General features: G+C 41.2%; 1 long non-coding RNA gene across 1 annotated transcript; it reads left to right on the top strand.

Moving 5' to 3' along the window:
* Positions 1-37,066: 37,066 nt before the first annotated feature.
* On the top strand, positions 37,067-60,163 carry LOC134731063 (uncharacterized). The gene is made up of 4 exons (XR_010113133.1): positions 37,067-37,114; positions 43,885-43,976; positions 47,313-47,460; positions 58,692-60,163. It is a non-coding gene; the product is annotated as an uncharacterized LOC134731063 (long non-coding RNA).
* Positions 60,164-72,089: the final 11,926 nt, after the last annotated feature.

Genomic DNA, 72,089 nt, shown 5'->3' with positions numbered 1-72,089 from the left:
CAAGCCTTAATTAATTAGATCACACAACCCCTCTGTCACCTTGTGTCTTAGTCCATTTGGGCTGCTATAACAAACTACATCAACTGGGTGATGTATAAACAACAGATATTTATTTCCTGAAGTTTTGGAGGCTGAGAAGTACAAGATCAGGACACCAGCAGATTTAGTGTTGGGTGAGGGTATGTTCCTTATAGATGATGTCTTCTGCCTGTGTCCTCAAGTGGTGGAAGGGACAAACTCCCTTGGGTCTCTATTATAAGGACTCCAATCACATCCAGGAGGGTTCCACCCTCATGATTCAATCACCTCCAGACAGAGCCCACGTTTTAATACTATTGAGACTGGATTATTCCCTTGACCTTGACCCCTTTCATGGGTGGGAACTGGAGTGGCTCATTTCACTCAGCCCACTGCTGGCCACTCCTTGAGAGAGGGAGTGCATGAGCAAGCAAGTGCGGGAACTGGAGCAAATGAACGTTGGAACCAGCTGGTCACTCCTCTCTGGCTGGAGCACGCTCTGTGCAGGCCCCACAGCAATGTCCAAGCTCCTGCCCTCTCAGCACTCAGGTTTTGTTTTGTATTTTTGTTTTATTTTTTATTTCTTTTTGCTCTTGTTGTCCAGGCTGGAGTGCAATGGCATGATCTTGGCTCACAGAAACCTCTGCCTCCCGGTTCAAGCAATTCTCCTGCCTCAGCCTCCTGAGTAGCTGGGATTACAGGCATGCACAACCATGCCTGGCTAATTTTTTGCATTTTTTGTAGAGATGGGGTTTCACCATGTTGGCGAGGCTGGTCTTGAACTCCTGACCTCAGGTGATTCACCTGCCTCAGCTTCCCAAAGTGCTGGGATTACAGGTGTGAGCCACCCAGGTTCTTGTCCTGTGTCCAGGAAGAATCAGGTCACATGAACAAATTGAAGGGTAGTGTACACTGAGGATTTTATTGGGCAATGGAAGTGGAAACGGCTCTCAGTGGAATGGGGAGTTGGAAAGGGGATGGTGCAGGAAGAAGGTGATTTTTCCCTGAAACTGCCCCATCTGAAGTTAATCACATCTTTCTGTAGTCTCCAATGGTCAGTTGCTTGTCTGCTTGCCACTCAGCTGCTTGTATCCCCAGTGTTCAACTGCTTGTATTGCTCTGCCAGCTGAAGTCTTTTTATGGGTATAGGATAGGGGCAGGGCAGGTCAAAAAAGCAACATTTGGGCAGAAAAATGGGGTCAGCTGTTTTCATCTAGGGCTGCAGTTCCAGGCTTAAGGGTGGGATTTAGCCGGCAGCCCAGCCATTCTGTATCACTATCCCATGGGGTGTTAGGTTTCAACATACGAAATGGGCTGGGGGACAAAAACACTCAGACCATAGCACCTTGGTCAATGCACCACCCTCATTTTAGTGAGTCGTTTGTGATTATTGAAAAGTTGAGGATGGTTCATTTGGGTGGAATGAGATCAATAATGCAATGTATTTTCAATGTGGTTAGAGAAGTGAAATGTTCAGCTTTTTGATATAAAAGGCTAGATGCTAAAATATTTGGGAGAACTTAATTCTTCTCCAGGGACCACTGCTGACATGGTATAAGACATCTGATTAAGCAGAGTGATTGGCGGGTTTGTCTGTGCTCTAACGTGGGAACCCCCACTTCCAGTAAAATGAGCTACAGTAGTTTCCACAGCAGAGATGCCATTTTTCCCCCTAGAAAATCAGTCTGTCCTTATGTCTAGAGTGACATTCTCTGGATTCCATACAACAATCATCCTCAAACTTTAGTGTGCAAATAAATTTTCTGGAAAACTTTCTATAAATCTAGATTCTGAGACTCCACCCACAGAGATTCTATTGAGGGAGTCCAGGTTTGTGCTCGGGAATTTGCATACTTTTTCAACCAATTTCCAAGTAAATCTAATACAAATGGTCCCAGAGATGTTGCTAAAACTAAGCAAATGTGACTGGAGCTTGGGAAGTTTTTTGGCAGAGATCTGCAGTCTTCTGTCTTTCTGATGAAGAACTAGAGCATTTATCCTATTGTACATCTGATTTTGATCAGCACTGCCTACCAGCAGGTCTGTTCAAATGAATTAACTACAAAATGTTCCCTCAGGTCGCCTAAGCAAATTGATCTGCTAGATGGAGTTGTTTAGTACTTTGGAAAAAGTCTGCCATAAACAGCAATTTCAGTTTAACAGAAACAACATTAGGTTATCCTTTGTCCTCAATTCACTAAGCATAAAGATTTAGCCTTAGACCTGACAACACGTCAGCTGGCTAGTTGATGATAGCCATGGATAGTCGTAGCTCCAGATGCTATGCTTGCAGCTTGCAGTCTGGCTGGTGACATAGGAGATGCATATTTGAAAAAGGCATAAGGGACATTTCAAAAAAAATGTAAATGCAAAACAGTGCATGTCCCACAAAACGTACAAACAGATTTTGGTCTGAAACACTCCTGACTTTCCTTCAGCAGAGACTCACGTGGAAAGCCATAATGGAACAAAATGGCAGATCAAATCTGAGTTATTCTTGTTGGCACTACTGTGGCATGCATACAGTGGTCCCCCCTTATCCGCAGGGGATACTTCCAAGACCCCCACTGGAGGCCTGAAACCACAGAGAGTACCAAACCTACATAGACTGTGCTTTTTTCTAAGCATGCATACCTGTGGCAAAGTTTAATTTATAAATTAGGTGCAGTAAGAGATTAGCAATAATAACTAGTAATAAAATAAAACAATTATAACAATATACTGTAATAACAGTTAATGAATGTGGACCCCCCCCCCCTCCCTCTCTCTAATTATCTTACTCTACTGGACTCACCAATTTTTGAATGGTAGTTGACTATGAGTAACTGAAACTACAGAAAGCAAAACCTCGAATAAGGGGGGACCACTGTACTTACTGTACATACCCAGACTAAATGTTTCCAGCAAATTTGAATGTGAAAACATCCAAAGTGATGCTAGCGTGTAGATGTATCATTAAATGTGTGTTTGTGGGCTGGGGATAGGGGCCTCGCCTGTTCTTTCTGTGTATCATAAACAAGCCTTGCTTAATTCATGTTGAATATATTTTTTTCTGTAAACAGAGATTATATTCTAAAGCTTGCTTGTTTTGTTGGTTTGAGTAGCATTATTAGTTTTAAAAGAGAACCAGTGAGTATAAAAAGTAGCCTGGTCAATATGTATATATACCAAGTATCTAAGTCTCTTTCATGGAGATATATGAGATTGATATTTTTTTATTCTTCTGTATACATTTATTAGAATCCTCTACTTCAGCATTCAAAAATGTTTTCTACATGATGTGTTACACAGCAATCAACCCCTAACTTTTTGAAAAATCCAAGTTGACTCGGTAAATTACAATAAATTCTATTTTGCAGAATAAAATTGTTCAGTTGATTAGTTAGAAACTGTTTTTTTATTTCTTATTTTTGCAATTTCTTGAAATGTTCCAATGCATTCAATCAATAAACTGTAGAATCACTTTAACTATCAATCTTAGAATTATCTATCAGGTCCTCCTTACTTCTCTGAATCTAGACTATTTTTTTTAAAGCCTCCAAGAAAGGTAAGCTTGGATTATGTCATAAGTAAAGAAAGCCCTAGCTATTATAGCAGAGAGGAGCTTTGAGTGAACAAGAATTGCCTCCTACTGCCACACTCATCTCGCGGGTCTTTCTTCCATGATGCACACAACATCACCACTGTGGGGAAAGGAATCCTTCACCACGGAAGGTCTTCCTCTCCCATGTTTTTCCAGGCCTCCACCAACTCTGGACCCATCTCCTTGGCTGAACAGGCACTTACCATTCCCCAAACACTCCTGGGTGCTTCTTCACATTTCTAGCCATGGTTCATGACTCCCTTCACCTAAATATCTTCCTCCTTTCTCACCTCACATGCTGACTTGTCATTCAAATATGGTGCAAAAGTCATGAACTTGACGAAGCTATCATCAAGCCTTGCTATGGTCTTTTTTTCCTGGGTCTCACTCTGCCCAGACTGTCCCAGCAACTGTGACAGTTTGTACAGAGATGCATCTCTTATCTTGGCATCCCACTAGATCATAAGTCCCTTTTAAGAAAAGATGATTGGGGCCAGGCGCGGTGGCTCATGCCCATAATCTCAGCACTTTGGGAGGCGGAGGCTGGTGGATCACCTGAGGTCAGGAATTTGAGACCAGCCTCGCCAAAGTGGTGAAACCCCATCTCTACTAAAAATACAAAAGTTAGCTGGTCACGGTGGCGGGCGCCTGTAATCCCAGCTACTCAGGAGGCTGAGGGGGGAGAATCGCTTGAACCCTGTAGGTGGAGGTTGAAGTGAGCTGAGATGGCGCCATTGTAATCCAGCCTGGGGGACAAGAGTGAAACTCCATCTAAAAAACAAAAAACAAACAAACAAACAAACAAAAAACAACAACAAAAAAAGAAAAGACAATTGGAGTCATCTTTGTATCTCCAGCACCAAGCATTTTCTGGTGCTTAATAGATGAAGGCTATACATTTGATGAATACATGAATGAATGAATTGGAGGTGAGGTATGTGTATGCAAGGTCATGTATGTCTCCTACAGACCAGAAGGAAAAACATCATGCAATTTAATCATCTTGGATTATTTTTTATGAACATCGGTTGTGTACCAGGATAGAAAGCTCTACCTTCAGTTACACTGTGTACTGGCCTAGTGGGATTGCACAGTAGGCTCCTATTAAAGGTAGCCAAATTAAGGTGGGAAGACAGGACCATATCAAACTAATAGCCACCTTTGCCACAGACCATAAAGCCAAGTGCCATACAGTACTTCCTACGGTTTTTCTATATTTTGAATTTCTGTACCGTTGTGTTTTGCACGTAGTAAATGCTTAGTACATGTTGTTGTAGGACAAATGAATAAATAAATGAATAAATAAAAAGAATTGATTCCATTTTTAAAACTTGGGCACTCATTATTTTGATAACATTTGAATTAAATTAAGATTCCTCATTTATTTGTATCTTTCAAAGGACCTACTCAATGTATAGTCTTCGGGTTTCGTTTTTTTGTTTGTGTTTTGAGACGGAGTCTTGCTCTGATGCCCAGGCTGGAGCGCAGCGGCACAATCTCGGCTCACTGCAAGCTCCGCCTCCCGGGGTCACGCCATTCTCCTGCCTCAGCCTCCTGAGTAGCTGGGACTACAGGCACCCACCAACACGCCCGGGGTTTCTTAATTGATGGTGCTGATGGTGATATGAGAGCTTCCTCTATTGGCTCACCCCAAATGTTTCTTGGTATTTCCCATTTTCATCCCCCTGGGAATACTCTAATGGTGGAAGCTATTTTTTTCATTTTACTTTTAATGTTAGGCAGAAAGCAGAGATGTGAGTTTAATAGCACATTATTTATTCCTGCACCTCAGGGGGAGGAGAATAGAAGGGAATGTGTTTATGAATGTAATATAGTGTGGATTAAGGTATGGGGAGCTTTTTATCATGGATAGTCTCATTACAGATGTTGCCAGCACCTGTTGAGGATAAACTGCATTAGAAAAATGTCTCCTCAACCCACCCCATTTGGGGCTTCTTTTTGCTTTACTATTCTAAGCCCTGTCTCTCAAGGGTTTCTCCTTCAGAGTTAAGCTTTGCTCTTTGTTGAAACTTGGCAAACAAAATTTCAGCTTGGGAACAGTCTCTTCTCTCTGCAGCCACATCTCCCCCACCCTCTGTTTATTAATTTCTTCCCAGAACTGCCCAACTGCATTTAATTGGGGACACATTTTGCAAAACAAAAAATATGGCAATTAAACCTTAATCCTCCTCCTTTATTTTAGGCTGCTTCTAACTACACAAATGTTTTGATGACTTCCTCCACTAATCCTTCAAAAGAGAAAGAAACTTTCAGCTAAGTGGTGATGTCCCAGATACTTGAGCGTAAATTCTTCTTTGCAAGTTCAGAGTTGAGAGATGGTCAAATCCTATCCTTGGTGTCATGCAAAAGTCTTTGTCTTTCTTTCTTTTTTTTAGGGATGAAAATCCAGATTGAAGTGGTTAAGCAGCTTCCAAGAATGTTCAGACCCTGCTTCCAAGTACAGTTCTGCTGCCCAGAGTCCGCACACTACACATGCAAGCCTAGGCAGTGGGCCAGGAGGTGTTCTTGTCTTGCCTGGGTCTCTACAGCATCCACTCTTAGGGAGCTGATGGTGCGGCGTTGCCTCCTCTGAGGGCATGTTACCAGGGAGCTGCCATAGTGCACAGCCTCTGGCTGAAATTCCATCATCTGGAAGGTATTGCAGCAGAGTTAGTGCCTCCCCAACACACCTCAGTGCATCTATGCCCCCGGGCTGCCTGTCTCCCCTTGTCTGAGTTCCTCTCCTGAGCAGTTGGCTCCTTCACTCCAGCGGTGACCACTACTCTCAGCCACTGTGAAATTCTTTGTGGACTCAGAGAAGGATCTCTAAGTGGTGTGAACCCGATGCCTTCCCCAGACTGCAGTGCCCTGGGAGGATCACACTGGGACCTTCTCCTCCTCCCCACCTTGATCTTCGTGGTGCCGTTCTTCACTCAGTCTTCATCTACAGTGTGAATCAGCTGATGAACCTAGATTAAAATAAACATGATGGAACTCGGGAAGCAGAGGTTGCAGTTTCTAGGAAAGACATGTTAAATAGGAACTCAAAAACAGAAGTGATGTCTTGGGCAGCCATGAGAAGGTGGATCGCCACATCCAACCTCTAGAAGCAAGTTTTAGGGTAAAAGAGGTGCAGCTGGCCATGTCTCAGGATTTCCTATGAAACTCATGACCACTGGGGAGGTTAGATAAGCATCTTTGAGAGGGGTTTTCCATGCTACAGGCATTGTTTCTTTATGAGGGCTTATCTAGGCTGTGGGTGATGTTTAAAGACCTTGCTGGAGAACACACTGGTTTGCAGGAGTCAAACATTGGTCATCATGGAGATGGTTTCCCTCCAAGATGGCATCACTGTTGCCATGCCACAGGTTATTTTCTTATACAATGAACCCTTTGCTCTTTCCCTTCTTTCCTTCCTTTCTTCCTGCTTCACTGGAATAGGCATCTTGATCTTGGCTCCTTCAGCTTCCCAAGAATTTCATTCCATTGTCTATATTTCAACCACTTCTTTTTTCTTCCTGTGTTGATAAATATTTTCTCCATTGCCCTCATTTGCTTTCTCTTTCCTTCCCTGACTAACCACAGTTCTTGAAAACAGTTTCTGTTCACTGCCTCCACGCTGTTACTGACCATTCAATATTCAGCTAACTGGCCCTCCGGCTTTTCCAGCACCCCATGACTCCACTGAAATATGTTCTCAACAAAGTCATCAGTAATATTTGAGTTGCTAAACCCAGTAGTATTTTATGTAATGTCTTTAAGTCATGACTGGATGTCTCCTGTGCTCTTTTAAATCTATTCTGTCTTCTGCACCATGCTTTGTGTGCAGGGAAGCTGAACTCCACCAGTTGCATCAGTGGTGTCTTTGTCCTCTGGCTGCCAGTGAGTTTGGCCAATGGAAAGTCCTAGAGATGATAGGAAGAGAAAGAAGCATCAGAGATGGGCAGTTATTTTCCTTCCAGTGGACATGCTAAGGGTAGGCTGCCTGCTACTCTTGTCAGAAGTCACAGCTCCTGTTAGGCTGTCCTTTCTAATCAGTTATCTCTCTCTCACTCTCTCTCTCTCTTCCTCCCTCTCCTTCCCACCATCCCTCATTTTCTTAGGGTTCCAGTATTTCCTTCCCACCTTTCTTTCTTTCTTTCTTTCTTTCTTTCTTTCTTTCTTTCTTTCTTTCTTTCTTTCTTTCAGACAGGGCTTACTCTGTTGCCCAGGCTGGAGTGCAGTGGCAGTCTCACTGTAGCCTCCACTTCCTGGGTTCAAGCGATCCTCCCACATCAGCCTCCCAAGTAGCTGGGATTACAAGTGTGCAGCACCACAGTCAGCTAATTTTTCTGTTTCCAGTAAAGATGGGGTTTCACCATGTTGCCCAGGCTGGTCTTGAACTCCTGACCTCAGATGATCCTCCTGCCTTGGCCTCCCAAAGTGCTGGAATTACAGGAGTGAACCACTGCTTTCGGCCCCAGCATATACTTTCTCCTCTCAGCCATCCAGGCCAACAGGTGCTAACCTCACTCTCTACCCTCCACTGTTACCTGCCACCATGTAGCCCATTATTATCTTTAACACTCTGGATTGCAGGAGTCAAATAGCCTACACCTGACCATACCTTTGTAAATAGTCCCTTTACTAAACTCTCTTCAAATTTCTCAATTTTGGGGATGCCATCTCTTTCCTGCTGGGACCATAACCTATGGAAGGTAATTTAACACTGCCAGCCTCTCAATCTCTCCCTGGTCTTATGATACAGTCTCTTGTTCTCCTAATTCTCCAGTTCTGCCTGTCAGTGCTCTGGGACAGCGGTAAAGTGAGAGCTTAAAGAAGTGCGCTCCAGAGTCAGGCTGCAGGGATGGCTCTGCCACTGACCAGCTACGCAACCTTGAGGCATTCACCAAACCTCTCTATACCTCAGTCTCTTCATCTATAAATAACGGATACAATGCTTCCCTATCTCAGAGTGTTGTGATGAAGATGAAATGGGTTAAAGCAAGCCTGTCCAACCCCCAGCTTGTGGGCCACATGTGTCCCAGGATGGCTTTGAATGCAGCCCATCACAATTCATAAACTTTCTTAAAACATTATGAGATTTTTTAGCGATATTCCTTTTTGTTTTTTGCTCATTAGCTATTGTCAGTGCTAATATATTTTATGTGAGGCTCAAGACAATTCTTCTTCTTCCAATGTGCCCCAGGGAAGCCAAAAGATTGGACACCCCTGGGTTAAAACATGGGATGCCCTTAGAATAGTGCCTGGCACACAGTGTAGAAGCCATAAATGCTGGGCAATGTCATTATTGATTGGTTGTGTCCTCATCATTGTTAATTCTCTCCTCTCTTCCACCCATCTCCTAATTGTTGATGCTCCCCAAGTTTCTACCTGTAGCCACTCTTCTGCTCACTATTTTAAAGGATCACTGGAATGATCTGAAGCTATTATTATGATAGTTAATATGTATTGCACTCTTTCTAGGTAACAGGCATTATACTATATGCCAAGTTTATGCATAACCCTCATATAGGCAGTGTGTTCGGCATGTATCTCTCTGAGCCTCAGTTTCCTCCTCTATAACATGGGAATAACACTGTACCTAGCTGATAAAGGCTTTTTTTTTTTTAATGAATTTGATAACTCAATACAAAAAGCCCTGTCAGAAAGGTACTAGTATGGCCAGGCACCGTGGCTCACGCCTGTAATCCCAGCACTTTGGGAGGCCATGCTGGGCAGATCACTTGAGGTCAGGAGTTCCAGACCAGCCTGGCCAACATGGTGAAACCCCATCTCTACTAAAAATACAGAAATTAGCCAGGTGTGGTGGTGCACGCCTGTAATCCCAGCTACTCAGGAGGCTGGGGCAGGAGAATTGCTTGAACCCAGGAGGTGGAGGTTGCAGTGAGTTGAGATTGTGCGACTGTGCTCCAGCCTGGGCAACAGAGCGAGACTCTGTCTCAAAAAAAAAACAAACAAAAAAAGAAAGGCAGTAGTATTTTCCCCAAGTTATATAGAAGAAGCGATAATGCACTTGGAGGTAAAGTCACTTCAAAAAGTCACAGAACAGGACAAAGCCAGCATTCAAGTCCTTCCCGGCTTACTCCAGGCTCACATCAGCACAAAGGAATAACTTAGTAGAGTCTGCTTCCCAAAGGCAGGAAAAACACCACGGCATAGTAAATATATGAGCGTATAAAGCCAGCCCCACGATTTCTTCAATATGCTAATAAAATCATTTTCACAGTCCTAATTGTTGAGTGCCTGAGCATCAACCAGACATATCTGCTCTGTTCACACAGGCAGGAAATCAAACTGGGCAGCATTTGACAGACAGCAAGACTGTTTTATCCTTTTCAAAACCCAGTGAAATGAGAAAAAAAAAAAAATCAGCGGATATTCCTCAAGCATCTCTCTCCCCTTTGGGCAGGAGGTTCACACTAACTTCAAAGGGAGTGTCTGCTGAACTGGAGTTAAGGAAAACGGTACCCAGAAGAATTGGGCTTGAAGAGTATAAAGAATGACAAGGCATGGATTCTGGGAAATTGGCTTGAATAATCTGCAGTGCTTTCTAGCAATATACATGATTAAGTTTTCCTTGTAAAGTGTGATTTTCTTTTATCTCACAAGTGTCTCTTTAAACAATGTTTTTAATTAGGACTCTTGTTTTCTTTTACTTCTTTATTAGGGAAGCTTCACACTTAGCCTGACGTTAGAATGTTCTTAGAAATAAACAGTTTCCATAAAAGCAAAATTTCTTCATAAGATCATTACTATTATGTTGTGTGGGAAATGGAATAGCACCTCTGGGAATTTAATGCTGTCAAGAGTCGATTTCAGTAATATGTGAGGTTCTCCAGCAAGATCCACACTGTCTCTGTTCTCTGATGCTTCTCAGGAAACTGGAGGGGAGAATCAACCCCTTGCCACTGACTAAAATCAAAGGCATTTTCTTACATGAATAAATAAATTATCTCTTAAAAACACAGCCCCTTTTTAACATCGGAATCCCCTGGTGCTTGTTGGTTGAACCCTGTAGAAACAATTCACCAGCACAGCATAGGGAGCAACTGCTGTAGAGTGAAAACCACTCCCGTTCTTTAAAATGTGATTTCAGCTTTTCTTTTTCTTCTTGCTTTCATTTGAGGATTGGGAAGAATGAGGAAAGAATCTGTCAAGATGAGACACTTTCTCTAGTGCACAGAATTTCAAATCTATCTGGTGTGTGTAGAATTTCTCACCTCACAGTATTGCTGAAGACTGGCCTTCAAGAAACCCATGACTGGAAGGATGGCCCAGCATGGCTGGGGCCCCTGCTGGTCCTCAGGCAGCCCCCTTCCCCACCTCCCTCAATGACTCATGTGTAATATAACATCTTAGTGTGAATGTAAGCATTTTAATATGAAAAGGATTGATTTTGCCACTGACATGGGATTCTAATGATTGGAAACAATATATTGATTTTTTTTTTTAATTAAAGCCATCTTCCCACTCATAATGGAAGGTCTTGCCCTTTGTGAAATTTATATCCATAGTCCTTGGGTGATGCCTGCAATTACAGCTCCCAGTGGCTAACACTACATTTGGGAAGGAGAAAGGACTAATAGGATAGAAATTATTCTCTCTGTCTTCTTGGTAACGGGCTTTTAGTGTTGGTCAAAGGTGGCTGATGGAAGGGTGGATAAATGTTGAAGTGTGCCCCACAGCACAGGCCCAGACGGACAAATTCCCCAGGGCTTCAAGGCTGCTCCTAATTCATGTTCTCAGAATTCCCTTTATCCTTGTCTTGCTCCTTAAAGCATCCGGAAGAGGCCAATAAAGACACTACACTTTGAGAAAATGGTTTAAATTTAGTCCCGTTTGGTCAGTGTCTCTTCCCATCACTGATGTCATTCCAGTACTATGACTGGGATCTTGTCCTCAGGTCCTACAGCTCAGAGGTCAGTTCTACCCAGCTTGGCTTAAAGCAAATCATGAAATAGGTAACTGGTGAAGATTTGTTTGGGTTTCCATGTTATTCCGCCACCCTTCTCATCACCACCTCATACATGCACACGATTCAGAGGAGCTCTTTGAGACCCTCCCAGGACATTCAAGATGATCTGAGTCTGGGCCTTTGTCTTGAGAGAGTCCAGTGAAGACACTGAGATCAGAGATGTTGAGTCACACATCCAAAGCCAGGCCAGGGCTGGTTCTCTTATCCCCAGTGCCATGTTCTCTTTCCTATACCATATTCCTTCAAGTCCCAAATACAACAGGTTTTTTCCAAATTCTCTTGGTGACTTACATTTCAGTCTGTGGTAGTCTTTCATGTGGATCCTAGCATGGACCTCGACTCCCTCCTTCATCTCTAGTTTATTCCTTCCATCATCTGGTTTCACTTCCCTCTCTCCTCCCCACCCTCCCATCACCTGCAGATTCAGCACCCAGGATTCCTCCTTCTGATCCCACCACCTCCTCAGTGTCCCACCGAGATTTCCTCTCCTCCTCACACCCTCTTGCTCCTCTCTGTTTCCTTCTACCTCTATCCACACTTAGCTGTAAATGACATATAAGGAAGGGCATATGGAGTTAGGAGACTGGGTTCTGATCCTGACTCTGACACATACTAGCTGCTATGGACTAAACTGTGTCCCTCCGCAAACTCTATATGTTGAAGCCTAAACTCCAATGTGACTTTATTTGGGTATAGGCCATTTAGGAAGGTAATTATGGTTAAATTACCTTCCATAAGGGTGAGACCCTAATTTATAGAACTGGTGAATTTATAAAAAGAGGAAGAGACACCAGAGATCTCTCTCTCCATCTTTCTTTCTCAATGTACACAAATAGAAGAAAAGTCATAACAGGAAGGTGACTTTCTGCAGCCCAAAGAGAGAGCCCTCATCTGACACTAACCCTGCTGGCACATTGATCTGGGACTTCCAGTCTTCAGAACTGCAAGCAAATAAGTTTCTGTTGTTTAAGCCACAGAAGCTACAGCATTTTGTTGAGGCAGCCTGGGCTGCCTTCTTTTTTTTACTTTTTTGAGTATTAGATTTTTCATCAGCAAAAAGGAATCAAATGTGCTTGTCTCATAGGTTGTTGTGGAGATTGGCTAAAATAATATTTGTGAAAATGTATGTAAACTAAGAAAGAAACCAAACATAAAAAATTATTTTGCATGGTCCCCTTCAGCCTTGCCAACCAATTTGAGAGTTCTAGGCCAGCACAAATAGCTCATAGTTGTGGATCAGTGTTTATTCCTCCTGAGTGACATATCTGCCTCCTGGCAGTTTCTTTTCAAGGTAAATAAACACCCAGTGGATGACTCTAGTGGAGGCATTGTAGGCACCAATATAGACTTGAGGAGAAGACTGCTTTACATGCAACCTTTCTAACCTCTCTAGAAAGCCCCACCTGCAAGCACTCTCTCTCTGCCATGCTTAAGGCAAGCATTTGACTTAAGGGAAACAAAAAGGGGAAAAGTCATAATATGGTTTGGATGTTTGTCTCCTCCAAATCTCATGTTGAAATTTGATCCCGTGTTGGAGGTGGGCCCTGGTGGGAGGTGTTTTGGTTATGGGGGTAGATCCCTCATGAATGGCTTAGTGCCATCCTGACAGTAATGAGTGAGCTCTTGCTCTATTAGTTCCTACAAGAAGTGATTGTGAACAAGATGGGCACCTTCCTCCCCTCTCTCTTACTTCCCACCATGTGATATCTACACACCTGCTCCCCTTCACCTTCTACCATGGGTGGAGCTTCCTAAAGCCTTCACCAGAAGCAGACGCTGGCACCATGCTTCTTGTGTGGCCTGTAGAACCATGAGCCAATTAAGCCTCGTTTCTTATAAATGACCCAGCCTCAGGTATTCCTTTACAGCAACACAAAAGGACCAAGACGAGGCCTTAACCTGAAATTCATAATCCAGAAAACAGGAGGGCTTCCTTAAAATAGAGGTGTAGCCACTGTAAAGAGCAAAGGCAGGGGCTCAGCCACACAACCCTCCAGATCTGGGGCCGGGTGTCTTCTTCATCTCCAAGCTTAGCAACCGCAGGGGGCTGACAATGGAGTTTCTCAGTCTGATTTGTTGCCTCAAATACAGACTCTGAGCTAGCCGAGAACATGACTGAGCCACCAACAGGCCCTTAGAATATCAGAAATATATCTGATAATTAATCACTTGTCAGGTATTCATTCCTTGGAGTGGCTGGGTTTGTTATTTTGTGTCTTTACATAGTTTGGTATGAGATATGGGTAGAGAGAGCACTGGGTCTTTGGCAAAAACCAAGGATACACCAAGCTGCTGATTCCCTTTCATGTAAGGCAGGCTCCAAACCATCTGCATGAAGAGAGGGGAAGGAAAAGCAGTGAGTAAAGTGAGCAAGCTGCTCTCTCTGGCTCTTCAGCAGCTCAGGCCAACTCTGGAAGCTTCCTGGAAATGAGCTCCCCAATCCCTCACTCATGGGACACACCGGGTGGACAGTTGAGCCAATGAGGGTCTTCAGACATTGAGTTTATTAAATTCACATGTTAATTTGTGATGGTGGCAAACATACCATTTAGGACCACTCGGCAGGTAGTAGACATCTTCTAGGAGGCAGGCTCTGTCTATCCCTTTTGTCCATTGTTCACACTATCCTCCCATAAATTCATTTTATGTCCAGTGTACAAATTCCCTAGCAAACCTCATCCCAGTTCCACTCCTTGTGGCTACAAAAGCATCAAAACCCTATGGTTTCTTCCTCTTTACTATTCCTGTATCTCTGAGTGTCTTGCTGACTGAGACATGTATTTTTTGCTGACAGAAATATGTTTGCCTAATTTTACTTATTCAATACATTCTATTTCTACTAGCAAAGCACGTGAACCACAAATGGAACTCTAAGGACACAGACAGAATCTCTTTCAAGGCACACTTTCCATTCATGTTATTTTACCAATTGTATTTCCCTACTTTGGAAAATTTTCCTTCAGATCTTCAGATTAACAGTCTCATCCCTGCATACCACACCACCTGTGCCTTTATGTACTTCTTATCTGTTTATGAAAAAGCTCACTTCAGTGTTTTATCTACATTCTTCCCTCTTCTCAACAGTTGCCATCATTGCAAATGGTGGGTTCATACTCTCACCCAGAGTTACAATGTCCGTGTGTTTTCTCACTGTTATTGAGAGATCTCTTAAAATGCTAAGAAATCATCTCTGGATTTCCAGACACAGAACAATTGAAGATATCTGTTCACAATGGCCAATGGGACATTTTATTAAGAGGTGAAATGTGTCTCCTCTGTAATCTACCTAAGGCAGTTCATCTTGGGAGCAGACATGGTGAAGGGGTCGGGGAGACAACTGGCAACCTAGCAGGAACCTAATAACGGGGTGAAATGGTTCTCTGCCTTCCATCTTCCTCAACCACGTGGAAGACCCGTGGCACCCATTGCAGGTGAGTCATGTGACCTGAATATCAGCAAGATTGGTTTAAAATGCAATTTTATAGTAAGACTTGTTTTACATCAGAATGTAGTGAATTTGGATTCATTTTCAAAGGGGAGTCTTAGGATTATTCTGAGTTTTAAACTGATAGGCAAATCCCCCATGAGAGTTTGAAGTTTCCTTGAACCATTGCCAGATCTCACACAAGATAGAGTGGTAATAGACTCACAGAAAGCAGTGGCTAATGTTTCTTACAAGTATTAAAAAGACAACTCACGTTATCACTTTCTTTCAATGCACAGTGATGCTTTGTGCAGTGCTTGGGTTCCACTCATCTGTACGTGGCTTGACATGCACCCACGTTTTGATGTAATAATTATAGGCAAATATGGAAAAACCAGACAGTTGTTCCAGAATTGAGGGTAATTTTTTAAAAACTTGGTTACTGTTTTGAAAATTGTATGTAATGAGAAATTTGGATTCTGTTCCATCTTCATTCAAAAAAGTGCTCATGCAAAGACACAATGTATAGTTTGCAAAGGGTTAAAATTGAAATGTGATTTGAGTACTATAGGAGTCCAGCAAAGGGGTGAAGGTCCATAATCATGTGATGGAGACTGTTTTTGTACCTTCTGATCATGGTGACCTCGATGGAAAGTTAGACACTTCTGAAGGCCATCTTTTCATATCTACTCTGTCCTTGCTAAAGTCAGACAGGGGATAAGTATCTTTGGATGTCTAATTCAAACTTGTACCAGTGAGTATTCTCTGCATATCTGAAAACGTTGTATGGCAGTGGTCTAAAGCAGTCACTTGGGTGGGTGACTTCACCCATGGGTGGTGACATACATATCAGGCCAAACATGAAAAACTTGGAGTAGGGTGCTTTAAAAGGGATATCCCTTTGCTTAGGTTTTCAAACGACTGAGGCCATATCTTGGTTAAATTCATGACTCTCTTCCTAATAGCACCTTGAGTTTATGCATTGGAAATGGTGCTACTAGGAGTCAGTGTTTCATCATCTCTGATTGTGGGAAAAACTCATTTCTCTGTCAATGGACTAAAAGAGGCAAACGAAAAGTGGCAGTTGAAGGATAAAAATGGTTCCGTGTTTGGGGCATGTTTTCTGAGGCTTTCAGAACACATTGAAACATATTATGTAACCTCTGCCAGGGCCTTGTCCTCCTAGTATAGGGAGGAGATTTCAATGAATAATGCACTGATGGTTTGAAGTACTGGGTTCTAATCCTTGCATTAGATATGAGGTACTCAGTTTCCCAATCAAAAAATGTCAAACTTGAATTAGATTGTTACAGTTCAGATAGATAGATAGATAGATAGATAGATAGACTTTTCTATCATTAATGAGAATGAAGGAGGCATGCTTTGAAATTTGCTCGATCTTTCTGAACTACCCAATCCACGAAGAATCTCTTGCTTAGAAATATTGAAGGGAGTGAGTGGCTGAGTCTTTTATTTTGGCTGAAACAAGCCTTGAAAGAGAAGGATACTTGGGAAAAGGAACAACACCATGGGATCTGGGGCTTTATTTCTGTGTTGAGCGTTTTTGTATTCTAGTCATTCTAAAATTAGCTTTCTCTCAAAAGGTGGTTTCTTAAAGAAGGCGTCTTATTTGAATGTGGGATGACACTGGATAACAATTTAGTGATCAAAATTTGGCAGCAGTTCCTCTTCAGCTTCTGGCGGGCTGATATTCAAGTGAGAGCCACCCCCATCTGCTGTGCTGAGTAACAGGAACACAGGCAAGAAACTGGTAAAAACCTCCCCACGTAGGCAAAACCACTATGGGCTCACCTACCCTCTATATCTATGGAGAATGTAGCTACAGAGTTCCAAAAAGAGGAAGAATGGCAAGTTCCTGGCATGTGTGTCATTTCAACTGGCACCTCTTCTGCAAAAAGTTTCCAAGAATCTTAGAAAGCAATGGACTTGGAAACTCCATTTTCTCACTTCTCTTTTCAGTGTGATCAGTAAATTCAAATATGTAAAAGCGACACGTTTGGAGGGATGTCGTACTCATGCAACCAATGTAGTCTAGGCTAATGTTGTTCACAGCTCAGAAGTAGACACTATTCTTGCCTGGTAGAGTTATGATCTAAGCTGACAAGACAGAATCCCAGAGATATGTAAGAAAATAGTCTTCCATGTGGCTCCAGGGAGCTTCTATTCAAGCCAGGATTAATGCGCTAAATGTAAAATGAATTAGCAACCTTTTTCTTTCTTGCTTGTGAGCTGGTTTCACAGTCCTATTTCAGCCTCACCTCTATTGTTTTTGCAATTCCCTTCTGAGCTCTGCTTTGGGACTTATGTTTTCTAGATTTTTGACCATCTATATTAATGCCCAGTCTTTACTTCCAGGCTAGACTATGGAAGGCTTGAGGAGGATTGCTCTTTTACCTTCTATCCCACCTTAAATAAAGTAGGGCAGTGCTAGCAAGCACATGCAATACAGGCTTAAATAACAACTAACTTAGTAGTGGCTAACTTAATTACTTAATCAGCAAAGCCTGCCTTACCCTGTTATCTTTCTCTAGGCCAGTTGTTCTAAGATGTCAGCCTCCAGAATAGGGCCATTTAAATCAGACTTTCCACTGATCTTCAGTGAAATGAGAAAAATAAGGACAATGAAGATAGCTTTTCATAATACCAAATTTATTCAAATTAAAGAACTAATGTTTATTCTAAACTCAGGTCTTGCTTCGACTTCGGTATTGAGATGGCCTTTTTCTAAATTAAAATACTCAAGGCAGTAGATGGTAATTACCTGTTTGTTATTTTAATATTCTTAGTTGACAACATAAACATTTTAGCAAGCCTATGTTTCACTCCTACCTTCCTTATTTCTTCTTAAATATTATTAGTCCACTGAAACCGTTTGGCTCTGTCCCCATCCAAATCTCACCTTGAATTATCATAATCCCCATGTGCCAAGTGTGAAGCCAGGTGGAGATAATTGAATTGTGGGGGCAATTTCCCCCATACTGGGCTCATGATAGTGAATAAGTCTCATGAGATCTGATGGTTTTATAAATGGGAGTTCCCCTGCACAAGCCCTCTTGTCTGCTGCCATGTAAGACAAGACTATGCTCCTCAATCACTTTCTGCCATGATTGTGAGGCCTCCCTAGCCATGTGGAGCTATGAGTCAATTAAACCTCTTTCCTTTATAAATTACCCAGTCTCAGGTATGTCTCACACTGTCTCAGCAGCGTGAGAACAGACTAATACATCCAAATAACTCAGAAGTCTAGGAAGTGTCACTTCAGAGGGCAGGACTCTTGGTTTTTGTTTGTGTTTTTAAAGCCATGTATTATAATAGGTAACTTGGGTTGATTTTTTTCAGTAATGGTCCACATTGCTGCTGCCTGATTTCTTCCTTCTGAGCATTAGCTGAACTTTACAAGAAGAAATCCACAAGCATCTACACTTTTGGGTGAACCCCTCTGGATAGCGAGTCTGGGCTGGGCCATGTGATTTGCTTGAACCAATGGGACAGCAACAAATCTGACACAAGCAGATATCTGAAAAGAGCTTGCAGGTTGGGTTTGCCCTCTGTGTTAGCCCACTTTCACACTGCTATGAAGATACCACTCGAGACTCAGGTAATTTATAAGGGAAAGAGGTTTAATTGACTCACAGTTCTGCATGGCTGGGGAGGCCTCAGGAAACTTACAATCATGGCAGAAAGGGAAGCAGACACCCTCTTCACAAGGCAGCAGGAGAGAGAAGAGTGAGAAGCAAACGGAGAAGAGCTCCTTAAAAAACCATCAGATCTCATGAGAACTCACTCAATATCATGAGAACAGCATGGGGAAAACTGTCCCCGTGATCCAATCATCTCCCACCGGGCTTCTCCCTCAACATGTGGGGGTTATGGGGACTACAATTTGAGATGAGATTTGGGTGGGGACACAGAGCCAAACCATATTACTCTCCAAGTATTCCTGGAACACTGCCTCTGTCATGCCAAGGAGCCCTGGCTGGCCTGATAGATGATGAGAAGAGCATGGCCCAGTTACCCACTTGCGCCAGCCAACAGCCAGCTAAGCACCAGCCATGTGAGTGTGGCCATTGGGACCAGCCAGCATCCTGCCAGTTTACCAGATCAGCACAGACACAGGACCAAGCCCAGCAGAGACCCTGAGGGCCCATGCAAGAACTGCCCAGGAGAATAATGAGCTAAATGAGTGGTTGTTGCTTTGAATGACCATATTTTGGGGTGGTTTGTTACACAGCTGTAGATAACCAATACAGTGACATAATTTCTGGTCTCCAAAATATTGTGAAGAATGTATAAGGTTATCTAACATCCATCACAAATGGTTATGGTATAACAAAATCCATTCACTCAAAGTGAATTTGAACTCTTGTGTTCTTTAAGGCTTACCTCCATGCCCTCTTAAAAGTGTTTCCAGAGCAGGAAACTAGTACAAGGCCTGGTTTATAGGAGCCTCTCAATCACCATCTTTTGAACCAATCTAATTAACCTGTGATCAGGGTTGGCCTTGTGGCTGGAATGGCCCACTGACTGTGACTTGAAGGTTGTAGGGAAAGCTTCCTCTCTCCACACATCCCCTTGATTAAGACTTAAAATTTCCACATCAGCAATTTGTTTTCTGTGCTGAAGTTGTGTTTCCCATGGGGCCTTTTAAAAAATGCAAACATTCCTGGCTTAGTTAGCACACTGTCATCCCTTTCCTGCCAATGGACTTATCAGATGTCCTGGTCACCAAGGGGTCAAAGTTGGGGTAAGAGAAACAGCAAAAAGGAGAAGTAATGCTGAAAGGGGTGAAAAGGGCCCCTGCAACCACACAGGGTGCTGAACATGCTTCCCAGTGTTGCTGAATCAGCTCTGCTTCCCAAGAGCCCACCTAAAGGCTGAATTGCCCACTCGAAGGAGAGGAGAAATGGAATCTGCCTGCTCTGTGGATTCTTGCCTTGGGGGCGTATGTGGGTGGGTGTAGGGTAAGATTCATCACCTCCAAGTATTAGCATTTCTCTTGGAAAGCCTTATGTTCTCCCCTGTACCTCCAAACCAGCATTTTGTAGATAAATTCAGAGGGTGCACATTGGGCCTCTGCTCTTGGCTACATTTTCTATGGCCACACCCTGGATGTCTCTCTCCCCTTTTTTCTTAAAGACTCTTTGGATGTGAATTGGGTTTGCCAACATACAGAACCACAGTGATGAAAGCCACAGAGGGGACAGGGCGGCGGGATGCATGGCTTGCTGCCGCCAGATTCTGTCTTTCTGGGCATTATCCGAGTTTAATGAGTTGAAACTCACAAGTATAATTAGCAGGAGGCTTAAGATACTACTCTCTGTACGTAATTGAATTTAATTTACAGCTTGAACAATTGCATTTACATGTTCAACCAAATGTTTGTCTTTGTTGGTTCTAAATGTCTCCATCTACATTTATCTAGGAAGCCTTAGCAAGGCCAAGGGTCACTTGTAAGAGTGAGGGTGTTTGAGTATATCTGTACTTGGATTGGAAAGTGAGTCTGTGAAATGTAATCCTTGGAAATTGCCTAATAGACTTCAGGCTTTCTGGCATGAGACATGTTATCAGCTTTCTAAATGTATAGTCTTAAGCCTTAAAAGAGTGCTGTTCTGTTGCTTAATTCAGCAACCCAAAGCTTCCTACGTTGAAAAGTACTTAGCATAATTAAACTACTGACTGTTCTTGAAGAGGGAAGGTGGATTTTGTTTTAAGATTACAGGTGGCATTTCCAAGCAGCTCTGAGTCAGGGCCATCTTGATAGTATAGGCTATCTTGCATTCTGCCATCCTTGAATTGCAGGCATAGCAAACTAAAAGTGCTTGTAAGAGACAGTGTAATTCCATACACATGTTCCCTAGGGTACCCCCAGACACAGAAGAAAGTATCTCTTCCCTCCCTCCCCAACCCCCTTCTTTAGTGAGCTAAAGCAGAGGCTGAACAACACAGTGTTTGCGAAGCTGAACTCTTCCTTCATGGGCATTTGGAGCAAACACTCTAAAGACCTATGATCTCATCCTCAAACCTCACAGGCATCCTAGAGGAACTGCAAGGCTTGGCCCAGTGCAATTGCTGTCATCCGACTTCAGCTGAGACTTCTCTGCTATTTGGCTTCCTTTGTATCAGGGTTTCTCAAAATAGAATAATGTATAGATATAACCTCTTCCCAGGAAATAATCCACAGATTACAGTGTTGAATTACAATGTTACTTAAATTTATACAAACATAAAAACACCTATAGCTTCAAAAAAACTAAATGCATTCACAAATAACATGGAAACAAGCCTATAAAGCCAGTGACATTCAAATTAGTACCATTAATTTAAAGAGATGCCTGATTTTGTTTTGCAGAAACTCACCTATGCATTGGTAAGGGCCACTGCCACACATGTTCTGGTCAGTCGGCCCTATCTTGGCTAACAGAGGAGCATGCGGTGGCTCAGTTCTTGCCTCACTTTTCTGTGTCAGAATCAAAGTGAATTTTTAGGTCTATAGCACACTGAGCCATTGGTCTTTCAGAACGTCAGTGTCCATTTGTGTATAAGATCTGCCTTTGTTTTCTTGCACTAACCTGTGGCAGTTAATGTCATGATGCTTTGGGAGAGAGGGAGCTGGGGAAAGAGAGAACAGTGGGTACCATGCCCAGATAGTAGCCCTGCCTTTGTGAATGAGCTCTAGGTTCCAGAGTCTGGGGATTCTGTGCCATTGTAACCATCCAATGGGTTCTTCTTGGCCCCTGCCTAGATAAAGCTGGTTTATCAAGGGAGGGAATTGCAATAAAGAGTTTTATACATGTAGAGCCGGCTAAACAGGAGATCAGAATTTTATTGGTACTCAAATCAGCCTCCCTGAAAATTCAGAGGTTAGGGTTTTTCAAAGATAGTTTGGGGGAAGAGGAGGGGTAGCTAGGCAATGGGCACTTGCTGCTGATTGGTTGGGGTGCAGTCATAAGGGTGCAGGAAATGGTCCTCATATGTGCCAGATCACTTCTGCGTGGGGCCACAGGGGCAGTTGGTGGGTCCAGGTGAAGTCATCATTGTCAGACATGCAAAAAACCTAAAAAGACATCGCAAAAGGCCAAATTTGGGTTCTACAATAGTGATGTTATCTGCAGGAGAAATTGGGGGAAATCGCATATCTTTGAGGACTAAGCTCTGATGTTTTTATCTTGCCCAAATTCCTGTCTAAGGGATCTGGGAAGTCATGCCCTACAAAACATAAATCCTCATCAGATGGGTTTTACTTAACCCTATGTATCATGACTTATTTTCCAAATGGTCTCTGGCATAACATTACAAGGCAAGGAAGAAAATCAAACTATTTTACCCCAAAACATGTTTATTTGCCATATCTTGAAATGGCCCTGCAAGCCATCCTTTCTGGGGGAAAACTTGCATTTGTACAGAATCTCTATTAACGTAGCTAGATCTTTTTCTTCCAGGCCCTCCCAATCCTAAAGAGATTACCTAAGAATCTAACACCTTTTATAGACCTGAATAGGAAACATTTGTCATCTATTGTCTCTAAGGGCAACCACTATAAGACTTCAAAGGAACCTTGGTCTCCAGTCTTTTATCTTAACCTGAACATTTCCTTTCTATCAATCCCAGGTCTTTAGACAAACTCAACCAATTGTCAACCAGAAAATGTTTAAATTTACCTGTAGCCTGGAAGCACCCGTCCCCACAACATCAAGTAGTCCCGCCTTTCTGAAACAAACCAATGTATTCCTTAAAGGTATTTGATTGATGTCTCATGCCTCCCTAAAATGTACAAAACCAAGCTGCGCCTCAACCAACTTGGGCACACGTTCTCAGGACCTCCTGAGGTCTGTGTCAGGGGCCATGGTCACTCATATATGGTTCAGAATAAATTTCTTAAAATATTGTACAGAATTTGACTCTTTTCATCAACATATTGTAACCTCTGGAATAATGGTTGGCAATTGTTTGTGTGTACACCTTAACAGAATTTAGACTCCTTTCATCCTCCTAGCCTGGTGGCCTCTTATTAGCTTTACAAAGGCTGCTTAGTTTGGGGAAAGGGCTATTATCATTTAAACTATTAACTAAATGTCCCCCAAAGTTAGCCTGGCCCAGGCCCAGGAATGATTAAGGACAGTTTGAAGGCTAAAGGCAAGAAGGGGATTCATTAGATCAGATGTCTTTCACTGCCATAATTTTCTCACTGTTATAAGTTTTGCAAAGACAGTCTCACCATCTTCAGAAGGAGTTGTGTGGATGGAGATTGTGGTGGCAGACATGCTTCCTCTTGGTCAGGTGAACGGTTACCAGCACACATCTAAAACCAGCCCATTATCTCAACAGACGTTGGTCTATGCCCTGTGGGAGCAGGAGGCAGATGACAGTATCAGGAGCAGCTTCTCTTTACAGCAGAAGACACCAGGCTTCCCTTCTGAGAATTCCTGTTGTCTGTGGCCTTCTTAAAAAGATGGCGCTCATTGGCCCATGCTTCATAGACCTGAGCCTTGAGAGATGGAGTAGTCCTCATCCTTCTGGAGGCCAAATGCCACTTCCAAATCTATACCAGTCCTTGCTCCTGCTCTTTGGAAGGTCATGCCCCATCTTGGCCAACATTCACTTGCTCTCTCTATTGCTGTCACTCACCCATACCCTGGTCAGGGTCTCTCATTCATACACTTGGAAATCAGCTTCATTGTCCTCATTGACACCTCTAATCCTGTTGACATTTTTTCTGATTTCATTTGGGCTGCAAGTTCAGCCTCTGGACTTTGCTGCTCTTTGACTGACTTCCCCAGCATTGATGGCTTTTCACTAGCTCTTCACTTCAGCCCTCTACTCAGGTGGCTGCTACGTTCACCTTGCCATCACTTAGAACTCTTCCACCTCTGAAAGCTTAACTTTCACATCTTACTCTCTGGCCACACATTTCCCCCTTTTATCTCATCACTGTTCTTTGACCTCATCCAAATATCTCTGACTGCTCTAATTTATTCCATCCAATCACTGTATCCTAACTTTACATCCTTACAGCCTAGACTTCATCATCTATTGCTTTATCGGCTAATTTGCCAAACTCCTCAGTTCCTTTGATCTGTTGTCCTTCTGTTACACGTGCCCCGTAAAAACCTAACTCCAGATCAGCTGTTTGATTTCTGTGTTTTCTTGCATTGCAAACATCTCTGACTGGTGAGACTGAGATTGGACTCAAAGTTGCTCTGTAATTATTTTGTATTTGTCTTTTTTATTCCCCACAGAGGTTAACTTCAAACATCATTTCTTCTCAAATCTTCTAACGCTGAATGCTTTCTCATGTGTTTAGCAGGGAACTAAATTTCTATTTATAAATGAAGTCCATTCTATAGAAACCACCTCCATTGTAATCCCAGCACTTTGGGAGGCCGAGGCTGGCAGATCACCTGAGATCAGGAGTTCAAGACCAGCCTGACCAACATGATGAAACCCCGTCTCTACTAAAAAAATACAAAATAGCTGGGCATGGTGGCGCATGCCTATAATCCCAGCTACTCAGGAGGCTGAGGCAGGAGAATTGCTTGAACCTGGTAGGCGGAGGTTGCAGTGAGCTGAGAGCGTACCACTGCACTCCAGCCTGGGTGACAGAGAGAGACTCTGTCTCAAAAAAAAAAAAAAAAAAGAAAGAAAGAAACCACCTTCATTGTCTGCTCCCTAAAACTTAGCTACACAGGCATTCATTCTTGCTTCCTGATTAAATAGAAGACAAGAATTTCAGGACTCACTCTGAATTCTTTCTTGCGTGAGGTCCAAGAACCCTCTCTTGGGGTCCGGACTGGGGCCTCTTTCCTGTAACATATTCACTGAAAGAGTTTTTCACTCACATTGTGTTCACTTAATCAATCACCTCCCACTCGCTCCTTAATCCATGGCCTGCTAGCTGCTGTACCCATCTTTGCACCTAACCACCTCTCGAAGCTTGTCTACCTGTCACGAAATCCAATGCAAGCTTTCTTCTTTATCTTATATCCTCTCTGTAACAACTGACATTGTAGAGCACTCCCAGCTAGTCAACACTTCAACTTAGCTTCCGTTACACTGCACTCTGTTGGTTTTCTTCCTACCCCTTTGCCTGTTGTTTGTTGATCTAAACTTCATCTCTGTTTCTTTAACTTTAGAGGTTCTTGAGTTTCTCTCTGGGGCACTCTTCTCTTCTTACTTTTTGCATCCTTACTGAGAAGTCTCAAGAATTACCATGGCTTCAAGTTGTTGAAGAGCTATAGAAACAACATGGATAAATTTGAATTCCAGACAGGGGATGCCATTCAGAGGTGAATAATCATCCCCCGTGTTTTCATCACTGGGAACATTTTCAGACTCTGGGCCTGAACTGAGGGTTATATTGAGTAACTAACTCAGAGGCACGCTACTAAAGGAAAGTGAAACTAACAAGGCTTTCAATGATTGTGAAAGGCTGAAATGACATGTCGGAATCTTAAGGAGACCCAAAAGTGCGGCCTGTTTTTCTCATAGAACATTTATTGAACTTTGGGATGGCGTGTGTGTGGTGAATTAAAGATGGTCATAAATTCTTTCACATTTCTTCTATTGAGAGTTGGGATTTATGTCCCTCACCCTTGAATCTAGGCAGGCTCAGTGACTGCTTTGACAAATAAAATACTACAGAAGTGATGCTGAAACAAATTCTAAGCCCAGGCTTTAAAAGATTGGCATCTTCCATTTCCTGCCTCTTAGAACCCAAAAGTCATGCTGTGAGAATATCCAAACAGCTACATGGACCTGCCCATGTGGAGAGGAAACTTAGCCAATAACTTCAGCTAAGCTCCCAGCCAACAACCAGTACCAACTTGCCAGACATGTGAGTAAGCCATCATAGAACTGGATTCTTACCACTCCAGCCAATGCTTCACAGCAAAGAAGTGAAGCATCCACATCAAACCTTTCCCAAATTGCAGATTCGTGATCAAAATAAATGACTATTATTGCTTTAAGCAACTGAGTTTCAGGGTGGTTTGTTAGACAGCACTAGATAACTGAAAAGCATAGAAGACTTTAAAAATGTCAAATTCTTCTCAAAGGCTCAGTAAAATCTTCCATAATCTTTGGAGGCTGAGGAAAAAGAGTTCTACCAGAGGGAGTTAGCCTGATTCAAACACCCAACTTGCCTCCACTTCAAGAAATTTCCTAGATTTCAGAGCTGGTGGGGAGAGTTGAAGAGGTGGGTTATTGCAGGGGGTAGCAAGAGGCAAAAGAGCTAAGTCCAAAACTTCTGAAGTTCAGAATTGAATTCCCTGCAGTGTCCCAAGGATGAGGAGACAAAAATCCATCAGGCAATTGAGAAAAATGCCCAGAAGGGCCACTCACCCTATCCCCCAAAATAAGGGTTGTACAAAGGATGAAGTTTGTCATACCAAGACTCCTAACAAGTCTTGTTTTGGCTCAATCTATGAATCGGTTGAGGTGATTAGACAATTGCCTTACCTACCTAACAGGAAAGCAAGAGAAAATTGTTACTGGTGAAAAATATCATCTGGAGATTTTATGACTTTATTTTGGGCACTGTCTAGCATATTATCAAAACTTACCAGACTACTGAAGATGCAAGAATATGCAATCTATATTCAGGCAAAAATATAAAGCAATAGAAGCAGACCCACAGAAAATAAGACATGTGCATAGAGACAAGAGCTTCAAAGTCATTTTGGTTATTATGTTAAAGAGAACATAGGAAAGATGTGCAAAAATGGGTAAAAATAAAGTATTTCGACAGAGAACTGTAATCCGTAAAAGAGGATCGGATGAATGGTCTAGAGATATTAAACACAGTGTTCAAAATTAACATATCATTTATGGCCTTAAAATCATACCAGAAACATTTAAAGGCAAAATTAATGAACTCAAAGATAGATCAATAAGAAATAAAGTGAAGCACAGAGAAAAAGGAAAAAGAATGAGGAAAACATATAAAGTATAAAATAAAATGAAAGACAGACAAAGATCTAACATGTCTGAATGGAATTCCAGGAGGAGATAGAGAACAGGTTCAAAAAATATTTGAAGTGATAATTGCTGAGATTGTCTAGGATGATTAAAGACACAAACCAACAGCGTCACAAAACTCAGTGGGCCCTTGATAGAATAAATACAAAGAAACCACCCCTGGGCACATCACACTAAAACTTCTAAATACAAAAAAAAAAAACCAACAAAAAAAACAAACAAAAAATCTTTAGAGATTAGCCTGAGAAAGAAGAAATATTATTTTCAAAGTAGGAGCTTAAAAATAAGACTGATGGTTGACTTCAACAGAAACTGTAAAAGCCAGAAGACAATAGAATGGCACATTGAAAGTGCTGAAAGTAAACAAAACAAACAAACAAACCAAAAACACAGTTAAAATTCTATAAGAAAATGAGATAAAATAAAGATCAAAATTGAAGGCAAAAACAAAGGCATATTCAGACAATCAAAGGTTGAGAACCTTTTTCTCCAGACGACTAAAACTATAAGGAATATTTTCAAAAGATCTTTGAGCTGAAGGAAAATAATTTAAGATAGAAGCACAGAACTGGAAGAAGAATGAAAAACACTAGAAACTGTGAATATGGGAGTAAATAGCAAATAATATTGATGGTTTATAAGAAAATTAAGAATATCTTGTTGGTTAATGACAAGTAAAGTAAATGGAGATGAATTGTACAATTCTTGCATTATTTGAGACATAATACAAATATTAATTTTTGATAAGGTGGATTGTAATTAGTTAAGGCTGCAGATTATACAATAATATTACACTAAATAATTAAAAAGAAAGGAGAAAACTTTAAAAATGTATTTGATTAATCTAAAAGAATGAACAAAAGAATGAATAAAAGAATTAAAACAGAGGGTACAAATTGTGGAGAAATACAATTGATTCATCCCCAGAAAATTCACACTTAAGCCATTAAATCAAGCCCTTTGATTAAACCATTGAATACCTGTCAAATGAACTTGGTGGTCTACTCAGTTGTACCCACAGGGTGAAAACTGGTAGATGCTCATTTGAATTTACTGGGTGAGGACCAGGAAATATGAACTGCACTGACTTTAGCTGCACCTCAATAAGCTGCATGCACAGCACCCTACCCTGCCTAGTTGGATCTCCCAAGACTGCCTGAAATAGACCTCCTCTAGCATCTTTTAAAAATCCCACCCTGAGGGTCTTTTTCTAGAAATATTTGTCCCCCAGACTGTATGCTCTCTCTGTCTTTCCCTCAGTCAGTCTTCAGAGATCTCTGTTGCTGCTGGACTCCATTCTTTTCTCAAGGAAACACCCTTGCTTTGCATAGACCTAAGTAAATAATAGACATTTAGATTACCATGACTGCTCTCTTTGGTATGGTATGTATTGACATTTAACACCTTAAAAGGGGGAGGGAGGAGCACACCCAGCATGCAGTCAGAGTGATATCACAACACAAACTTTTTTTAAAAAGGTAAACTGAAGTCCAACTATATCAGTAATTATATTAAAGATTGCCAAGCAGAATAAGAAAAGCAACTATGTGCTCTTTGTAACACAACACTTTACAGACAGTCGCTCAACTTCCACTGGTTTGCTTTACGACTTTTTGACTTCAGGATGGTGCAAAAGTGAGGCACATTTGGTAGAAACCTTACTTCAATTTAGAATTTCAATTTTTTTCTGGGCTAGCAGTAGGCGATAAGATGCTCTCTTGCGATGCTGGGCAGGTAGCAAGCCACAGCTCCCAGTTAGCCGTGCAATCACAAAGGGTAAATAATGAATACTTTACAGTGTACTGTGTTTCCAGGATTTTTTTTGATATTGTGTTTTATATTTTTGCATCCCTTTGTTACAAGAAAGAGGTCCCGATCCAGACTGCAAGAGAGGGTTCTTGGATCTCATGGAAGAAAGAATTCAGAGCGAGTCCATAGAGTAAAGTGAAAGCAAGTTTATTAAGCAAGTAAAGGAATAAAAGAATGGCTACTCCATAGACAGAGCAGTGCTGAGGGCTGCTGGTTGCCCATTTTTATGGTTATTTCTTGATAACAGGCTATACAAGGGTTGGATTTTTTTATGCCTCCCCTTTTTAGACCATAACTTCCTGATATTGCCATGTGATTTGTAAACACTCGTGGCACTGGTGGAAGTGGAGCAGTGAGCATGACCAGAGGTCACTCTCGTGGCCATCTTGGTTTTGATGGGTTTTAGCCAGCTTCTTTACTGCAAACTGTTTTACCAGCAAGGTCTTTATGACCTGTATTTTGTGCTGACCTCCTGTCTTATCCTGTGACTTACAATGCCTTAACTGTCTGGAATTGCAGTCCAGTAGGTCTCAGCCTTATTTTACCCAGCTCCTATTTAAGATGGAGTTGCTCTGGTTCACATACCTCTGACACCTTCATGTCTACAAAATGCCCATCTGTGTATAGTATTCACCACAGTAGGCTGTGTGTTACACAATTTTGCCCCATTTTACATTTACCTACTCTAGACCAAAGTAAGCGTTTGGAGCCCATCTAAGATAGGCTAAGTTAAACTATGATGTTTGTTAGGTTAGATGTACTCATTGCATTTTCAACATGGAATATTTTCAACCTATGATGAATTTATTGAGAGGTAACCCCGTTGTAAGTTGAAGAGCATGTATAAATATAAAGACATAGAAAGGTTAAAAGTAAAAAAAGATGGGTAAAAATATACTGTACTGATATCAACCAAAAGAACCTATACCTATATTCATATCAGAACCTTGTACCTATACTCATATCGATAAGGCATAAGACAAGATATTTTATTTGAGGTACTGATTAAAAGATAATTCAAGAGGAAAATAGAACAATTCTTTTCTCCCCAAAAACAAAACTCCAAAACATATAAAGCTAATAGTGATAGAATTATTTTTTAAGTAGACCTATTCTCATTCACGGTGTTGAAGATTTTAACACTCTATTTTTTTTTCTGTAACTGATCAAACAAGCAGAGATCATAAGCTTGGCCACAAAGAAAGCTCTTTGAAATATCTCAGAATTGATATCATACAGATTATATGTCTTAGACCTCAGAAAAAATGAATTAAAAATAAATAAGAGATATGGTAAAGATCATTAAATGTTTAGAAAATAAGTAAAACATTTCTAAATAACTCATGGGCAATGAAGAAATCATGATGGAAATTAGAGAGTATTTTGAACTGAATGCTAATGAGCTAATAAAACATGAAAACTTGCAGGATGCAGCTAAAGAGGTGCTCAGAGAAGATTTTTGAGTTCTAAATTCACTTGTTGGAAATAAAGAAAGCTTAAAAATCTAAACTTCTATACCAACAAGCTAGAAAAAGACTCGTGTATTATACCCAAAGAAAATAGATATGAGTAGAAGCCTTAAAAATAGTTCTTTGAAAACATTAATAAAATAACAAATTGCTAGTAAGGCCAATTTAGAAGATGGCTGGAAAACCCCACAAATTAGTAATATTAAGACAGAAAAGAGGGACAAAAATACATTTTCTAGAGACATTAGGAATAATATAGGGATATTATGAATAATTTTATGACAAAGCTTTAAAAAATTAGATAGAACACACTATTCCTAAGAAAATGCATCAAAAGTGACAGAAGAAGAAATGTAAAAAAACAGAATAGTCTCATATCGAGTCTGTAATTAAAAACCTTCACACAAAGAAAACTCCAGGTCAGGTTGTTTCACTGATAAAATTTTACAAATATTTAGAAAAGAAGCCATACCAAATTTAAACAAACATATCCAGAGAATAGAAAAAAAAAACCGAATACTGCTGATATGGTTTAGAGCTGTGTCTCTATCCAAACCTCATGTAGAATTGTAATCCCCACATGTCAGGGGAGGGAACTGTTGGGAGGTGATTGGATCATGGAGGCAGATTTCCTGCAAGCTATTCTCACGGTAGCAAGCAAGTTTTCACAAGATCTCATGGTTTAAAAGTGTAGCACTTCCCTTGGTCTCCCTCTCTCTCCTTCTCTACCATGGTAAGATGTGCTTGCTTCCCCTTCCCCTTCCACCGTGATTATAAGTTTCCTCAGGCCTCCTAGCCATGCTTCCTGTTAAGCCTGCAGAATTGTGAGTCAAGTAAACCTCTTTTCTTCATAAATTACTCAGTCTAAGGTACTTCTTTACGACAGTATGAAAACAGACTAACACAACTACCAAACATTTATATTAGGTCAGCATAGCCTCGATATTAAAACCTAACAAGATGCAAAAAAGAAAGAGAGAATGAGAGAAGGAAAGAAGGAAGGAAGGAAGGAAGGAAGAAGGGAGGGAGGAAGGGAGGGAGGGAGGGAGAGAGGGAGGGAGATTATAGGCCAATATCCCTCATGACCAGAGATGCAAAAATCTTAAACAAAAACATAGTAAATAGAATAAATCAATATACAATATATATTTTAGAATTTTAGTCAATTTGCTATTAGAAATCAAACAACATTGTTTACTACATTAATGGTAAGGATGTCTACTATCATCATTTCAATTCAACATTGCACTAGATATTCTAGTGAGTCCGGAGGGCAGAAAAATAGACACAAAATTTAAAGATTATAAAGAAAGAAGTAAATTATCTTTTATAAAGATGACTTGTTTTGTGTGTGTAAAAAATCCAAAAGGATCCTTATTCCACTTAAAGACTGAATTTATTATATCCCTGGATATAATGTCAATATGTAAAAATCTGTTTTATTGCTATATATTAACAATGAACAATTTGAAATGGAAAGTAAATGATAGCACTTAAAATAGCACTAACAAACCCCATCAAATAACCAGAAATAAATTCTCCCAAAAAAGATACAAAGCGTCTACACTTTTTAGTTTTTACTACAAAACATTGCTGAGAGACGTTAAAGACCTAAATAGAGAGGTTTACCATCTTTACAAATTGGAAGACTCAGTGTTTTAAAGATGTTATTTCTGCCCAGTTTGATCTAAAGATTCAATGATATCCAAATCAAAGCCCTAGGAAGCTTTTTAATTTTAGTAATTGGCAAGATATTCTAAACTTTATCTGGAAATGCAAAGCACTTAGAATAGCCATGAGAGTCTTGAAGAAAAACAAAGTTGGAGGATTTACACCAGCAAGTTTATGAATTACTACAAAGCTATAGTAATTAAGATATAGTATGATCCAGGGGTGGTGGCTCATCCCTATGATCCCAACATTCTGGGAAATTGAGGTGGGAGGGTTGCTTGAGCCCAGGAATTTGAGACCAGCCTGGGCAACATTGTGAGAACTCGTCTCTACAAAAAATATAAAAAATTAATTGAATGTGGTGGCACATGCCTGTTGTCCTAGCTAACTCAGGAGGCTGAGGTGGGAGGATTGCTTGAGCCCAGGAGTTTGAGGCTGCAGTGAGCCATGACCATGCCACTGCATTCCAGTCTGGGTGATAGAGTGAGACCCTGTCTAAACAAACAAACAAAAAAACACACATGGTATGGACCAAAGGTATATAAATACATCAATGGAAGGAGGCCCAGAAACATACCACTTTTTATATGGTCACCTGATTAATTTAACACTGCTACAATTCTGTAAATGGAAGAATGGTCTTTTCCAGTAAGCAGTGATAGGTCCATTGGATAGCTGTCCAGGAGAAAAAAATGAAATCTGACCTCTACCCATAACATACACCAAAACAAATTAGAGGTGGATTTATAGACTTATATATAAATGATTAAATAATGAATCTTCTGGAAGAAAACATGAGAGAATATCTTCTTTTTAGAAAAATCACCTTATTGAAATATGATTGACAGGTTGAAAGTTATACTTGTTTAATGTATACGACTTGACAAGTTTGGAGATAAGTATACACTCCTGAAACCATAACCACCATAAAGTTCATAAATATATTCATCAATCCATTAACTCCTGAAGTTCCTGCCCACTCCCTTTATTATTATTTTACGTGTGTGTGTGTGTGTATGTGTGTGGTATGAACACTTAACGTAACATCTACCCTTTCAGTAAAATGTGAGTACAAAATACAGTATTGTTAGTTACAGGCACTATACTGCATAGTAGATCTGTAGAACTTATTTATCCTGTATAACATTGTACCCTTTGGCCATAACCTCCCGATTTCTCCTTCCCCACCCTCCTGGTAGCCAGCATTCACTCTCTGCTTCTGAAAGTTTGACTATTTTAGATTCCACATATAAATGAATAAATGAGATCATACAGAATTTGTCTTTCTGTGTCTGGCTTATTTCACTTCTCATATTGTTCCCTAGGTCCATCAATGTTGTTAAAAATGACAAGATTTCCTTCTTTTCAAAGGTTAAATAGTGTGCCATGCATATATACATCACACTTTCTTTATTCATTTGCATGTTAGTGACATCTAGGTTGTTTCCAAATCTTTGCTGTTATGAATAACGCTGCAGTGAACATGGTGGTGCAGCTATGACTTCAAGATACTGATTTCAATTCTTTTAGATAAATATCTAGAAGTGGGATTGCTGGATCACATGGTGGTTCTACTTTCAGTTTTTTTAGGAACCTTTATGGTATTCCTTAATGACTGTAACAATTTACATTCCCACCAACAGTGTACCAAGGTTCCTTTTCCCCATATTCTCCCAAACACTTGTTATATTTTGCTTTTTCAATAATAAGGACCCTAACAGGTATGAGGTGATAGCTCATTGTGATTTTGATTTATGTATAATAATTCGTGATGTTGAGCACTTTTTCAGTTACCTGTGGGCCACTTGTATGTCGTCTCTTGAGAAATATCTATTCCACTCTTTGCCCATTTTAAAAATTGGATTATTATTATTATTGCTATTGACTAGCAGGAGTTCCCTGTATACTTTGGATTTTTTTTTTTTTGAGGCGGAGCCTCGCTCTGTCACCCAGGCTAGTGGCACCATCTTGGTTAACTGTAACCTCCACCTCCCGGGTCCAAGCAATTCTCCTGGCTCAGCCTCCCAAGTAGCTGGGATTACAGGCACACAGCACCACGCCCGCTAATTTTTGTATTTTTAGTACAGACAGGGTTTCATCATGTTCACTAGGCTGGTCTCAAACTCCTGACCTCAGGTGATCCGCCCTCCTCGGCCTCCCAAAGTGCTGGGATTATAAGCATGAGCCACCCCACCCAGCCTGTACTTCGGATATTAACCCCTTATTAGATGTGAGGTTTGCAAACATTTTCTCCCATTCTATAGGCTTCCATTTAACTTTGTTGCTTGTTCCCTTTGGTATGCAGAAGCTTTTTAGTATCACTTGATCTGCTCCTGGAATTAGTTAATATATTAATTATTAGGATTGAAATCCTATTACTTTTTACAGATCATGTTTATGCCTTTTAATTTCATTAATCAGAGAATATTTTTCAGATATTACCTTAGAAGTGAGGGTGTGTGCATCTTGTTAAATTCGGTAGAATTTAATTCCTTTGTGTAAGCAGTCTTTCTTTTTTAAAATAGTAGTATAAGCATATTATGTATTTATTTTAAGCAGTCTTTCTTGGTTTTATTAGTACTAAAAGCATATTATATATTTATTGTAAAGTCTTTTTTAACCAGATCATTCATATAATTTGGTTGAAAAAATATATTTTACAGTACTCTTGGAAATTAATAGAGCTGTTGGATGTTGGAATGCTTGTTTGAGAAAGCAAGCTTTATGTTTACCCCTGTTGGGGCTCAGAAACTGATACCCCAAAATATGGCACTTTGATGTGATGAACTGAAGAAGCTTCAAGGTCTCTCGGACCTTCCTCCTTCTCCTGCCTCTCATTTCTTTGTCTCTCTCAAAGCAAAGGATGAAGTTGTTCTGTGAAGTTCCCTTATCTGCCAGAAGTTTGGACCCATTCAAGAAAAAAACAATCACCTCTGCTCTCTTTCTTAAGTTTTCATGAACTGAACTCATATGGCAGAAAGAAAGACTGAAGTCTGTCAACACACCTGGAGAGACTTTTCTCACAAACCATTATGTCTGCTCTGTGGGCCCAACAGACTTTTTTTCTAGGCCATTGTACGTTCTTCAAGCCCATTGAACTCCCCTAAAAATCATTTACTACTCCTACACACTTCCCTATCTCCCTGTCCTCTAAGAAGAAGGGTATAGAACCATCTGTGCTTCATTGCACTTTGTGATTTCCCTCTCTTTGCACATAGATAAATTTGTATGCTTTTTCTCTTATTAATCCGCACTTTTCAGTTCATTTTCAGTGAAACTTCAGAGGGCAAAGGGAAAGTTTTCCCTTGGCCCCTACAGTGGGTTGTATGTTTCTAGAAATTCCATTTCTTCTAGGTTATTCAATTTGTTGTCATATAATCGTTCATGGTAGTCTTTTACGATCCTTTGCATTTTGTGATATCAGGTGTAATGCCTCCTTTTTCATTTACAATTTTATTTATTTGAGTCTTCTCTATCTCTTTAAGTTAGTTTAGCTAAGAGAGCCAATTTCATGTATCTTTTCAAAAAACCAACTGTTAATTTTATTGATCCTTTCTATTGTTTTTCTAGTCCCCATTTTATTTATTTATGCTCTGATCTTTATTATTTCCTTCCTCCTGCTAACTTTGGACTTAGTTTATTGTTCTTTTTCTACTTCCTTGTAAAGTTTTTTATTTGCCACATTTCTTTTCTCTTAATGGAGGCATTTATAGCTATGAGCTTCCCTCTTAGAACTGTTTTCACTGTATCCCATAAATCTTGGTATGCTGTATTTTCATTTTTGTTTACTTCAAGGTATTTTCATATTTCCCTTTTGATTTTTTCTTTGACTAATTAATTAGTTGTTCAAGAGTGTGTTGTTTCTTTTCCACATATCTGTGAATTTTTCAATCTTCATTCTGTTATTGATTTCTACTTTCATACTATTGTGGTTGGAAAGGATACTTGATATGACTTCAATCTTCTTCGATTTGTTAAGACTCATTTTGTGGCCTAACATATGTTCTATTTTGGAGTATATTCTGTGTGCTCTTTAGAAGAATGCGCACTCTGCTGTTGTTGGATAGAATGTTCTATATATGTCTTTCAGATCCATTTGGTCTAATGCGTTGTTCAAGTCCACCGTTTCCTTATTGATTTTCTTTCTGAATGATCTAGTCATTGTTGAAAGTGTGGTATTAAAGTCCCCAACTATTACTGTGTTGCTGTCTATTTCTCTCTTCAGTTCTGTTAATATTTGTTTTATATATTTAGATGCTCTGAAGTTGGGTACATATGTATTAACAATTCATCATTGTATCCTCTTGATGAACTGGCCCTTTGATCATTATATGATGACTTTATCTCTTTTACAGTTTTTCACTTAAGTCTAGTTTGCCTGATATATACATGGCCACCTCTGCTCTCTTTTGGTTACAATTTGCATAGAACGTATTTTTCTATTCCTTTAGCTTTCAGCCTATGTGTATTCTTAAAGTTAAAGTGAATCTTCTGTAGTCAGTATATTGCTGAATTTTGTTTCTTAAATCTCTTCAGTCTTTCTATGTTTTATGATTGGATAATTTAATCTATTTATATTTAAAGTAATTATCGATAGGTAAGGCCTTATCATTGTCATTTTGTTGATTGTTTTCTGCTTGTTTTGTAGTTTGTTCCATTGTTTCTCTGTAGTTCTCCTTTATGATTTAATTTTTTGTTTGTTTGTTTGTTTGTTTGCTACTTTGAGACGGAATCTCACTTTGTCACCAGGCTGGAGTGCAGTGGTGTAATCTCAGTTCACTGCAACCTCTGCCTTCCAGGTTCAAGCGATTCTCCTGCCTCAGCCTCCTGAGTAGCTGGGATTACAGGCTGTTAGAAATGCTTGTTCCCTGGTGCCATAAAGAAATAGGACTTGAAAATAAATTTAATTTCCTCAGCAAGGCCATTTTTACTTTCTGCAGAAAGTGTACACTCGCCAGCGGTTTTGCCATGAAGAGTACACCAAAGGAGACAGGGTCATTTATAACCTGACACGTCCACCCTACTGCTGTGTCCGATTTCCACTGGCTGGAACGGGACCTCACATTCTGTATTTGTCCCGATTGGCTAGCAACTTAGAATTTTTAAAAAGAGACAAAGGCAGAGGAGAACAAAGGAAGGAGCAAGTAACTTGTGGAATGCTGAGAAAGGTAAAAACATCTTCAAACAATGAAGAAGAACAGGCTGTGACCTAATGCTTGCTTGAACCAGTATAAGCCTGTCAGGGCAAATATTTAGGCTAAATAGTGGGAGCTAAGAACATAAAGTACATTGATTTCTTTATTACGGCTAGCAGATATTGAAGAATGTTAGCACAGATCTTTGAATAAATTTTGCTTCTAGGAGAAGTTACTATTTATTCCTAATTAGATGGGGAGGAAAGTCTCTTTGAAGAGGAACATCTACTTTACTTTTTACACAGGTGCCTGCCACTGTGCCCGGCTAATTATTGTATTTTTAGTAGAGATGGGGTTTCACCATCTTGGCCAGGCTGGTCTCAAACTTCCTGACTTCATGATCGACCTGCCTTGGCCTCCCAAAGTGCTGAGATTACAGGCGTGAGTCACAGTGCCTGGCCTGATTTTTTTTTTTTTACAGTGGTATGCTTAGATTCCTTTCTCTTTATCTTTTGTTTTTCTACTAGAGATTTTTGCTTTCTGATTACCATGAGTCTTAAATAACAATCTTGTAACAGCTTGTTTTAAGCTGATAACCACTTAACTTTGATCACATATAAAAACTACAATTTTACTCCCCCCTTACATTTTAGGTCATTGATGTCATAATTTACATCTTTTTATATTACACATCTATTAAAAGTTATTGTAGTTATATTTATTGTAATATATATTCATAGAGCTGTGTCTCCTTTGTAGCACTTACCTCATATACAATTTTATATTCTCTTATGTCATATTTGATTAGACTATGAGTTCCATGTTTCATGAAAGCACAGAATGTGACATTTTTGTTAACTATTAAGTTTCCAGCACCAAGCATAGTACTTACTACAGAGTAGTTGCTTAATATATAATTATTGAATCAGTAAATCAATAGTGATTGCATTAGTGTGTAATTGGCTGTTTAATGTCCATTTTATCTCCATAAGAGCAGGAACATCTGTCTTTTTCAACAATGAATTTTTGGGGCATAATGCTAAGTAAATGATCCTCAATATAAATGTGCTGAATGAAAGAATTAATGGATGAATGAATAAAAGTGAATTGTGACTACCTAGGAACTATGGAAAAGATGAAAAGAGAGTTCAGGCAGTTGGCTTAAGGTGAGATGCAGCTTTGGCATTTAACAACCAAAGGCCAGACCACCCCCTGGCAGTGACCCACTCTCTCAGCTTTTACCTGTACTTCAACAGGGCATCCAGTGCTTCAGTCTAAAGAAATTCAGTCCATCATTTAGGGCTTCCAAGGAGACCAAGGAAGAGATACATCTGAGAATGGCAGTGATATGGGTTGGCTGTGTCCCCACCCAAATCTCACCCTAAATTGTAATAATCTCTACATGTCAAGGGTGAGGCCAGGTGGAGATCACTGAATCATGGGGTGGTTCCCCCATGCTTTTCTCGTGATAGTGAGTGAGTTCTCACAAGATCTGATGGTCTTATAAGGAGCTGTTCCCCCTTTGCTCAGCACTTCTCCTTCCTGACGGCTTGTGAAGAAGGTGCCTTACTTTCCCTTCACCTTCTGCTATGATTGTAAGTTTCCTGAGGCCTCCCTAGCCATGCTGAACTGTGAATCAATTAAACATCTTTTTTTTTTTTAATAAATTACCCAGTCTTGGGCAGTTCTTTATACCAGTATAAAAATAGACTAATACAGGTTGGGACCTTTTCATTCTGCCTTCAAGTCATACACTTTCTAGGCAGCCACTTTGTCTACCCAGCCATAGGTTCAGTCTTGACTAGAGAAAGTCTGGTGCAGATCACACTGTAGCTCCTTTCTACACCACATTTGTAACAAGTTTCGTTGTCTGGAAAGGAAAAATAAACAGAGAAACATTGAGGAAGAGTAAAGCAAATATTGATCAAGAGGGAGTTTGGGGGAATGTGAGAAGGGCAACCCCAAATTCATGTCTGGTTACTGTGGGAGAATAAGCTTTAAGATCTCACTGCAAATGGATTTCTGTTTCTATTTTTAAATTTGCTTTTCTTGTTATTGCTTTGCTTTATTTTTTAGCAAAAGAGCTCTTTCCTTGTCCTGGTGTAAGAAAGTAAAGGTAGTCCTTTGGGTATAGAGCGGTGTTTCCCAGAATTTTTGTTTCTGTTGTTTTGTAAACAGACATATGCATTTGGTGTAACTATAATACTCCCCACTTCCTACTATATTCTGGTAGATTCCTTCTACCAGAAGTTTGTATCTCCCTGGGTAGCTATTTTACATGCTCTATGTGTTGGAATGTTTTTAGGCTTCATATATGGTATTCTTATATTACAAATATTTATTTTCTTCACTTAGCATAGTCCTGCCATCTTCAACTACATAAAGGAAAGCCAAAAGAAAGTTTTCATGCCTGTGCTCAAGGCACTAGTTTACACGGTAAGGAACAACAGGAGGAAGATATAACCTTGAAGGGAAGGTGACATTTCTGTGGACAGTCAGGGCTCCTTAACAAGCCACTCACCACTGTGCCCCACCTAGTGATTCTTCCTCCAAGTGTCTGTATTTTAATATGGTAAGAGGTGACATAGCAGGGCGTGGGGGCTCACACCTGTAATCCCAGCACTTTGGGAGGCCAAGACAGGAGGATTGCTTGAGCCCAGTAGTTCAAGGCTAGCCTGAGCAACATGGTGAAACCCTGTCTGTACAAAAAATACAAAAATTAGACAGGCATGGTGGCACATGCCTGTGGTCCCAACTACTAGGGAGGCTGAGATGGAAGGATCATTTGAGCCCAAGAGGTCGAGGCTGCAGTGAGCCAAGGTCACACCACTGCACTCCAGCCTGAGAACCAGAGTGAGACCCTATCTGTCTTTAAAAAAAAAGTGACATACATTATGAATAGAAGCACATATTTTTCATATGCAAGGTTTTTGCTCGTGTTGTTAACCACAGGGGAAAAAAATTGAGGCAGGAATGATACAAAACTAACATATAAGAAGCCCCAGCATTTTTTTTAATAGTTACCATCCTCTTGGGCTCTATACTTCCATTTAAATGAGCTTATCAGATAGTTTTAGTCTCCTGATGGGTTGGAACTCCTTATTGGTCAGCTTTTGTAGAAGAGGAGTAGGAACTTGAAGGAATAACATAGGTGATGTTTCCCAAACTGAAGGAAAGACCCGTGGTACAGGTGCTTGATGATTATGGAACGACTGTGTGTGAAATGACACTAGACTACTCAGTGTGCAGCTAGACATTTCAATTATCTTTCAATCCTTTTAATTAATCAAGGAGAAATTTGCACTTGAGTTCTGAGGGTCCTAACATTGCTGTAATCCTGGCATCCCCTTTAAACAAAGAGAGGTGTATTAGTCAGTTCCCGCACTATTCTAAAGAAATACTTGAAACTGGGTAATTTATAAAGAAAAGAGATTTAATTGGCTCATGGTTCTGCAGGCTGTACAAGAAGCATAGCAGCTTCTGCTTCTGGGGAGGCCCCAGGAAACTTACAATCATGGTGGAAAGTGAAGGGGGAGCAAGTAGTTCACATGGCGGGAGCAGGAGGAGGATAGAGATGGGGGAGGTGCTAGACAATCTTAAACAACCAGATCTCATGAGAACTCACTAACTTCCACAAGAACAGCACCAAGGGGATGTTGCTAAACTATTTATGAAAGACCACCCTCATGATCCAATCACCTCCCACCAGGCCTCGCCTCCAACACTGGGGATTACAATTTGACATGAGATTTGGGCGGAGACAAAGATCCAAACCATAAGAAGGGGTGAGTCTTAGGTTTGGGGTCAATTACTGTATTGTTAGTATTCTTTCATTTTTTATATCTATTATTCATGTTACCATGTATTAGTAGCCAGTGGTACTAATTTTCCTGTTAGTCATTTAACCAGAGTAGGATACCCGTTTTGTGCTAGGCTCAGTTCAAGGTACTAGGGATTCCGTGCTTAATAAACACAGCTCTTCCTTTCATGGAATGTATAATAAAGTGATAAAACATTTTCTCTTAAATTACATTTAAGTTTTTAAAAGTAAGCTGTTAATTAAAGCAAAATAATTAAGCAAGTGCTACTACAACAGGTAGTTCACAAATATGACAAAAACAATAAAAGTGGCATTTATATAATTAAAATTGAAGAACCGTAGGTAAGTTATAGAATCAACATTAATTTCTTTCCTTTCTTCCTTAGCTATAAGGACATTTATTCTGTGCCCCCTGATTTTCCAGGCATTGCTTCTGATACCAAAGACAGCCAGAAGAAAGATATATTTGCTATTCTGAAAGCGCTCACAAATAGAGGGGAAAAGGTCAACATTCACCATCCAGCATGAACACCCTGGAGGCCACTCATTCCTGCTGATGAATGTCCCGTGGCAGCTTCCTGGTGGTGGAGACCACAGAGGGGATGTGGGCAGGTGTGGGGGATACGGGGGCAGAGCAGGATGCTCCAGGCATGGGAAGTGGCATGGGTCACACTAAGGCACACCATCGAGAGCCACGAATGCCATTCTAAGGACATTGAATCTTTTCCTGAAGGTATCAGGACACCACTGTGGGATTGTACAAAGAGGAATAGCATGACCAGTGTGCTCTTAGGAACATGACTCCGGCTGTTTCTTTTTGAAATTTTCATTTTCATAAGACTAAATTGATCAAAGTGTGCTGAAATTGCTGGGAACAAAAACAAGAACAAAATCTCTTTTCCCTACCCTCTCATTACTCTCCAATAGAGTGAAGTTTTCTATCTTCCTTTACCTCCCACTTTTAAATATTTTAAATATTTCCCACTTTTAAAGAGTTTGCCCAGAAAGATTTTCCAAAATTAATGAGAATACTGAAAAATCGTAGTTGCTTGGGTGCAACTTCAGGTTAGAAGTTTTTAAAATTCAATTAAGTTTTTTTGTTTGTTTGTTTGTTTGAGGCAAGGTCTTTCTCTGTCACCCAGGCTGGAGTGCAGGGGTGTGATCATAGCTCACTGCAGCCTCAAACTCCTGGGCTCAAATGATCCTCCCACCTCAGCCTCTTGAGTAGCTGAGACTCCAGGCACACTCTACTATACCTGGCTAATTTTTACAATTTTTTTGTAGAGATGAGATCTCGCTATGGTGCCCAGGCTGGTCTCAAAGTCCTTGCCTCGAGCAATCCTCCCACCTCACCCTCCCAAAATGCTGGGATCACAGACATGAGCCACTGCACCCAGGCAATTTTTTTAAAGAGAGAGATGAGGTCTCTCTATATTGCCCAGGCTATATATAGCCCAGTAGCTATTCACAGGCGTGATTATCACACACTGCAGTGTCAAACTCCTGGGCCCAGTAGATCCTCCCATAGGTGGGACTCCAGGCAGACGCCACCACACCTGGCTCTCTCACTCTTTGCAAAGACAACTCCTAATCTTGATCTCTTTGGACTGTTGGGACAAGCCTCTGATGGCTGAGGCAGGTTTCACTATTCTCACTCATTCTCTGAATGGGGAAACAGAATGCCCCAAGGGGGTGAAGCCAGGGATCAACCCAATAGACTCTCATTTTGGTTGTTCCGCCACAGCACAGGGCCAGGAAAGATAAAGGAATGATTTCCCCCTGGCTTTCTGGGCTTCGCGAGGTCTTTGTTCACAGTAGGTCTTCCACACCATCACATGACAGGGATCTTGGGCACATCCTCTATTTGTCTCCCTTAATGACTGTACTGCATCCTTCCACTCTATGTCCACATTGAATATCACATTTTAAAAAGGTGACTTTTATTTCACTTTTATACTCAAATGATTTTTGACAGTGATTTTTTTTCCTCACCCTTTCCAGGAGGGTTTGGCAATCATGGCAAAACTTGCTTCTAATAGAACCGCTTTGGTTGGGGAGTACTTTTCTTTAAGCATCTTTATGTTTTATTACAGACCTGGCATTGTAGGGTAGATGCTCTTTGCTAAATTTTTTCATCTTCATTTCCCCTCCTCTGAGAAGCAGATTATTACTCTACTAAATGCCTTGAGCAAAACTTAATTCATTCTACTGATTCACATCGGTAGAACAAGCACTGATGGTTTTTCAAAAGGGCTGTTTGAAATGAAATCAGAACTAAAGCTTACACAGTTTAAAAAAAAAAGAAACAAGAAAGAGAAAGGAAAAGAAATGGGCTGACATCCCCCTCTCAGTGTGAAGGGATTAAGATGGTTTTAATTATCTCACCTGGCTCTTGTTACCGCACTTATTCTTGCTTCCTCCGTCTAGCTAATATGATAGCATAAGATCTGGTGCTCTCATCTGGATTTCCCCTCTTTAGGAAAGTCGAAAAGCCCCCAGGTTAAAGAGTAACAATCACAGTTCAAAATGCTCAGAAATGTGTGATGGCAAGAGCAGAGGCTTCAGTGACTATGCTCGGTCATGTGCAAATGCTGACAATAACTGGAGACTCAGGGCTGAATATGTTACACTTTTATGAATAAAGTAAATGGGTTTCCAATGTGATCTGGAGGTGAAAAGAAGACGTGGTTATTGAAGGTATTGGTGAAATATCACGGAATGCAATCTCAGACGCGTCCTCCAGTGGGGGCCAGCTGCGTAAACACAAGAGTGAGGTGTTTGAGGGCATGGCTGTTTCTTTCATTCCACTAAAATACATGCATGCACCAACACACAAAAAAATCACTCCTACTTCTTGGCCTTTATTCTAAGAAGATGACTGGCATCAGTTTCACATTTGCTGTTTTTCTTCTCTCAAGAACTCTGCGTGACCTGACTGAGAGCAGGGAAAGGAGTGTTCAATAGGTCTTTTTTTTTTCTTCAGTTGCTGAACACCTGAAAATTCTCCTGTGATAAAGACCCAGCCAGCATCCTTGAGTGTGGACCACATTAAGGGAAAGCTTGAAGGAAAAGAGAGTGAGTCATATATTGCAAAGTAGAGCCAATCCAGAGAACTAGAAATTATTATTCTGATCCCAGGAGGCAGAGGAGTAAAGTAAGACCAGGGAAATGGAGACACTTGCATCTGCTTTGGAGCTGGGGTTGGTGGGCAAAGAGAGGAGTGCTTCTGGCCATTAGGGATAAGTCTGCTCAGCAGGAACCACGCAGATCGCCTGGTGGGAGAAGGCCAAGGTGGACGGGCCTGCTGTCCTGCTCTCAGTCACTTCTGCTGGATGAGAGCTTCTGAGCTGCCGCTTTTGTTCAGGATCAATAAGCACAGTGAGAAAAGGTGATGAGTGAAAGGTGGAAGGGGCATCAGCTTCCCATAGGAGTGAACTAGGGAAGCAGTGATGGGCACTGCATCCCTATCTCAGCCCCAGGTATCCAAGAACAGCCTTCTGGATGTTTTTCTTGAGGTGACTTTCCTGAGAGGTAAGCCTCGTGACTTGTGGCTGAGACAAGTCTCAAAAACCTGAGAATGCAGAGCTTCTTGGTGGACCAGTCAAGTGACTGGGGGTGGAAAATAGGATCTCCAGCCTCGAGCCATCACAGGGCTCTCCACACTGTCAGGGAGCACCCAGAGGGATACAGAGAATCTTCCTCCCTTTGGAAACATCAAAGGGAAATCCAAGAAATTACTTCCATCTGATCCTTATAACTGCATGCCCCACTGACCAGAATAAGCATGGGACAAACACATTAGCGCCCACATAAAATGGCTTTTGGAAAAGTCAGATATGATCCACTGAGCCGAATGATCATTACAAGCTGTAATCAGCAATACCAAATTTCACAGTAAACGGGACATTGGCTATCCTGAAAGAAAAAAAAAATTCTACCCTGCACAAACGCTGCCCTGGAATTGACCGAGACAATTCTCCATCTCTTTCTGTGTAGCCTCCAGGACAGTTTGATTTTGTTTTTGGAGGCATTGTTCATCTTCGTGGTCCTGCTAGTCAGGCTGAGGCAAATGAACTGATTTATGGAATCTTGGCAGTAGCCTTGGCTTCCAGCTAAAGTCGGGGATCTGCAGATTTGGCTGGCTGCTGAGAGGCAGTCTGGGTATATCTCTGTTATCAGGGTTTACACAGATAAGCAATGTAAATCAATAAAATGAAAGTAAAGTGCCGGGCATGGTGGGTAATGCCTGTAATCCCAGCACTTTGGGAGACTGAGGTGGGCAGATCACTTGAGGAAAGGAGTTCGAGACCAGCCTGGCCAACATGGTGAAACCCCATCTCTACTAAAAATGCAAAATTCAGCCAGGTGAGGTGGTGCATGCCTGTAATCACAGCTACTTGGGAGTGCTGAGGCAGGAGAATTGCTTGAACCTAGGAGGCAGAGGTTGCAGTGAGCCAAGATCATATCTCTTGCCTGGGCAACTGAGTGACTCTGTCTCAAAAAAAAGCAAATAAAGAGAGTGGTCTTGATCTGGTTACCATTCCAGAGTCAATTTCCAGCAAATGCAAGGCTGCTAAATCCCAGTGGTGAAGATCTTATGAATTCTGTGGGCTCTGTCCAGAGGGAAGAAACAAATAGTTTCTAGTAACCTATGGAAACAAGAAAGGGACCTTGTAAAATTAGACTATGAAATTTAAGGACCCTCAATGTGCTTCTGAAAGACAGAGCACTATTTTGCTCTGAATCCTTCATGAAATTACAAAAATATTCAACCAGAGCAAAAGGAACCTCCCCATTTTTCAATAGAATCCCCTTGACTATTGAGAGACAGGACTAGCTGAACTTCCTAGGCCGACTAAGAATCCCTAAACCTAGCTGGGAAGGTGACCGCATCACCTTTAAACACGGGGCTTGCAACTCAGCTCACACTCGACCAATCAGGTAGTACAGAGAGCTCACTAAAATGCTAGTTAGACAAAAACAGGAGGTAAAGAAATAGCCAATCATCTATTGCCTGAGAGCACAGTGGGTGGGACAATGATTGGGATATAAACCCAGGCATTGGAGCCAGCAACAGCTACCCTCTTTGGGTCCCCTCCCTTTGTATGGGAGCTCTGTTTTCACTCTATTAAATCTTGCAACTGCCCACTCTTCTGGTCCCTGTTTGTTAGGGCTTGAACTGAGCTTTCACTCACCGTCCACCACTGCTGTCTGCCGCCATCGCAGACCCGCCACTGACTTCCATCCCTCTGGATCCAGCAGGGTGTCCGCTGTGCTCCTGATCCAGCGAGGCACACATTGCTGGTCCTGATCGAGCTAAAAGCTTTCCATTGTTCCTGCACTGCTAAGTGCGCAGGTTCGTCCTAATTGAGCTGAACACAGTCACTGGGTTCCACGGTTCTCTTCCGTGACCCACGGCTTCTAATAGAGCTATAACACTCACTGCATGGACCAAGATTCCATTCCTTGGAATCCGTGAGGCCAAGAACCCCAGGTCAGAGATCAGGAGGCTTGCCACCATCTTGGAAATGGCCCACCGCCATTGTGGAAGCGGCCCACAACCATCTTGGGAGCTCCAGGAGCAAGGACCCTCTGGTAACACTATGATTTCTAAATGTTGACATCTAGGAAGAAAAACAGAGTACCCATAGTAAAAAGTCCAGCAGGGCAAGCTTGCCACATTCTGGGCATGCAGGAGTCTGATGGATGTCTAACTCCTGCACTGGCTGAGTTCTAATGAGGCAGGAACCCTTGGAAGACTTATTGAGTAATAGCATATCCCATCTCTGAGGGCACCTCCCAGGACAGAAGCTCCCACCACTGTCCATAGTGACCATCAGCCCAGCTTTGACAACTCTAGTCATTAGAAAGTCCCTCCTTTTGTTAAGCTCTGATTAGCTAGCTGTGCCCCCCACCCCTTCTCAAAGCAGACATGAATTTTAAAATGTCTTTGCCCTGGAGCAAAAAGAATTCAGAAATAAATACTGGATTTGTCAAATTGAGATAAAAGGTTGATATGTATTCTCGACTGGCAATAGAAACAAATGTGCCCCATATATTCATGCTCATAAAAACATAGCTTCAGCCAATCTGAGCGTTACATCAAGTTGAACCATATGAAATTGCCAATTTTGTTAGTCACACATGATTGACAATTGGCTACTTTTACATGATCCAACCTCCAACATGACAGTTAAGAGCACAGACTTTGGAGTCAGCTCTGCCACTTACCAGCCATGATAGTGGGCAAGTTACTAACTATTCTATCTTCATTTCCTCACCTAATAGGATTTATCTCATAGTATTAATCCTATTCTCACAACGCTTGTGAAAAGTGAATGAGTTAATACAAGTAATGCATTTAAAAGCGTTCTTGGCATATAGAAATAATTATTCATTCTCTTTTCATAGGACTTTGCTGACCCCAATTAAATAGTTCACCCTAGAAGAATAGAACCTATTTGGGGTGGGGTGAGTGGCTACAAGAGGGACATTTCCCCAGGACATCATGCACAAAAGGGGCTTCAAATGTAGTCTTTTTACTTATCTCCAAATGAAGGTAAATATACAGTAGATTTATGAATTATTGATTCATAATAAGTTATTAATTATTAACACTTAAATTTATCACAATATTTAGAGACTTGTTTTGGCATATCTTTCTTATTTAATACATTTGAATCTCAAAAAAACATACAACTGGCTCAAGCTTCTCAATCTCTGAAAGGCAGTAGACAATGGAACCGCTCAATGCCATTAACTTCTCTGTATTTCTCCTATTGAAAATACGAAAGGAGAATGAATGGTAAAAGGTAAAGCTAGCCGACTCCTCCCTTGTTAGAGACCTTGACCTCCACAAATAGGTTATTTCTACCTCCAGCTCAATGATCAGTTCAAGATTTTAGGGGTCTGTGGTCATGCGCACCATTGAGTAGTTTCTAGCACTGTCCATGCCAAGAAAGGCAACCACGAGCTAATTCCCAAAATGTTTGTCAAAAGCCTTATTGAGAGAATTCATATTTAGCAAAAAATAATTGGAGATCATACAGTATTCCATGTTCTCAGATGCTCTAAAATCTAACCATGGATTATGGCAGCTTGGTAAAGAACTGATGATTTGTGTAGAATTGTAATGACTATCCCCAAATAGCTTCACTGAATTATGGACCTGTGTAATGGGTCAGTATGAGAGACAGTCCAGTGAAAGTCTTTGTTGGGTCTACTATGACAATATTGTTGCTGTTTCAAATGATGTCCACTTTATGCAGAGAAGAAAATTCTTACTTCATCCTGGAACTGAGAAGTCAATTTTGTAAATTATTAGACTTCTGTTTTCAAGATAGCACTTAGAAACCTGAGAAACAAATGCACAGTCCCTTAAATACAAGTCAATTTTAAATAAAATTATTTAATAACCTTAAGATTATTACTACAAGTTCCATTTTATGTCTCCACCATTATTTTATTTTCTCTTACTTAAAAAAATTAGTCTACTGGTGTATAATATATATACAACAAAATTCACCAATTTGAAGTGTAAAATTCAATGAGTTTTGACAAATGCATAAAGTTGGGTAACTACTACCTGTCAGAGCAGGAGCATCACCATTTTGGACAAGCACTGCCATTTTAAGCTTCACCTTGATCAAAAACCACCCGAATCCAAAGGGCATCAGCCTAATGGCTAAGATCAGCATGACCATAAACCACAAATAACATCCCCTAGCAGAGACATGCCAGCCCTGAGATAACCTCCCTTCCGGCCGGAAAGATGTCAGCCCCAAGATAACCTTTCCTCCACCCAGAGACATTCCAACCCTGTCAAAAACTTCTGCCCAACCCAGAAACATTCCAAGTTTGTGATAAGCCCCGTCACCCTAAAACCAATATATACTGTTAGTCTGTAAGAGATAGCGCTTCTGACGGAAATTGGCCAGAAGCCCCTCTCAGGTTTATTCCCCAAAATAAACCTGTCTTTGACTGTTGAGCTGCTTTTTGTGTTCTTTCCTCTTTCTTTAACACCTATACCACCACCCTCATGACATACAGAACATTTCCATCATCCCCCTATTTCCCAGTGCTCATGTGTTGACAGTCTCCTCTGCCCAGCTCCAGGCCCTGGGAACCACTGATCTGCTACTCTAGTTTTGTCTATTCTAGAATTTCACATAAATAAAATCATATAGTCTTTTGTATCCGAGCTCTTTCAGTTAGAATAATTGTTGTGAGATTTATCTGTGTTGTTGGGTATATTGGTAGTTCATTCCTTTTTATTGCTGAGAAGTAATTCCATTGTGTGACTATACAGATATGCCAAAATCTAGGTTGATTCTAATTTGGGGCTATTATAAATAAAGCTGCTATGAACATGAATTCACTAGTCTGTGTGAATATATATTTTCCTTTATTTTGGGTAAATGCCTAGGTGTGAGATTGCTGGATTAAATGGCACCTGTATGTTTAACTTTATATGAAACAGCCAAATTGTTTTCCAAAGTGGTTGCACCATTTTGCATTTACCAGCAATACATGAGCATTCCAGTGGCTTCACATCCTTGGCAATACTTGGTATTGTTAGACTTTTTAATTTTAGATATTCCAGTGTATATGTAGTAGGATTTTATTGTGGTTCTAATTAGTATTTCCCAATGGCTATCAATATCAAACATATTTTCATGTTATTTGCCATTCATATATTTTCTTTGGTGAAATATCAGTTCAAAATTTTTGCGCTTCTTTTTTTAAAAAAAAAATGAAATTGGGCTGTGGTCTTCATATTATTGATCTCTAAGAGTTCTTTATCTATTCTGCATATATTCTGGATATATGTTTTGCAAATATTTTCTCCCTGCCTGTGAATTTTCTTTTCATTGTCTTCGCAGTGTATTTTCAAAAGCAAAAGTTTTAAATTTCTTTCTTCTTCTTTTTTTTTTTTTTTTCCCAGACAGGGTCTGGCTCTGTCACCCAGGCTGGAGTGCAGTGGTGCAATCTCGGCTCACTGCAAACTCTGCCTCCTGGGCTCAAGTGATCCTTCCACCTCAGCCTCCCAAGTATCTGGGACTACAGGTGTGTGCCAGCTAATTTTTTTTTTTAACTTTTTTTTTGAGAGGAGGTTTCACCATGTTGCCCAGGCTGCTCTTAATCTCTTGAGCTCAAGTGATCTGTCTGCCTCAGCCTCCCAAAGTGTTGGTATTACAGGCATGAGCCACTGTGCCCAGCTGCTTAAATTTCAGTTAAGTTTAATTTATCAAAATTTTCCTTCGTGATTTTTATGTTCTTAGAAATCTTTGCCTAACCCAAGGTAACAAGAAAACAAAATTTCCATATCCTCATCTGGAAATTTTACAGTTTTGATTTGTTATTTAGATCTATGATCCATTTTGAGTTAACTTTTGTATGTAGTGTGAGGTAAGAATCAAAGTTCATTTTTTGCACCTTGGTATCCAATTGTTCCAGCATCATTTGTTGAAAAGAATATCTCTCCCTAGTGAGTAATCTTTGCACTGTTTTGAAAACCAACAGATCACACTTGTTCAAGCCATGGCCCATGGGCTGCATGCAGCCCAGGATGGCTTTGAATGTAGCCCAATAAAAATTCATAAACATTATGCAATTTTTTTTTAGCTCATCAGTTATCATTAGAATTAGTGTATTTTATGTGGGACCCAAGACAATTGTGCCACATTCTGCCAGTGTGGCCCAGGGAAGCCAAAAGTTTGGACACCCCTGCGATAGAGCATGTAGACAGGGGTCTATTCCTGGATTCTGTACTGTCAGGCTGATTTCATTAATTTATGTGTACAGTTATGCACTGTATGTCATTTTTGCCAATGACAGACTGCATACTGGATGGTGGTCCCATAAGATTATAATACCATGTTTTTACTATACTTTCTTTTATGTTTAGGTATATGTAGATAAACAAATACTTACCGTTGTGTTCCCATTGCCTACAGTATCCAGTACAGTAACATGATGAACAGGTTTGTAGTCTAAGAGCAATAAGCTAGACCTTATAGCCCAGGTATATAAGAGGCTCTACTGTCTAGGTTTGATAAGTGCACTCTATGATGTTCACACATACAAAATCAACAACAAAATCACCTACACATTTCTGAATGTATCCTCATCATTAAGCAATACATGACCCTATATGTGATTGCTGTAGTCTTGAAATTAGGTTGTCTAAGTCCTTCAGCTTTGTTCCTTTTCTGAATTGTTTTAGGTATGCTAGGTCCTTTACTTTTCTGTTTACATTTCTGAATTAGCTTGTCAATTAAAAAAAAAAATTCCACATAGGATTTTGATTGAACTTACATTGACTTTCTATGGTAGCCATAAAATTGTGGCTTGCAGAGCTCCCATTATAAGGAGTGCAACCAGTGCCCCAGATGCTATGCTTTGAGATACATTGCTTTATTTTGGCTGGGGCCACACCTTACTTGGACAAGACTGCTCCCTTGTCAAGGACTGAGCGTGGCAGGGCTACAAAAGCAGATTCATTTCTGGGAGACATTAAACTCCTCTTTTGGCAATGTAAACTCAAGGAATCCCTGCTGGCTTTGTTGAAGCTTCCTTAGACTGCATGACAGTCTAGGACAGTTCCACCCAACATTCTCTCCCTCTCATCTTCACTTAGATTCACACTTGCCTCCTAGCCTGACATCTTTCCCAGCCTTTTCCAGCTCTCACCCTCATTTTCTTTTCAAAAGCATCTTCCTTAATAAAATCCTTGAATATTACTCCTGTCAATGTCAGCTTCTCAGAGGATCTGGGTTAACACAAGTGGTACCAAGAGTGGTTTGAGAAAACAGACAGCAAGGTGGAGTTGTAAAATTAACTCACCTACTTGGCAGGTCAGAAACACATGTATGGTCCTGGTAACAAGATGCAGTCCAACTGCTAATATTTCACTGGTAGGGGGGCCTTGAAAATGTTCCTGTCAGGGCAAATGCTGCGATGGGTGTGATGATATCTGCATTTGGAAATACGAGGGAAACTTCCTATAAGTATAGTGCAATTGGGCCAGGTACAGTGGCTCATGCCTGTAATCCCAGCATTTTGGGAGGCCAAGATGGGTGGATTACGAGGTCAGGAGATCGAGACCATCCTGGCCAACATGGTGAAACCCTGTCCCTACTAAAATACACAAAATTAGCTGGTGTGGTGGTGTGCGCCTGTAATCTCAGCTACTCAGGAGGCTGAGGCAGGGGAATTGCTTGAGCCCGGGAGATGGAAATTGCAGTGAGCCAAGTTCGCACCACTGTACTCAAGCCTGGCAACAGAGCAAGACTCTGTCTCAAAATATATATATATATATATATATATATATATATATATATATATGTATATAGCACAATTGGCTGGCTAAGGCTAAGTGCATTGACTGCATGTTAGTGGGGAATGAGAGACTGAGAGCCATTATTATGCACTTAATAGCTAAGTGTGGGAAACATAGAGACTGCAGTGGTAATGGTGGTTGCATATAAAGAACTCTTTACCACCTATAGCTGAAGGGCAGGCACAATAAAAGGCAAGCTCAAGACCTAATTATGAGGATCTCAGAGCACCAGAGACGTTAAACACTCCTTTAAGCAGGAAATCTGGAGAGATGTCCTTAGTGATGCTGACTCTACAGCATTCCCACCCCCATCCTCTGGGCATGGATGGGTGGCCCATCTTTCCCTAGTAAGAGCTAGCACTTTGACCATACTGAAAGATGCTGCAGAATCTTCCTCACCAAAAGACACAGACACAGCCCTTGAGACCTGTCTCTATCTCCATTCCTGCTCCCAGACTGATAGAGTGAAATTCTAAGATAACACATATATAGTCAGGGTGTGCCCTGTAAGGCAAGAGAGAGATCTACACAGAAAGAAATAAGACGTGGTGGGGCATGGTGGCTCATGCCTGTAATTGCAGCAATTTGGGAGGCTGAGGCAGGAGAATCCCTTGAGCTCAGGAGTTTGAGATAATCCTGGGCAACATAGGGAGATCTCATCTCTACTAAAATTCAAAAAAATTAGCTGGGCATGATGGTGCAGCTACTTGGGGGTTGAGGCAGGAGGATCATTTGAGCCTGGGAAGTGTAAGAGTTAAAGAAAGAGGAAAGAAACACAGAATGCAGCTTAACAGTCAAAGACAGGTTTCTTTTAGAGAAAAACCCGAGAGGGGCTTCTGGACAATTTTGGTCAGGAGCACTTTCTCTTACAGACTAAGAGTATATATTGGTTTTAGGGTGAGGGGCTTATTACAAGCTTGGAATGTTTCTGTGTGGGGAAGATGTTTATGACGGGGTTGGAATGTCTCTGGGTGGAGGGGAGGTTATCTTGGGGCTGACATCTTTCCAGCAGGAAGTGGGTTATCTCAGGGCTGGCATCTTCCCAGCCAGAGGTGAGTTATCTTAGGGCTAGCATGTTTCTGGTTGGGGATGAGTTTGGAATGTTTCTGGTCAGAGATGTTGTTTGTGGTTTATGGTCATGCTGACCTTAGCTATTAGGCTGATGCCTTTGGATTTGGGAGGTTTTTGATTCAGGTGAATTTAAAAATGACAGTGCTTGTCCAAGATGGCGATACTCCTGCTCTGTCAGGAAGTAGAGGCTGCAGTGAGTCCTGATCATGCCACTGCACTCCAGCCTGGGCGATAGAGTGACACCCTGTTGAAAAAGGAAAAAGAAAGGAGACAACTATCTGGTATGTACTGGCAGTACCATGGAAATACTCCTGGGGTTAAACTTGAGGGTTTTTGGTTGAGGAGGCTAGAATGTTAAGCTGGATAACCAAGAATTCATTGATTTGGGAGCATTTTCTCAGGATATAGTTTTTATCACCCTAGCAAAGCCCCAGGGGATAGGACAAACTAATTTGATGGGAGTGGCTCCTACAAGCCAGGAAAAAATGATGGACAAGCCTCAGCAAAGGAGAGATGTCTAAGCTTCCTTCATAGACAGCAAGGGAAAGAATGAAGAGCCTAATAAGCATGAATGTGTTCCAATAAAACATTATTTCCAAAAACTCACGATGGGCTGGATCTGACTGCAGTTTGCTGAACACTGCCCCTGACAGCAGCCAACCAAGGTGCCACTTGATATCTCTAATTTAAAAAGAAGAACAAAGTTAGAATGGAGGAGTCAAAGTCTGAAAGCAGTTGTCCCAGTAACAAGTTACCATTTGGTGGTTGGTCCCCATGCCGGAGCCAATTTTCAGACCTGGAGCCCTTTGACTAAGACGTAGCCAGGTCCTACAGGATCCTGTAACATCATGACAAGTAGATCCTGTGACACTTCTCTAGTTCTTCCACAAAGTGACCTATAGCCATTTATTTAGGTGACCATACCCTGTGGAAAGGGAGGAAAAAGCAGATATTTCAAGAACTAATTGGCTACAGAGTCTGAGTCGACATTGGTACTCAGAGACCCAAGATATCATTGTGGCTCTTGGTCAGCATGGGGCCCGCAGGAACTAGGTAGTAATAACCAGGGTCCTGGCTAAAGTTCAGCTCACAGTGGGCCCCTAGGTCCACGGACTTGCCTGTTGCCACTTTCCAATTCCTAAGCATATAAGTGGAATCGATGCATTTGACTATTGGAGTAATCCCACACTGTGTCCCTGGTCTGTAGAGTAAGACTTTTTTATAATTAAGAAGGCCAAATGGAATTCACCAATACTGTGAGCAGACGACAGAGATTAGTGACCTGAAAGATGTAGGAGCATTGGTCTCTGTCATTTCTCAGTTTAATTTGCCAGGCTGGTCCCTGGAGAAACCATATCGGTCCTGGGGAATGACTTAAGAGTACCACAGGCTTAACCAAGCTATAGCCATCCTGGAAGTTGCTTGCCAATTCTGGTGTTACTGAAAAAGCAGATTAAACTCAGCTACATGGGATAAAGTCATCAGTTGGCAAAGTGTATTCTTCTTCACTTCAATTAGGAAAAAGTATCAGAGGCTGATTGCAGTGGTTCATGCCTGTAATCCCAACACTTTGGGAGGTTGAGTTGGGAGGATTGCTGGAGCCCAGGAGTTCGAGACTAGCCTGGACAACATAGTGGGACCCTGTCTCTACAAAAAATTTACAAAAAAAATAGCCGGGAGTTGTGGCACCCACCTGTAGTCCCAGCTAATGGGGAGGCTGAGGTGAGAGGATTGCTTGAGTCCAGGAGGTTGAGGCTGCAGTGAGGTATGATTGAGCCACTGCACTCCAGAGTGACACCCTGTCACAAAAAAATCAAAAACAAAACAAAACAAAACAAAAAAAAACAAGAAGAGGAAGAAGAGAAGAGAAGAAGAGAAAAAGGATGAGAAACACTTCATGTTGATGTGAAAAGGACAATGTTCACTTATAGTTTTTCCCGAGGGCTATATTAGTCCTCCTGCTCTGTCATAACACAGTGTGAAGAGGTATGGACCATTCCCCAGTCACACCAACCATCTTATCAACATCATGCTGCTTGGACAGGATGAGCAAGAAACAGCAGTGCCCTGGAGGCCTTGGAAAGTCACCTGTGCTCTAGAGGGTGGGAGAGAACCCTACGAAGATCACTGGACAATTCAGTGAAGGTTTTAGGGGGTCCTCTGATCAGGGTCATGCTGGGATATACTTTAAAAAAAATGCACATTTCGACATCTTGAATTCTTCACGCAGGGAAAGAAGCGTGGTACCCAGTGAGCCACTTTAGAATCTGGTGGCCACATATTCCACCCTGGGAAAACTGATCCAGCCCATGTACCAGGTAACAAAAAAGGCTGCCAGTTTGCACAGCACTCAGAGTGGGAAAGAGCACTGCTTCAGGTCCGGGCCATGAAGCAATCAGCCCTGCTGTTGGGATCATCTGATCAGGCAGATCCTATGGTTTGGGAAGTGACAGTGGGGAAGGCATGATGCAGTATGAAACTTATGACAAGCTCCAGTAGAAGAATCACAACACAGGCCCCTGTGATTCTGAAGTGAAGCCAGGTCATCCTCAGCAGAGAGTGACATGCCTTGGGAATCAGTCCCTGTGCATCACTGGGCCCTGATAGCATTGGAACACTTAGCTATGGGACAGCGGGTGACCATGTGTTTAGAACTTCCATTTATGAACTGCGTTCTGTTAAACCTTCCAAGTCCTAAAGCCAATGAGCTCAGAAAGTCCACTCTAAGATGAAAATGGAGCATCTGGGATCAAATTAGAGCAAGGCCAGCAGGCACATGTCAGTTGCACGAGCAGGTAGCCCAAACCCCCATGTCACTCACTGCAGTTGCACTAGTGCACTTACTCCCTATGACCAGCTCGAGGAGGAGGAAAATGTTTAAACATTCCAGGTTGATGACCAGCCTGAGCAACATAGCAAGACCCGATCTCTACAAAAAAAAATTTTTTTTAAATAAACTGGGCATGGTGGTGCATATCTACAGTCCTAGCTACTCAGGAGGCTGAGGAGGGAAGATTGCCTGAGCCCAGGAGTTGGAGGCTGCAGTGAGCTATGATTGCACTTCTGCACTTTAGTCTGGGCCACAGAGAGAGACTCTGTCTCTTAAGAAAAGAGAAAGTTTCAGCTGGGCGCGGTGGCTCACGCCTGTAATCCCAGGAGTTTGGGAGGCCGAGGCCAGTGGATCACGAGGTCAAGCGATGGAGACCATCCTGGCCAACATGGTAAAACCCCGTCTCTACTAAAAATACAAAAATCAGCTGGGTGTGGTGGCGTGCACCTGCAGTCCCAGCTACTTGGGAAGCTGAGTGAGGAGAATCACTTCAACCCAGGAGGCAGAGGTTGCAGTAAGCTGAGATCGTGCCACTGAACTCCAGCCTGGTGACAGAGTGAGACTCCATCAAAAAAAAAGAAAAGTAAGAAAGAAAGAAAAGAGAAAGTTTCAAAGTTGGTCTATAGATGACTTGCTTGGTTCAGTATGTGGGGGCAAGCCAAAAATGAACAGGAGTTGCATTATAGCCACATTCATGGGTCATTGGATGGTGGAAAAAAAATGTTCTCCCAATGGGCAAAGCTTTCAGCAGCACACCTGAAATTGCCAGAAGTGAGAATACATTCAGATCTCTGGACGGTGGCATAGAAGGAAGTGCGCTAAATGATTGGGACAAGGGGTTCTGGAGGAGGGACATGTGCATGAGAAAATGGGAGTTGGCACAAAGCATGAAGATGTTGGTATCATGTATGAATGCCCAGAAAGCATCCACCCACCATGGAAATGGCACTGAGTAACCACGTAGATAAAACGACTTGACTGGTTGACATTCGTCAGCTTTATCACCAGCCACCCAGAGCTGCCATGATAGGCCCATGAGCATCATGGCCTTGGTGGCAAAGACAGAGGTTACCAATGAGCCCAGCAGCATGTGCTTCACTCACCAAGGTCTGTTTCACTACTGCTGTTTCGGAGGGAATGCCCAGCTTGTCAGCAACAGACACCAGCACTGAGCCCTTACCACGGCACGGTTCCCCAGGGGACCAACATATTCTGTAGCAGTGAGTTGACTCTATTGGCTCTTCCCGTCTTGGAGGGGCTGGAGGTTTGTCCTCATAGGGATGGGCACCTCCTCTGTGTATGCGATCACCTCTCCCGCTTGCAGAGCCTCAGCTGTCCAGGCAGCTCTAGAAAGCTCATGCTGGCTGTTGAATGGAAACTGGGCTGTATGGAGCCAGGTTGAAGACCAGGAGGCCATGGAAGGAGACACTGCAATAGCCCAGTTAAGAGTTGATAAGAAATGATGGCTGGGTGACAGTAGAGATGGTGAAATAATAGGATTCAAGTTTAAAATAACGAAAAGGTAAACAATGTGTTATGATAAAAGCTTACTTTCTTCTAAGGCATCTTAGACCCACCTTTCTACATTTTAATGGACAATACGTTCGCTCTGATTTTCCTCTGATCCAATGAATCCTTTGATAAAATTGCAAACAATGTTTCAGGGTCCCGCAGATACAAAGAAAGCAGGGTGAGTATCTAGTGGCATTGTGCCCAGAAAGGGTGTTACTTTTGGCAAAATGAACCAGAGCAGTTTCCAAAGTAGTATTTATTCTTTTTAAAATTATGCACACAACAAATGTCTGGGTGAGCCGACTTCTCTAACCCATGTACTAATGTGTGGGTAGGCTTATAATTTGGGGCACTCACTCAGGAAATTCTGAAATTAAGGTTCTTTCAGAAGTGTTGACTCATCCCCTCCACACTTTCTGAATATATCCATTTAACACACTAATTAGTAATTCTAAATTGCATTCTAAATTCTGCAGGTGATTTTCTGATGAAATGTTGCTTCGCTAATTCTGGTGGGTGTTGTTTAGAATTTGCTTCTGCATTGAAAATAGCTTTCATTTTGCTTTTGATAAAAATGGAAACTATTAGAAAAGGTCCATCCAACTGGATATGACACTGTGACTCCATCACAGTCTACTAGTCTATGAGGTTTGCATTCAAATACGGCAATCATGCATCTGTTTTTCACCTTTGAAGAAAGCAAGTCCTTGGTACAGGAGAGTTTATGAGAAAATCATTGTTTTTAAATATCTATGTGCAATGCCCAAGAAACATACATTTAATGTACTAGACAGTACACAGGATATACTCTGTACCATGTATGTATTTAATCCACCATTTAGTAGTTTCCTGAGACTGATCAATTTTCTACCATCAATGCCTACTGCTTGATGTCAAACTTCAATTCTAATTTAAAACTAATGATTTCAAATCTTAAACAAAAGTAGATATTCCTCACTAGGAGGCATTTACATAGATCTTTAAGTGATACACAAAGAAAGAGTAGGTTTTTGTTTTTTCTTTTTTTTTTTTTCAGATTTCTATGTTGGATGCATGTAGAAAGCTTTCATTCTGAAGCAGAGTTTTCAGTGAAGTTGGAAAAAGAAGAACAAAGGTGAAGATATCCACTTAGCAACTCTCATTATTTGTGTGTCACCATGGCTTCGGAGAGAGGGATACACATTTAGTATGAAAAGGAGGCCTGGAGGTTAGCGGAGAGTTGGTGGTGGTATAGAGTAAGAAGACCTTTTCAAAGTTTGCTTTCTGGAAGAGCACTAGCTTCCCTGGCATGGCCAATGGGGTGTTTGCTGTTCAGTAGCTATAACTTAAAGTGCTTAAAACCACAAGATTTACTGCTCCTAAAGGTACCGAATACAGCTATTCAGTATGCATGCACATTTGTTTACAGTTTTTCAGTGCTGAGGTAATAAAACAATATGGACCCTCAAATCTCATGGAAAAACCAGTCTAATACCATGTTAGAGAAAAAAGAGAGTGGATGCAAATGGTTAAATTAGGGACTCTTGAGGGACCAAGTGTCCTATCACACATGTATGAATCTATGCCGTCAATTACTCTCATTGTTTCTTCACTAAAACCTCCCTTTCAGAAGTTTATGAAAGAGGAATTTAAGATTCAACTTTGGAGTAAGATTACATGACTCTTAAGATCCATTTCAGGGCCAGGTGCGGTGGCTCACGCCTGTAATCCCAGCACTTTGGGTGACCGAGGTGGGTGGATCACGAGGTCACACGTTTGAGACTAGACTGACCAACATGGTGAAACCTCATCTCTACCAAAAATACAAAAATTAGCTGGTCGTGGTGGCACGTGCCTATCATTTCAGCTACTCAGGAGGCTGAGGCAGGAGAATCGCTTGAACCTGGGAGGCGGAGGTTGCAGTGAACCGAGATTGTGCCAATGCACTCCAGTCTGGGCGACAGAGCAAGACTCCAACTCAAAAAAAAAAAAAAAAAAAAAAAGATCTGTTTCAAACCCAAGGTTCTATGAAGCCATAAAAATGATGCTTGTGGCCACATTTTGGTTATACTTCTTGCTGCCATAGTCCTTTTATGCCCCTCTCACTTTTTCACAGAAAAAAAAGGTTTATGAAATATGTAGATGTTTTATTTTCTCCATTAATATTTATTACCTACAAGTTATGTGACACCGAATAGTTTGTAGCTCCTTATCCAGGACCCATATTCCCAAACCTGCAGAATCAGGACATGTGTTTTGCATGCGAGTATCAACATGATAGTGTATTTGAAATTTCAACATATGGCTAAGAAATCTCTCAAGTCTTCCTTCTCTCCTAAATCTCTCCTTTTCTGGGTCTCCTTGTCTTATTCCCCATCTGTACCTATTTCCATAAACCCTCCCAGCACCAGTTTCTTCTGAACCCCATCAACACACACACACACACACACACACACACACACACACACGTATTCACACATACACACAGGTACACATACATATATACACACACACATCTACACACATACACACACGGTGATATCTCATGATACCACCATGCAAAATACCAGTGTCCTGATTCTGCAGATTTGAGAATATGGGTCCTGGATAAAGAGCTACAAACTATTGGGTGTCAAATAATTTGTACGTAATAAACGTCAATGGAGAAAATAAAACATCTAAATCTTTTATAAACCTTTTCTCTCATATTAAGACTGAGATGTTTTAGCAAAGGAATCTGTGAGCTCATTGAAGATGGGAAAGACAGATCAACTTTTGGTGTCCTCCAAAGTGGAGAACTTTTTTTTTTTTGAGATGGAGTCTCACTCTGTTGCCCAGGCTGGAGCGCAATCTCAGCTCACTGCAACCTCTGTCTCCCGGGTTTGAGCAATTCTCCTGCCTCAGCCTCCTGAGTGCTAGGACTACAGGCACGCACACCCATGCCTGACTAATTTTTGTGTTTTTAGTAGAGACAGGGTTTCACCATGTTGGCCAGGCTGGTCTCGAACTCCTGACCTCAGGTGATCCACCAACCTCAGCCTCCCAAAGTGCTGGGATTACAGACGTGAGTCATCGTGCCTGGCCCAAAGTGGAGAACATTTCTAATGCTCCTTTGGGGGAGAAGAGAAACCAAAAGGTTAAAAAAAAAGTCGGTGAATTTTTTCTTTCCAAGAATTCAGTTAAAAGATAAATCTTAATACTTAGGGCCTTAGGAACTAGAACTTAGGACATAGCATCAATGGATAGATTTTCAGTTTTAAATAAATTTATTTATTAGCAAGTTTATTCACAGGTGCCATTCTGAATAGCACAGCAGAAAGTTTGTCACAAAGTTTTTTTTTTAGGAAAAATTTTATTGAAATATATGCATACAGAAGAGTGCATGAATCATAAGTGTATATAGCCATTGAATTTTCACAAAGTTAATGGCCGTATCACTGTATCAAGAAAACAGGACATTACTAGGTCCCTAGTCCCTTCCACCTTGATCCCTCGCAGTCACTGAGTCCTACAAAAACAGACCACTTTCCGCACTCCCCTCATCATGGATTAGTTTGGCCAGTTTCTGAGTTTTATATAAATACAATTGTATAGGATGTGTATTTTTCTGGCTCATTTCTTTATTTAATGTTGTTTCATGAGATCCATTCATATTATTAACATATAGCAGTAGTTTATCGCTTTTGTTGCTTTATTGTAATTGACTGCATGATTATTTGCAATTTATTCATCTATTCTGTTGTTGACAGACATTTGGGAGGTTTTCAGGTTTTTGGTTATTGTAAGTAAAGCTGCTATGAATCTTCTTACACACATCTTTTGAGTGTACACAAACATGCAATTTTGTTAGGCATTTTTCTAGGTATGGAAGTGCTGGGTCATAGAATATATGTGTTTAGCTTTAATAAATACTGCCAAATTGTTTTATAAGGTGATCATACAAATTTATACTCCCACCAGCTGTGTATGAGACTTCCAGTTGTCCCACATCCTTGCCCACACTTGGTGTATGTTCTGCCTTTTTATTGTTAGCTAGTCTGTTGGTTATGTGGAAGTATTTCATCTTGGTTTTCATTTTTATTTCCGCCATGACTAATGAGTACTATTTCCTCTGTTTATTGACAATTGCGATATTTTATTTCATAAAGTGTGGGCTGAATTATCTGTCCGTTTTTCTATTATGCTGTTTGTTTCTTCTCATTGATTTGTGAGAATGTGGTAGGAAGCCTCTCAAACGGCCTCCAGGGACCAACCCCTTCTGTGTTCACACCCTTGTGTACCTCTCCCTTGAGTGTGGACCAAATCTAATGACTCACTTCTTTCTTTTTTTTTTCTTTTCTTTTTTTTTTTTTGAGATGGAGTCTTGCTGTGTTGCCCAGGCTCGAGTGAGTGGTGTGAGCTCAGCTCACTGCAACCTCTGCGCCCCAACCCACGTCCAGTTTAAGCAATTTTCATGCCTCAGCCTCCCGCTTAGCTGGGATTACAGGCGCCCACCACCATACCCAGCTAATTTTTGTATTTTTAGTGAGATGGGGTTTCACCATGTTGGCCAGGCTGGTCTCGAACTCATGACCTCAAGCAATCTGCCCTTGGCCTCCCAAAGTGCTGGGATTACAGGGGTGAGCCACCATGCCCAACTATGTTTCACTTCTGATGAGTAGAATACAGCAAACATGAGAAAGACATCACTTCTGACATCCAGTTACAAGAAGATGGTGACTTCCATCTTGCTGGTTCTCTGTCTGTCTAGCTATCTTTATCAATCAATCATCTATTATCTATCATCTATCATCTATCTATTATCTATCATCTATCATCTATTATCTGTCTACCTATTATCTATTTAACTATTATCTATCACCTATCTGTCTATCTATCTATCTATCTATCTATCTATCTATCTATCTACCTATCTTGGAGCCTTTGCTCTAGGAGAAGCCAACTGCCTTGTGAGCTGACCTATGGAGTGGGCCACATGGCAAGAAACTGACGTCTCCAGCCAAGAGCCAGAAAGCACCTGGTTCCTGCCCACAGCAGCTCCTCTCCGAGTGAGGTCTTGAGATGACCAGAGCCCCCGCTGACAGCTCAACTCCAATCTCACGGGAGACTCTAAGTCATAGGCACTCAACTAAGTCATGCTCAGGTTCCTGACCCACAGAAACTATGAGATAATACATATTTGTTGTTTTAAGCCCCTAAATGTTGGGAAAACTTGTCCTACAGCAAGCAATAGATGAGGTGTTCTTTGTAGATGCTGGATAAGAGTCCTTTGGCATTTATATGTATTGCAAATATCTTCCCCCACTCTTGGCTTTCCTTCCCATTCTTGATTTCTTTAATAAACAAAAGTTCTTACTTTTTTAATGTATTTCAATTTATTATGGTTTTGTTTTATGGTGAGTGCTGATGTCATCTGTTTAAGAAATTTTAAGAAAACTTTCCTTATTCTAGAGTCTTTATCTTCAATTGCCTCAATTGAAATGTTATCTTCAATCGCTATATTTTCAAAAGAAAAACTCATCCATCAAAATAGAATATGTTTCCTAATAATCACATTATAATGCATAACATTTATTGAGCAATTACTAAGGGAAAAGCACCAAGCTAGTTGCTTTGGCTGCATAGTATAATTCAGTCCTCACAGGTTCTATGTAGCAGAAGGGGGGCATTTAAAACCAGACCTGTATGAGTCTGTTAAAGTCTTTACCATTTGTTATTTATTTAATTAATACTCTCTTGATACAAGTTTGTCATTTTGAAGCCCTGGCTTCTCTGAAGTACTTTCTGGCTTAATGGGAAGAAGGAAGGATGAAATTGATCAGTTCACATCTTTTTTTTTTTTTTGAGATGGAGTCTGGTTCTTGTTGCCCAGGCTGGAGTGCAATGGTGCAATCTCAGCTCACTGCAACCTCCACCTCCTGGATTCAAGCGATTCTCCTGCCTCAGACTCCCAAGTCCCTGGGATTACAGGTGTGTGCCACCATGCCTGGCTAATTTTGTATTTTTAGTAGAGACGGGGTTTCATCATGTTGATCAGGCTGGTCTTGAACTTCTGAGCTCAGGTGATCCACCCACCTCAGCCTCCCAAAGCACTGGGATTACAGGCATGAGCCACGGCGCCCAGCCCAGTTCACATCTTAAAACACATTGACCTTGTGTGTGTGTCTTTTGGTTTCTGCACAGTAGTTCAAGTTGTAACAGAACATACACTGAGCTTGAGGCATCCTGTCTTCTTGTCTGCAGATGAACATTTTGTAGTTATGTGAACTTGGATAATAACTTATTTAACCTCTCTGGGTGTGTTTTGCATTTTTCCTAAGCACCCAGCATTTTGCCTTTTCAATGGTGCTCTGAGTTGCTGCAAGGAAGTTACCTTTTTACTCTGGGAGAAGCTTTTGTGAAACAGATCAGCAGCATGGATCTCTTGCTAGGAAGACAACTGTGTCCCTGGAAGCTCCTACCAGATCCTTCTCCCCACCAGGGCATAGTCAAAGAACAGGAATATACCCCTAGGCTTGGCTAATCAGAATCTCATTCTGGTGAAACAATGGGGTTATGCAAAATTGGAAATTGATTGGTTTTATTTCATTCTTTCTAGTGGAATTGACAGACATTCAAGTAGTTCCCGTCCTGTTTCCACCTCTGCAGCAAGTATCTTGTGAGGAGTGAATTATGTCATGCAGCTAAAGCAATTAGCACCGCCTTTCTCTTAGTAATTGCTCAATAAATGTTATGCATTGTGTTGTGATTATTAGGAAACATATATTCTATTCTGGTTAATGAGGATTTTTTTGACAATAATCACAATAAAACACATTCTATAGCTCAACCTTTATGTGCATGATATCTATATTTGGCAAACCAGGCAAGCTCCTTGGGGTGTCTGATTTATGCTTTAATTCATATTCTTCATCATAACTAAGGGCCTTGTCTCTCTAAGTAACCAAGTACATAGAATGCAGAAAACCTTAGCATAACTAGAAACAGCAATTAAGAAACTAACTTTGAGGTTACCTGTATGTCTGTAAGCTGTTTAGTCTTCCTATAAACTATAGTATTCAGAGCCTGTTAGCAATTTGATAAATATGGGTTTAATAATGAAATATTCTCATTCTGAACATCCTATTGGGTCTTAGGTGTTAACTTCTTTGACTTAAATCTTTATAAATTATTTGAACAGAGCCTTTCAGGGTCAGGATGATTATACAACCTGTTTGTATGTAGGTCTCTATATAATTTTTTTGTACAAATACTCTCAGAGCAATTGTATTTACCCTCTCCTGTCTTGTCTTTTCTTTTAAAAAAAATCAGTAGCTTTAGGGGTACAAGCGGTTTTTGTTTACATGGATGAACTGTATAGTGTGAAGTCTCAGCTTCTATTGTACTCATCACCTGAATAGTGTACATTGTACCCAATAGGTGATTTTTTTAATCCTTCACACTCCTCCCACCCTCCCCACTTCTGCGTCTCCAGTGTTCATTATGCCACTCTGTATGCCTGTGTGTGCCCTATGCTTAGCTTCCATTTATAAGTGAGAGCATGCAGTGTTTAGTTTTCTATTCCTGAGTTACTTCACTTAGGATAATGGCCTCCCGTTCTATCCATGTTGTCACAAAAGGCATTATTTCATTCTTTTTTATGGCTGAGTGGTATTCCATTGTGTGTGTGTTTGTGTGTGTGTGTGTATATATATATATATATATAGAGAGAGAGAGAGAGAGAGACATTCCATGGTGTAACACATTTTTAAAATCCACTTATCGGTTGATGGGTACTTAGGTTGATTCTATATCTTTGCAATTGTGAATTGTGCTGTGAGAAACATAGGAGTGCAGATGTCTTTTTAATATAATGACTTATTTTCCTTTGGGTAGATACCCAGTAATGGGATTGCTGGATCGCAGGGTAGATCTGCTTTTAGTTCTTTGAAAGATCTCTATGCTCTTTTCCATAGAGGCTGTACTAATTTATATTTCCACCAACAGTGTATAAGTGTTCTGTCTTTTGTAAAATAGTTGAATGGGGAGTGAGGAAGATAAAGGGCCCTAGAGAGAGAATGAAGAAGAGAGATGAAGGCTAAGCAAGAAAGCCCTTGATCCTTGTAGCTCAAGGGCTAGGCATGGTTACACTGCTTTGTGTGGCCTGTCCGCCTCAAGCAGCCCTCTCCTTAGACTGGGGCCGCTGATACTACAGCAGATCATCCAGGATGCTGGTTGGCCAGGACGTGCTGATACTTTTCTGAGGAGAGGTAGAGACAACCCACAGAGAGGCCAGAGGGAGAACTGGAGCCACAGTATGTCATTTGAGGTAGACCTAGGGAAAGGTGGAGAATGAGATGCTCCTCAAAGTTCGTGCTCTACCTAGACACTACTTATGAATTAAAATCTGTCCTAAAAACTCAGGACATAAAACACCAAATAGAACAGAGCAAAAAACAACTGCCCATCATTTGCTGGAGCACTGACTCTGCCATGGTTCTACTTTTCGCTTACTCTTTGGTCTGAGGCATGATGATGAAATCCCAAGCCACACCTCATACCTCTGCAGGACATACCTCATATGTGAGCACCAATTTGAAGTTCAATTTGGGAATCCCAGTCTTAGGCTATGACTCAAGCAGAGAGAAATTCCAAGCTTTTCTTGCAGGGAGGTGGCTCAGCTTTAGAGGCAAAGAGCAGGGGTGAGGGGAGCAGTGGCCCCAACTCTCTGCTGCAGTTCTTTCTCTGCTGACTGCCCATGATCACAGGTTCCTGCTCACTCCTTTTGGACTGTAGCTCCCTCTGAACCTGACCTCTAGAACTCTTCTCTACAGTTAGCTCTATCTAGATTTGGACATATCCCTTTCCCCTTTAAAAATAAGAGTTTAGGAAGGAGAACATCACACTCTGGGGACTGTGGTGGGGTGGGGGGAGGGGGGAGGGATAGCATTGGGAGACATACCTAATGCTAGATGACGAGTTAGTGGGTGCAGCGCACCAGCATGGCACATGTATACATATGTAACAAACCTGCACATTCTGCACATGTACCCTAAAACTTAAAGTACAATAATAAAAAAAATAAGAGTTTAGGCAAGGTTGGTGGCTCACACCTGTAATCCCAGCACATTGGGAGGCAGAGGTGTGAAGATCACTTGAGCCCAAAGAGATGGAGACCAGCCTGGGCAACATAGTGATACCCCATCTCTACAAAAAATTTAAAAAATTAGCTGGGTGAGGTGACGCATGCCTGTGTTCCCAGCTACTCAGGGGGATGAAGTGAGAGGATCACTTGGGCCTGGGAGGTTGAGGCTGCAGTGAGCCAAGATTGTGCTACTGCACTCCAGCCTGGGTGACAGAACAAGACACTGTCTCAAATAAGCAAACACACAAAAAAGAAATGAGTTCACATACATTCTTTAGAACACAATGAAGAACAAAGTTGGGAATTTTCCTAAGGAAATTGGTTAAGACTCTAATGTACATAAAGTAACACTTTCCCAAAGAGTGACTGCTAACTTGTAGAAATAAATATTCTATATCTCACGTAAGATACAATTTGATCACACATTGGCTCAGCAGGAATATTTGCCCTCTCCCCTAACATACTTCTCTGGCTTAAATGCTGAGCTCATCATGCTGGTGGAAGTTGTTCTGGTGAACTTTCCCTTCCTCTTAGTGCCTGGTTCCTAATTTCTTCTGCAGACACAGCTCCTGGTCACCCACTCTGCTTCTTTACTGTGCAATGTACTCATGTTGCCACCACCCTGCTCACAATGAGTTGGGCTCCGATTCTTGGCTCCTGAATGAGATCTGAGAAGTTCCTTTTCTTGATTTTAAGCCATTGGCATGGACCTTTAAGCCACCCATATAATACAAGTTTCTAAGGACCCAAAGACTTTTAATCCCTGCTTTTGGCTGACCCAATTCTTACTGTCCTGGCTAATTAGTGTCTAAATCAGAGTCCCCCAGAGGGCTTGTTACAAAGTAGAATCCTGGTCCCCACTGCCCACACTGCCATGAGAATCTGCATTGTAGCAAGGCTCTCAAGTGCTGTGTAGAAGTCTAAACTATGCCCTTCACTTGGTACTTATTAAATGGAGGCACTTAATATGCCAGTAGTGCACCAGGGAAACATAAATGGCAATTTAAAACACTATTTTTGCATTAAAATAAACATAGGTATATTACGGAGTAGAATACACTACTCACAAAACTTTTCAAGTTAAAACAAGAAACCATGAAGTAATTTCTGGTTTACAGTAGGTAATTTCAAACTGTGCCCACAAGGATTTGGGCATGTGCAATTATTACCATCCTCCCTTTTGAGTAATTATGCTGGAAGGTCTGGGAAGCAGGACTTCTTTACCTGTTTCTGAAACTTAACATCTGGGCCTGATTCCATTAATCATAATGTAGTTTAATAGTGGCTGTGTGTTTCCCAAGGGACAGTACTTGCAATCTTCATGTCATAACCCGCAAAAGACTTCTCTTTTAGATGAAAATTTGGTCATCTTATTGGACAACTACATCCTGTTCCCTGTTTTAAGCCTGAATTCTCAGTGATGGTGTCTTCTGTAAGTCCTGTTGAGATATTTCCCTGTCCTCTCCTCTACACCTCCATCTCCAGAGAGCTGGGTTTTTTTGTTTGTTTGTTTGTTTTTTGAGATGGAGTCTTGCTCTTTCACCCAGGCTGGAGTGCAGTGGTGTGATCTTGGCTCACTGCAACCTCCCTCTCCCAGATTCAAGTGATTCTCCTGCCTCAGCCTCCTGAGTAGCTGGGATTACAGGTGCGCACCACCACACCTGGTTAATTTGTGTATTTTTAGTAGAAACGGGGTTTCACCACGTTGGCGAGGCTGGTCTCAAACTCCTTACCCCATGATCCTCCCACTTTGGCCTCCCAAAGTGCTGGCATTACAGGCGTGAGCCACCGTGTCGGGCATTTTTTTTTTTTTTGAAATCTGATTTTCCTCAGGGTTACAGTAGAAAGCATTTTATGCATTCAGTAATAATAAGAGAACACCAAGAGAAGGGCTGTCCTCTATGCTCTCCAAATAACTGACGTATTTCCTTAGAGAATTTGGTTGATTCTATTGTGCTGAACATCTAAAGAGGCACAGAAACTAGCAAAGAGGCCTCAGAGATGAAACTAGAAGTGAGTAGCCCACCAATTCCTTAGAAGACCATAAAAGATGCAGAGAAAAACTTGTGGATTTATTGGAGCTAAGTGCACAGGAACGCATGAAAAATCATATTTAAATTTTGATGGTAGAATCATACCTGATAAAATCCCTTACCAGCAACCACTGTTGTTAGAAGCTCCTGGCTTTATAAGACGGGAGAGAGCAGAAAAACCTCACTTGTTATTTTAGTATTTCAGTACACTGATAACAGCCTTAAAACATCATTATTATTACTTCTCTTATAGATTAAGACTCCTCTCTGGAACTGTGTAGGAACTTCTTCCTGAACAGAGCTGACACTGGTGATGAAGTGGGATCATAATGAGAGAATTGTAAGGGAAACTGGTTGCAAATGCTGTACTTGTTCAGTTTATTTGGTCTTGCTTTAAAACAGTTCAAGTGGTAAAATCTCTCCTCAGTCACCAAGGAATCATAGCTATGGCTAAGTAGCTGTGAGTTTGAGAAGGAAATGTTTTATAAAGAACAGTTTCATAGGATGCACTGGTTTCTGGCCATGTTAGGGCTGACTTAGTAACCTGGGTTGTTTGGGAGGTACTTTCACGCCAATTTATACCTCACTGTAGGGAAAGGCCCAAAATATCAGAATTTCCTTCCCTTGCTATCATTACCACATCTGCCTTCTCCCTGCCCACATAAAGTATGTGCCCTGAAAATGTTCAGCCTTTTTATTCTTTTATTTATTTATTTATTTATTTATTTATTTATTTATTTATTTGAGACAGAGTCTCACTCTGTTGCCCAGGCTGGAGTGCAGTGGTGCGATCTCCTCTTGCTGCAACCTCTGCTTCTCAGGTTCAAGTGATTCTCCTGCCTCAGCCTCCCAAGTAGTTGGCATTACAGGCATGCACCACCGCACTCAGCTAATTTTTGTATTTTTAGTAGAGACGGGGTTTTGCCAATTGACTCTGGAAGGTAACCGGATCAAGACCACTACCTTTCCTTGCTTTTTTTTTTTTTTTTTTTTTTTGAGACAGAGCCTCACTCTCTTGCCCAGGCAAGAGGCACGATCTTGGCTCACTGCAACCTCGGCCTTCTGGGTTCAAGCAATTCTCCTGCCTCAGCTGAGTAGCTGGGATTACAGGTGTGCACCACCATGCTTGACTAAATTTTGTATTTTTAGTAGAGACGAGGTTTCTCCATGTTGGCCAGGCTGGTCTCGAACTCCTTTCCTCAAGTGATCTGCCCGCCTGCCCCTCCCAAAGTGCTGGGATTACAGGCATGAGCCACTGTGCCGGCCTCAGCCCTTTTATTCTGATGCATGTGAATTAAATTGGAATTTTATGGTAGTTTATAAAGTAATTTATATTTTAGAAAATAGGCTCCTCGGCTCTTAAACAGTTGAGGATCATTTATAAGGACAGAGTGGGCTTATGTACTGATGGAATTTTCTCTAGAGCTAAGAATATAGACATTGTCCTGAAAAGGTGATATAAGGAAATTATTTTCCAAGCTTTGGATTTTTTTAGCACGAGAGCACATTGTCCGGCCAGGTTTTAGAAGCTCAAGAAATGCTCAATATGTTGCTTATTTTGTAGGAAATAGCAGGTTTGATACAGCCTTTCCCTTAACATCTTTGCTATGCAATTTGAAACTGCATTACTGGGGTTCCTCCTCAAAGTAGGGTGTATGCAATTCCATGGGGAAAATCCTGCCCAGGCCTAATAATAGATGCATAAAATTCTAACATCCTTGGGATTTTCACATGATTGTCAGAAGGCAAAACAGAAGATGATGTAAGTTTAGCAGATATGAATTTTTGGAGTCTATTTTCCATGTACTCTTTAATATCTCAAGTGAGGTAACTTTGTGGCTGTTTATGCTCATTATTTAGTAACAAATAATCAGAGAAAAGCTCTTTGAAGGAAAACTGTTCATTTTGAGTAATAAGCTGGAGCTTAAAGGAAACAATTTTCCTAGCTGTTCTCACTTGCTCTTGATAGGACTAAGCCCCCTGGAGGAGATGAAACTGAAACATTAACCCACCACGCTGCACAAGTCACCTGAGTTTGCTGAAGGTGCCTGGAGATGCCAGGGAGAACCCTCCTCTGGCAGAGAAGAGGTTTTGTAAAATGCTGGCTAAGGCTTTTGGTATCATCTATTTATTAAAATAGCAGCGTTGGCCGGGTGTGGTGGCTCACGCCTGTAATCCCAGCACTTTGGGAGGCTGAGGTGGGTGGATCACTTGAGGTCAGGAGTTTGAGACCAGCTTTGGCAACTTGGGGAAACCCCGTCTCTACTAAAAATACAAAAATTAGCCGGGCATGGTGGCACACGCCTGTAATCCCAGCTACTCGGGAGGCTGATGCAGGAGAATCACTTGAACCTGGGAGGGGGAGGTTGCAGTGAGCCAAGATCGCGCCACTGCATTCTAGCCTGGGTGACAGAGTGAGATTCCGTCTCAAAATAAATAAATAAATAAATAAATAAAATAAAATAAATAAAACATAAAATAGCAGCATTATGGTCTCTCCGTTTCTTGTCACTCCGAGGTGGTCCTCCTGAGGAAATTGGAGCAATAGAAAACTCAGCTGCACTCTGCCTCTCAGCATGGGTGGTTTGTGCTGTCTTTTCTCTCAGGAAGTCTTGGGATCAAAAGTGCTGAGCACAAACAAAAGGGGTGGGCCAGCTTCCTTGCCCCTTTCAGTTCCTTGCCGTTCTGCACTTGAATAAAAAGATCCATGACATTGTTTTTGTGAGTAAGCTTAGATGAAGGGCCCTGGTAGGTTCCTTTTCAAATACCCAGGAAGTAATGTGTCTTATAAAAAGTAACATTTGTATAATTAAAATAAGATAAAGTAATAAAATAATAAATAATACGTTAAACCAGGCTGAATGTCTCCTAGAGACACTAACAATAGTAGTATTTGAGTATAAGAAAATAGATGAAAAAAATAGATTTCATGTGAAACCCAGATCACACTGGACCCTTCTGATCTAATTAAAAACCTTTCAGCCTGGCTGGTTGGCTTGGCTGTTCCATGCTTTCTGTAGAGTATTTCCACCAGAATATGGGAGTTCTGGGAAGCCTGAGGCCGTGTCTGATGTGCTGAGTGATAGGGAGCTGGTTAATGTGGTTCCTGGAAGAAGCGATGACTTTTCTCTACGTGCTGCTTCTATTCTGAACACACCTCAAACCACTCAACACGCTCCTTATAGATCTTGGTTAAAAGCCATTTCCCAGCCCCCGAAGTGCAGCTATCATACGTGGGACTATTTTTGAAATTTATCAGACAATGCACCATTATATATTTGAGGGAGACCTTAGATTT

This window comes from Pan paniscus, chromosome 8 (genome assembly GCF_029289425.2).
Source record: "Pan paniscus chromosome 8, NHGRI_mPanPan1-v2.0_pri, whole genome shotgun sequence".
Lineage (NCBI taxonomy): Eukaryota > Metazoa > Chordata > Mammalia > Primates > Hominidae > Pan > Pan paniscus.
This window is presented reverse-complemented; position numbering and strand designations above follow the sequence as displayed.